The 72,089-nt window shown below is 42.2% G+C and overlaps 2 protein-coding genes across 3 annotated transcripts; one reads left to right on the top strand and one right to left on the bottom strand.

Annotated features, from left to right (window-relative positions):
• The first annotated feature begins 18,804 nt into the window (after positions 1 to 18,804).
• Positions 18,805 to 43,491, top strand: LOC139392358 (protein NDRG1-like). Of its 2 annotated transcripts, XM_071140291.1 has the most exons (16): positions 18,805 to 19,011; positions 32,638 to 32,712; positions 33,030 to 33,065; positions 35,806 to 35,911; positions 36,267 to 36,387; positions 36,918 to 36,980; positions 37,883 to 37,943; positions 38,353 to 38,439; positions 38,633 to 38,677; positions 38,858 to 38,961; positions 39,380 to 39,442; positions 40,007 to 40,058; positions 40,501 to 40,548; positions 41,116 to 41,151; positions 41,456 to 41,507; positions 42,165 to 43,491. In XM_071140291.1, the coding sequence occupies exons 2-16, from the start codon at positions 32,656 to 32,658 to the stop codon at positions 42,377 to 42,379; spliced, it is 1,146 nt and encodes a 381-aa protein (XP_070996392.1). In that variant the 5' UTR covers positions 18,805 to 19,011; positions 32,638 to 32,655; the 3' UTR covers positions 42,380 to 43,491. The 2 variants fall into 2 exon arrangements, with proteins under 2 accessions (XP_070996392.1, XP_070996393.1); XM_071140292.1 differs by lacking the exons at positions 18,805 to 19,011; positions 32,638 to 32,712; positions 33,030 to 33,065 and adding an exon at positions 34,857 to 35,022.
• LOC139392359 (CCN family member 4-like) lies at positions 41,731 to 51,353 on the bottom strand. Its single transcript, XM_071140293.1, has 5 exons — positions 51,132 to 51,353; positions 47,688 to 47,976; positions 46,969 to 47,223; positions 45,079 to 45,272; positions 41,731 to 44,913 (listed from the first exon to the last, which is right to left on the bottom strand). The coding sequence occupies exons 1-5, from the start codon at positions 51,177 to 51,179 to the stop codon at positions 44,608 to 44,610; spliced, it is 1,092 nt and encodes a 363-aa protein (XP_070996394.1). The 5' UTR covers positions 51,180 to 51,353; the 3' UTR covers positions 41,731 to 44,607.
• Positions 51,354 to 72,089: the final 20,736 nt, after the last annotated feature.

Genomic DNA, 72,089 nt, shown 5'->3' with positions numbered 1-72,089 from the left:
AAAGATGGCGCAAAGATGGGATGACCATACAAAACGCATGAACTAGTAATGGCCAATATCATAATTTTGAGTTCACAGGCTTGTGTGTTTGTCATATAATTGTTTACTTAATAACGAAAATTATAGTCGAACACTGAAACTAAAAATATCTTAAAGAGAAGGACAAACTGTACATGTCCCCCCTCAGCGCCCCGCCCCGCCGTTTAACACCTTCTCTCAGTATGAAAAGGTCCTATAGGCATAGTTAATGTAGAATGCACACCTTCTTTTGTCCTATTGTTCTAGCAGGACATATATCCAGAGGTCAGCCCAGGTTAACAGTTCCACTGAGCAAGGTCCTGATATCAGTGCTCTGTGTGACACTTGGTGTGAGAAGAACTCTACAACGAAAAAGATGCAGAACGTAACAGAGAACATCATGGGAACTCTCCTACCTCCACAGGCTCCGTCCAACGTTGTTCAGCGACGGAAGAACCAACGTTATGGCAAGAAGAAGACCACAACCTATCTGGGACTGATTGCTTATGTCATTCAGGACTCTCCAGACAAGATGCTCACATTTACTCAGGTAAAATCAATATATTTGATAACCCAGGGTGTAATTTCAATTGTGTTCTGAAAAGGAATTACTAGTGCTTAATTAATGACGAGTGCTAATATGGAGTGTTATCATTTGTAGTTGATGGACAAGTTGGGAGCTTTCCTCTCAGGAGACAGAAAAGGCATCGAGAACAACATCAGGGTCTGCTTATCATCCAACGATTGTTTTGTCAAGGTATGTCCACAATAATTATATCAACTGTATCAGACCGTACTTATTGTATCTTTCATTCAACCACCCTGAGATCAACAGACATTAATTTGTTTATCGTGTCTATCTATTTCAGGTTCCAGTCAGTCCATATATGCCACACTCAAAAAAGAACTTCTGGAAAGTCGACGAGAGTCAAATAACAGCGAAGATGGCAAGACGCCACTTCAAAGGCATACTGGACTTGTTCCCCGAGTTGTCCACCAAAGTGCGAATGGAGGCAGAACAGATATCAGAGCGCTTTGCCGCGGTCTTCTCACCAAAACCAACCCTCGCCAGCCCTCAAATGCAGAATAATAATGAGGTGAACTTTAGCAGTCCTTTCTCCATCGAATCCATCTTGAACAGAGACAGTCCTTCTCGTCTGAGCCCAAGACCCGCTCCATTGTCGGTTGTGTCCAGCGCGCCAACGGATCAACCGCCATTGCGCGCGGAGAGGGGAGTTGGAACCACGAGGATGAGCCGGGCCTCTCCACTTGTGGAGATGAACCTTGTTCCCCGCGCAGGTGACGGTTATCCCAGCTACACGACAGTGGCAACCACAGTCCACGGAATCATTGGTGGTGATGATGGAAGGGGTATCAAGAACGTGCGTATGTGTGCTGAGCCCTCCTACCTGAAATACTCCAGACCCAACGCTGCTCCTCGTTTTGCCGACCCACCGCGTAACTGTTATTTGAAGTACCCTGTGCCCAGGTACGCTTGTGCTGCTCACCATTTTGGATTGTAACTCACTTTTTTCCATCTATTTTCATTGTGCATTTTTAACTTGTATATATGTTTTCAATAAAGTCTACTTGTAAGATAAAATGATATCATCGAATTATTTACATTTATACGATAACTGCGCCCCACTGGGCACACCTCTATTTGGTTGAGTTGTCAACTAACATGAATTCAACGTGAAATCAAGAAAACATTTCACAATGTCGTTGGATTTAGATTGAATTTGGGTGAAACAAATAAAAAATGCCCTAGGGTGATTACTAAAATCTAAAATTAGTTTTCCACGTTAATTCAACGCCAGTACATATATTTTTGGGGCTGAAATGATGCGGAAACGACGTTGATTCAATTCCCCTTTGCCCAGTACTGTATATGCTCGTGTTTTTTCAAGAGATATCCATGGCTAAATAGACAATATTTATGTCTATACACTTTTTCTATAGAAAATATAATGGCCTATGTTTTTGAATGTATGCAGGTTGCACAGTTTGAACCTGTATTCGAAGAAAAATAGCCTAGGCCTATATCCTATTAAATAACACAGGAAGCTAAACCACCCGGAGTATCCATTAGCGGTTCATCAAATGGAAACTGTTGGGGAACCCTTACAAGTTCTTAAAATAACAATTTTAATGGATCCTCGGATAACCTTTTCAATAACCGTTCGGGGTTCATTTTAAAACTACCTCCCTCCCCTATTATCAATATTATTAATAACACACATAACAAAAACAACAATAACACAATATTTTAGTTGTTAGTGTTTATTGTGATTTTTATGGCAAAGCAGAATACAAAAATCTAATTAGCAGAGCCCCAAGTCCAATGGGTATATCCTTGATGTAAATGTGTTGATGTTCTCCGTATCCATAGCCAGAATGATTTTTCAGTGCATGGTGATCGAACAGGTTTCCTGTTATACTCATCAGAGGTGTAGGAATGGTCAGTGAATCTAAAAATAAAATATGTACAGATGATTAAGAACATGCACATGAGAGTATTTATACCCTAGTCCTTGTGGTAAATGTGAATGAAAAAACAGTTGATAATGGTTTTCATACACATGCCTTGTCCATAATGTAGAGGTCTATGGGATTTTCATTGAAGAGGTGAGGGAGGAGGATAATACAAGTGGTCTGCATAACACACCAATACCAATTGACATACCTTTGTATACCTCCTCGTCTGTATCTGCACCCAATACAGCTAGCCTTCCACATATTCTTATGGCATACATATTCTTACCTCTTTGTTGATTGATATCCAATGAATTGTGTACATTTCCTGTTTGAGAAAGATTTTCACAAATATTAAAAGATAGATGGTATCATCATAAAACAATATGAATTTAGATCATACAGTTTACATGTTTCATTTAAGTGCCTGCACCTGCTGTCCTTTCAAATCCAAATGTTTCAGTTGGGCAGCTCCTGCAATAACCCCCACCAACTAAGGAGGTTCCTAGATGAACCCCACCTGCTATGGGGTTCTTGCCGAAAACACTAAGGTTCTTCGAAGAACTTTGAGGATCTTAGAAGAACCGTTGTTGAACCTCTAATTTTCAGAGTGTGCTATGCAAATGATGCACTTTTACGCATAAAGCCCCTGGCATATGTGTCGCCATAACGTGGATAGTGAGAAAGTGATATTCAATTAAAATGTTGCAAATATTACACACAAAAAAGTAAAGAACCTGGTTTCCTCGTCCATTTTCAACAGTAGCAATAGACATATCGATGCGCCATGACGCATGCGGTTGTCTAATTTAACTCAAATGTATTATTTGTAATTATTAGGGATCCCCCTCCATTACTTGTGAAAAACTAGATGAATGTTTGTGAGAAAAAAAAAATCGACATCTTTCTGTTTTCTCAATGACATTCAATTCAGCATCGGAAAAAGTCACAAGTTTAAATTTGTTCCACCTGAGTGAGCCCAATCATAAATGAGACCACTATGATGACACACCGAATGCATTTGATGGATTATTTTTGTCTTCTTCTAATGCCTCTTTAAGGGAAAGTAATCCAAAAGTAACTGAAGGTAATCAATCAGATTACGTTACTGAGTTTGGGTCATCCAAAAGTTATGTTGCTGATTTAAAATGTTTTGCAGGTAACTGTAACGGATCACATTTCGAAAGTAATTGAATGTGGGTATAACCATTACATTACAAACTACAAATCTTAGTTTTTTAATAAATACTTAAACAATTCTAGCAACCCATAGATGGAATCTGCTATAGGAGAAACTGCCACACTTTCTGCCCCCCAAGCGTTTTTGTTGTTTTGTTGATGAAGCAGTGAGGAGTGTAACCAGATTGTTAAAAAAAAAAACAATTGGAGTATAGTTCTGCTGTTTTATGGCGTGTGCAATGATGCCAGATGGAAAAAGACAAGTGTTTGTTGATTTACAGTAACTTCTTTGTTGTTGTAATACCACAAATGTACCTGAAAGTTTTACCATCAAGGATTACAGCTTAAAAGCTTGATTCAATCGAAGGCCTAATACAATGTAGTTCTAGTTGGTTTGACAAAATCAATTCCCCATTTTTTAAAATTGTTTATAATACTATTTCAGTAGGCATATTCGATCTTGACATGTGCAATTTGCCTGGTTTATGGCCTACACTGTAACTGCATGTAATATGATTAACCACTAGATGACAGTAGTACACACACTTGAACACTTCACAACCTTTAGCAAAGCCCTGGCAGAGTAGGCTATATATTTCAAAAGTCAGTTCAGTCACAAAGCAACTCCTTTGGTAAATATACCATTAAAAAACACATTGTAAATGAGCACTACTAGTGAATAATATGAATTGCATTCTTTTCAATAAACAATGTAGGAGGTATACACTGTATGAATTTGGAACCATAGACAGCAACTTGCTGGAATATTTGGGCAACCTCAATTCTGACCATTCTACTTTCTCAGTGTTCTCTGTTGGCTCCAGTTATCAACACGGTTGAAGGATTATGTAATTCAAAGTTGACTGAGCACCTGACCACCATCAAGGTTAGCAAATATGGAGTGAGTGAAATCCGTGTTTGCGATTCTATCTAGAGTTGTCTGTGCAGGGTGTATGCTATGTGGTCGGCACCTTGCCGCACTGCACCTAACTGACACATGGACTATAGGCCAGACTCATTTGTAGAGGGTAGAAGGGCATTGTGTGAGTGTGTGTGTGCCTTTGTGCTTGCAGTCTGTAAGGCTACTTCTGTGGCCCATTCAACTCAGCAAGGTGGCTTGACTTGACCTGCAACCCCTTCCTGAAGAGCACTGAACTCTGTCGGGTCAATGCAAAAAGATGCAAAGTTCAAGAACTGAAAGGTATGATGGAAACCACTCTAAAAATATGCCCCTCTCCACTAGTGAGTGCCAATATGGCATACAGGCCTACACTGTTTGTTGTTCTGACACACCCACTGTTCAGAAGACAGTAGGTTTACTCACCCACAAACCCACATGCCACAGGTGACATGTATCATAAAGTCTACGTCCTGCTGTAAAGTCACCATCCAGGATGTTGTGGATCTTAATAACTTTATCTGAGACTTTGGCGGCATGCCAAATGGCACCGTATTCCCTACATAGTGCACTACTTTTGACTAGAGCCCTATGGGCCCTGATCAAAAGTAGTGCACTATATAGGGAATAGGGTGCCATTTGGGACAAAGCCTCTATCAGAGTCAGATGTGTATAGTACAACAGCATCTGCGCTAATTGGCACATTGGCTGTTCACCTCATAGTCCACAGGAGGGCCTCAGTTGGTTTTATATCCATAAAGCCTTTAATACACCTATTGTGTTTTTGTCTGTCTTGTCTGTCTTACCTTTTAATATTTGTTAAGCACTTTGAATTGCATTTTCTGTAAGAAATGTGCTGTATAATTAAAGTTTGATTGGTTGATTGAAACATCTCATGAAAGAGCAGCACAAGGTGATCCTGCTTTGTACTACATGTAGGATATCTTGTTCTATAAGAATGTCAGCTGTTTTTAATTTCAGAATCAGAACAAAAGGCAGCCAATGACTTTCAAACTATAGATGCCATTTAACAGATGCTTTAATCTAAAATGACTTAGTCATGCGTGTGTACATTTGGGGGGAATTGAACCCACTAACACAAATGGTGGAACACTGAATGAGATGTTATGACACCTATCACCATATTTGTTGAAGTTTATATTGTTACATCACATATTAGCGTTGCATTCCAGCCTGGTATAAGAGACTACCTACATATCAGTATTATGAACAGAGATCTGTAGGTATGACATTAGACTCGAGTGAATGTGTGACTGTGGAGGGAGCTAGTCACGGGTCTGCAGTCCGGAGAGGAAGAAAGAGAGGATGATGGTGCTATCAGTCAGCACTCTGTGTTCACAGCAAACTTCTATTCTATGGATTACTGATGGCTGACCTAGACTGTGACCTCCCTCCCTCCCTCCCTCTGGGTCATCAACAGAGATTACACACAACAGAGACAACCTTGTTGTGGGCTACGTCCCAAATGGCACCCTATTTCCTGTATCTTGCACTATGTGGTCTTGCTAATGTGATACTGGACATTGTAGTGTATTCATGAGATTTGTTTAAGTGTTTCCTGCCAGATGGGCTCTCTCTCTCTCTCTCTCTCTCTCTCTCTCTCTCTCTCTCTCTCTCTCTCTCTCTCTCTCTCTCTCTCTCTCTCACTCAGCTTTTTGTTCCAAATATTTACTTCCCATGCAAACAGGATGATCATACCAATAGGATGTTTATAAGGTAAATATGATGACATGTCGTATCAAAAGTGCATTTTAGCAAAACAAACATCCATTCCAGATTTATTGGATTAGAAAATAGCCATGGTTATTCCAACGGATTCCCTGGAATTGAACAATCACAGTAAATGGAAGCTATGATGATTGGATATGTAAACTGACTCAGCCATTAATCTGTTTCCCTGCAATATATACTGTGCAGTTTATTTAATTTCATTTATTTAACTTTTATTTAACTAGGCAAGTCAGTTAAGAACAAATTCTTATTTACAATGACGTCCTACCAAAAGGCAAAAGGCCTCCTGCAGAGACGGGGGCCTGGGATTAAAAATAAAACATAAGATATATATAGGACAAAACACACATCACAACAAGAGAGACTCCACAACATTACATAAAGAGAGACCTAAGACTACAACATAGCAGGGCAGCAACACATGGAAACACAACATGGTAGCAACACAACATGGCAGCAGCATAACACGGTAGCAGCACAAAACATGGTACAAACATTATTGGGCACAGACAACAGCTTGCAAAGCAGCCACAACTGTCAGTAAGTGTCCATGATTGAGTCTTTGAATGAAGAGATGGTGATAAAACGGTCCAGTTTAAGTGTTTTTTTGCAGCTCGTTCCAGTCACTAGTTTCATAGAACTGAAAAGACGAGCGACCCAGGGATGTGTGTTTTGGGAACCTATAACAGAATGTGACTGGCAGAACGGGTGTTGTATGGAGGATGAGGGCTGCAGTAGATATCTCAGATGGGGGGAGTGAGGCCTAAGAGGGCTTTATAAATAAGCATCAACAAGTGGGTCTTGTGACGGGTTTACAGAGATGTCACGGCCCCTCCTCTGCATTGCAGGGGCGGTTCCTCCTGCAGGCAGAGGGTCGTTAGTGATTGGAGCCACCTGGGCTCAAAGTATTTAAACTGCTTGACTAATCTCTCTTGTCTCTCTGCTCCTCCAGGTAGGATCCTGTTTTGTTTGTTCCTTTGTAGTTTTGCATAGTTTTCACTCAGTCATTCACACACACAGATTCACACATCACTGCACTTTACATACACCTTACATTATGATACTTTCACCCCTCATTCATTTTTCTTTGTTTAAAGTTAATAGTCTGGTTTATAATAAAGAACCTTTTTGATTGGCCCATACCTGTTCGTGTCCCCTCATTTTTGCCACAGGCTATGAGCCGGCCTGTGACCGATGAGCAGTTTACAGAGTAGTAGTGAGTGCAGTGGTGTGTACTGTAAGGAGCATTGGTGGAAAATCTGATGGCAGAATGGTAAAAGAACATCTAGCCGCTCGAGAGCACCCTTACCCGCCAATCTACAAATTCCGTCTCTGTAATCTAACATGGGTAGGATGGTCTTCTGAATCAGGGTTAGTTTGGCTGCTGGGCTGAAAGAGGAGCGATTACGATAGAGCAAACCAAGTCTAGACTTAATCTTAACGTGCAGCTTTGATATGTGCTGAGAGAAGGACAGTGTACCGTTTAGCCATACTCCCAAGAACTTGTATGAGGTGACTACCTCAGGCTCTAAACCCTCAGAGTTAGTAATCACACCAGTGGGGACAGGGACATTATTCTTAACAATTCACATTACCTTTGTTTTTGAGGTGTTTAGGGCAGCGAAAGCTTGTGGGACACCAAGAAAGCTTTGTTGTACAGCGTTTAACACAAAATCCGGGGAGGGACCAGCTGAGTAAAAGACTGTATAATCTGCATATAAATGGATGAGAGCGCTTCCTACTGCCTGAGCTTTGTTGTTGATGTAAATTGAGAAGAGGGGTACTCCCTTGGTGATAGGCAGTGGCTGAGACAGCAGATGTTCTGACTTTATACACTGCACTCTTTGAGAGGGGTAGTTAGCAAACCAGTCTACCGTGTCTAGTCTACCGCATCGAAGTGGGATGCATGCCAGCAAAGCCACTACACAACCCTAAACAATACATCAATTACACTATAGCAGTGACAGTTCTCAACTTTCTGTTCTTATGAAAGATGTCCGCAGATACATTGATAAATTAGCTGCTAAAGGCATGTTCTCAATGGTTGCATTACATCCACATGTTATGAATTTAGAAATTAGCTTCAACACATGGTAACAACCCCTTAGTGCAAGTACTATTCCGATTGCCTCGAGTGGTTGCACATGCTTGCAGAAGCAGGAGGATAATAAACACCAAACACACACTTTGCTCCCCACCCAATAATGGTACTACAGTAAATATGCGGCAGTCTTTCATGTCAGGACGTCTTGTGATTCACAGATAAGACAACCCAGCTGCCATTCAGAGATGAACGGATGTCCTGTCACTGTTCAAAGTTACATTCTAGCTTATCCCACTGCCATTTGCACTCGCCCAAAAAAAGGAAACTTTTATAAAAGGCCTACATTTGGTTTTAATGAACCAAATGTAGGCGTATGTGCTGCTCACACTTGTCAGTACCCAATACTGCATAGACTAATATCCAGTGCTGAAAGACGAAGAGAGCAGAATTACAATTCTGCTCATTTGAATTGTCGTTTTGTTTAGGCTTTGACACAAATTGCTTTCAACACCATTAACTAGATAACATGTGTCTGTACGTCTATAAAAAGCCATTGCTAAGTGGCTTCTATCAATATTAACCACATTTACTGCTTCATTCATGACTTTTAATAACCCTACTTATAATGCTTAATGAATGACGATAGAAAATACAACCTTTAGTTTATAACACAACGATAAATGTACCCGTGTGTGTGTATGCGCGCACCTGCACACGAAGGGGAGTGGAAAAACACTTCAAATCATCTCATGACTGTAAGGTTAGGATAGATTAGGTTAATGAAATCATTAACAGGTCTCTTCTGATATCCAGGCCAAATACTCAAGTGTCCACCGACTCTACCTCAAACTATAATCATTAACCTCGGTCACGAGCAAGTTAGGGCTGTTTGTATCCAGATTTACTGAATAACATGGAGCGTATAAAATATAACTAAAACTTAATTGTTTACCTATTTTGAGGGGGAAGTTATTTTCAATGATTTAAGGGCTGTAGTGTGAACCAATAGAAAGGGGTCTCCAACAGGTTGATCTCGAGCTATGGCGAGCTACCAGTAACCCCCCTATGAGTAGCATCAGACACCTCACTCACAGCTACTATCTAATTAACGCAACTTTTACATTATCCCACCCCTGGTTAGCCACTATTGGCTTAAAAAACCAAACCTAACACAATATCTGCCAATTAATTTCCAGCAATATTGCCCCTGTCTGTCTGTGTGGTGCTTGCGTTTGTCTAATACATCTGTAGCCAGTTGATGTCATAATCATCTTGTGGATTGACCAAAATGCTTTCACCAAAACCTTCTCAATTAAATGTTAACTGCAAAGTAGGTTTACCTGCCAGAAGTACACTATATATACAAAAAATATGTGGACACCCCTTCAAATGAGTGGATTTGGCTATTTCAGCCACACCTGTTGATGACAGGGGTATAAAACAGCACACAGCCATGCAATCTCAAATCAAATCAAATCAAATTTTATTTGTCACACATACACATGGTTAGCAGATGTTAATGCGAGTGTAGCGAAATGCTTGTGCTTCTAGTCCCGACAATGCAGTAATAACAAGTAATCTAACTAACAATTCCAAAACTACTGTCTTGTACACAGTGTAAGGGGATAAAGAATATGTACATAAGGATATATGAATGAGTGATGGTACAGAGCAGCATAGGCAAGATACAGTAGATGGTATCGAGTACAGTATGTACAAATGAGATGAGTATGTAAACAAAGTGGCATAGTTTAAAGTGGCTAGTGATACATGTATTACATAAGGATACAGTCGATGATATAGAGTACAGTATATACGTATGCATATGAGATGAATAATGTAGGGTAAGTAACATTATATAAGGTAGCATTGTTTAAAGTGGCTAGTGATATATTTACATCATTTCCCATCAATTCCCATTATTAAAGTGGCTGGAGTTGAGTCAGTGTCAGTGTGTTGGCAGCAGCCACTCAGTGTTAGTGGTGGCTGTTTAACAGTCTGATGGCCTTGAGATAGAAGCTGTTTTTCAGTCTCTCGGTCCCAGCTTTGATGCACCTGTACTGACCTCGCCTTCTGGATGATAGTGGGGTGAACAGGCAGTGGCTCGGGTAGTTGATGTCCTTGATGATCTTTATGGCCTTCCTGTGACATCGGGTGGTGTAGGTGTCCTGGAGGGCAGGTAGTTTGCCCCCGGTGATGCGTTGTGCAGACCTCACTACCCTCTGGAGAGCCTTACGGTTGAGGGCGGTGCAGTTGCCATACCAGGCGGTGATACAGCCCGCCAGGATGCTCTCGATTGTGCATCTGTAGAAGTTTGTGAGTGCTTTTGGTGACAAGCCGAATTTCTTCAGCCTCCTGAGGTTGAAGAGGCGCTGCTGCGCCTTCTTCACGATGCTGTCTGTGTGAGTGGACCAATTCAGTTTGTCTGTGATGTGTATGCCGAGGAACTTAAAACTTGCTACCCTCTCCACTACTGTTCCATCGATGTGGATAGCATTGGCATTGGCAGTAGAATGGCCTTATTGAAGAGCTCAGTGACTTTCAACATGGCACTGGTATAGGATGCCACCTTTCCAACAAGTCAGTTCATCAAATTTCTGCCCTGCTAGAGCTGCCCTGGTCAACTGTAAGTATTGTTATTGTGAAGTGGAAAAGTCTAGGAACATGGCTCAGCCGCGAATGGCTCAGCCGCGAAGTGGTAGGCTACAGAATCTCACAGAGCGGGACCGCCGAGTTCTGAAGCACATAACAAGTAAAAATCATCTGTCCTCAGTTGCAACACTTACTACACGCAGTTCCAAACTGCCTCTGGAAGCAACGTCAGCACAAGAACTGTTCGTCGGGAGCTTCATGAAATGGGTTTCCGTGGGCGAGCAGCCACACCATGCGCAATGCCAAGTATCAGATGGAGTGGTGTAAAGCTCGCTACCATTGGAGCAGTCCAACGGTTGAATATGGGTTTGGCGGCATGCCAGGAGAACGCTACCAGCCCAAATGCATAGTGCCATCTGTACAGTTTGGTGGAGGAGAAATAATGGTCTGTTTTTCATGGTTTGGGCTAGGCCCCTTAGTTCCAGTGAAGGAGAATCTTAATGCTACAGCATACAATTACATTTTAGATGATTCTGTGCTTCCAACTTTGTGGCAACAGTTTGGGAAAGGCCCTTTCCTGTTTCAGCATGACAATTCCCCCGTGAACAAAGCCAGGTCCATACAGAAATGGTTTGCCTGGTACAACATTTACAACACTAGTTAGATGTGGCCTACATCTGTATGCATCCCAAATGGCACCCTATCCTCTACATAGTGCACCACTGGCACCCTGCACAGCCAGAAGAGGACTGGCCACCCCACATAGCCTGGTTCCTCTCTAGGTTTCTTCCTAGGTTTTGGACTTTCTAGGGAGTTTTTCCTAGCCACCGTGCCACCTGCATTGCTTGCTGTTGGGGTTTTAGGCTGGGTTTCTGTACAGCACTTCGAGATATCAGCTGATGTACGAAGGGCTATATAAATAAATTAGATTTGATCTGTACCCTAAAAAGTAGTGCACTACAAAACGAAGGAGCTGATCATGGATTTCAGGAGACAGCAGAGTGAGCACGCCCCCAGCCACATCAAAAGGGCCGCAGTGGAGAGGGTGAAAATATTCAAGTTCCTTGGTGTGCAAACCACTGACAACCTGAAATGGTACATCCACACAGACGCTGTGTTGAAGATGGTGCAACAGTGCCTATTCAACCTCAGGAGGCTGAAGAAATTTGGCTTGTCCCCTCAGCCACCCGAGCCACGGCCTGTTCACTCCGCTACCATCTAGAAGGCGGAGACTGTACAAATGCATCATAGCTGGGACCGAGAGACTGAAAAACAGCTTTTAGCTCCAGGACATCAGACTGTTAAATAGTCACAAATACAATTTGATTCGATTTAAATAGGGTACCAAGTAGGACGTGAACATACTTGATCTAATTTTTAATCACAACTGCAATTACTGTAGTGTCTGCAAAACACTACAGTAATTAATATAGTATATACTACTCTTTTTACTACTGTATTTATACTATTGTCGTACACTAGAGTATTTTTTAATGTGGGAATGCTAAGTACCATCAATGGAAAGAGCCTCACTAGATCATTGGCCTGGCCAGCAATTACGATGCAATCCATACTTGCCTAACTGTCATGTGACAAGTATCTGAGTCACAAGCCGATGCAGCTGGTTGTTACACACCGGCTGCATCATGCCTAACTGTCATGTGACAAGTATCTGAGTCACAAGCCGATGCAGCTTGTTGTTACTACACACCAGCTGCATCATTCTATCTCTGAATGCTGATTCCATCCAGTCAAAATGGATATCATGATGACAACGCCACAGACTTATGCATACACTATACTGTAAGTGGCATTGTAAAAAATTATCTGCTAAATGGCATATTATTACTGAATATCCATCCTTCCTAAGGATTTTGGCCACTGGCTAGTAGACTGCAATTTTTACTAGCCCGTGTCCAAAATCTGTGCCAGTCGATATATGAAAAGACAACATTTTACTAACCGGGTAGCTAGTTGGACATGTTTTCTACTAGCCGGTCTGAAAGGTACTAGCCATGAGCTAGTGGGCTAGCTTAATTTCCCATGTTCTCTCTACTCTAACTTGTTTCCCTATCTTCCAGGAGCTTGGGGTGAGGGGAGAAAGGTTCACTCTTACATATCCAATAGATTTGATCACACCACAAAGAGAGGTCAGATGAGGTGGGACAAACAGGACTTGAATTGTATTTATAGTGAAGATCAGGGCAGTAGAGCAATGCATGAACCCAGCGTGCTCACAAATCAAACAGGACCCTAAACTCTATGACCCTCAAATGGTAGGGCGGCAGGTAGCCTAGTGGTTAAGAGCATTGGACTAGTAACTGAAAGGCCGCTGATTCGAATCCCAAAGCTGACTATGTGAAAAATCTGATGTGCCCTTGAGCAAGGCACTAATTGCTCCTGTAAGTCACGCTTGACAAATGTGTGTGAGGGGGAAAATATAATGTGGAAAAATATTGATGATGATTATGAAACAAATACATTTCCAATCAGCACGTCCTACACCCCTCATAACCTGAGTCCCAATGCCCCAGACTCTTGCTCACATACATAGCACACTTACATGTCAGACACCAGATAGTGTGTGAGGAACCCTGACTTTCTTCTCTCACAAACACCATAATCAGCCAGGTAGAAGTCCACTATTCTTATCAAGTGTTGAGACACTCTTTGACCCAAATACACTGTCCTAAAACTCCTATTAACTACTCACGTCCTGCACGATATCAAACATCAAATCTACTGAGAATTATCATCATTCAAGACTGAAGTTACAAGTAACAAGGTCAGTACAGGTGGATTAAAGCGGGGACAGAGAGACGGAAAAACAGCTTTTATCTCAAGGCCATCAGACTGTTATACAGCCACCACTAGCACAGAGAGGCTGCTGCCTACATACAGACTTGAAATCATTGGCCACTTCAATAAATGGAACACTAGTCACTTCAGTAATGCCCCTATAATAATGTTTACATATCTTTCTTTACTTACAGTTGAAGTCGGAAGTTTACATACACTTAAAAGTCCCTGTCTTAGGTCAGTTAGGATCCCCACTTTATTTTAAGAATGTGAAATGTCAGAGTAATAGTATAGAGAATTATTTATTTCAGCTTTTATTTATATCATCACATTCCCAGTGGGTCAGAAGTTTACATACACTCAATTAGTATTTGGTAGCATTGCCTTTAAATTGTTTAACTTGGGTCAAACGTTTCGGGTAGCCTTCCACAAGCTTCCCACAAGGTCTCCTTGCTCACACACACACTTTTTCAGGTCTGCCTACAAATGTATAATAGGCTTGAGGTTAGGGCTTTGTCATGGTCACTCCAATACCTTGACTTTGTTGCCCTTAAGCCATTTTGCCACAACTTTGGAAATATGCTTGGGGTCATTGTCCATTTGGAAGACCCATTTGCGACCAAGCTTTAACTTCCTGACTGATGTCTTGAGATGTTGCTTCAATATATCCACATAATTTTCCTCCCTTATGATGCCATCTATTTTGTGAAGTGCACCAGTCCCTTCTGTAGCAAAGCAACCCCACAACATGATGCTTCCACCCCCGTGCTTCACGGTTGGGATGGTGTGCTACGGCTTGCAAGCCTCCCCCTTTTTCCTCCAAACTTAACAATGGTCATTATGGCCAAACAATTCCATTTTTGTTTCATCAGAACATAGGATATTTCTCCAAAAAGTATGATCTTTGTCCCCATGTGCAGTTGCAAACCGTAGTCTGGCGTGTTTATGGCGGTTTTTGAGCAGTGGCTTCTTCCTTGCTGAGTGGCCTTTCAGGTTATGTCGATATAGGACTTGTTTTATTGTGGATATAGATACTTTTGTACCTTTTTCCTCCAGCATCTTCACTAAGTCCTTTGGTGTTGTTCTGGGATTGATTTGCAATTTTCACACCAATGTAAGTTAATCTCTAGGAGACAGAATGCGTCTCCTTCCTGAGTGGTATGACGGCTGCCTGGCCCCATGGTGTTTATACTTGCGTACTATTGTTTGTACAGATGAACGTGGTGCCTTCAGGCATTTGGAAATTGCTCCCAAGGATGAATCAGACTTATGGCGGTCTAAAAACATTTTTCTGGGGTCTTGGCTGATTTCTTTTGATTTTCCCATGATGTCAAGCAAAGAGGTGCTGAATTTGAAGGTAGGCCTTGAAATACATCCACAGGTACACCTCCAATTGACTAAAATGATGTAATTTAGCCTAACAGAAGCATCATTAAGCCATGACATAATTTTCTGGCATTTTCCAAGCTGTTTAAAGGCACAGTCAACTTAGTGCATGTAAACTTATGACCCACTGGAATTGTGATACAGTGAATTATGAGTGAAATGATTTGTCTGTAAACAATTGTTGGAAAAATTACTTGTGTCATGCACAAAGTAGATGTCCTAACCGACTTGCCAAAACTATAGTTTGTTAACAATAAATTTGTGGAGTGGTTGAAAAATGAGTTTTAATGACTCCAATCTAAGTGTATTTAAACTTCCGACCTCAACTGTATCTCATATGTACACTACCATTCAAAAGTTTGGAGTCAACTGCACTATCAATTTAGGAGTCTACAATTTCACCATGTTCAACCTGCAGATCGATGTGCCTCACAGAGTAGAGTCTAACATTCGCAACAGCAGATATACTTTTGAGTAGATGGGAAACTTTGCCCATGCTATGTCTTGCGGTGCATTCTGGGCGATTTTGGGACAAGGAGCGCTCTCTTTCAAGGAGTGAATGGGAGTCTATTGGGCACTAGTTCAAAAACCAAACACTAGCACTACTTTTGTCAACAAGAAGTACAACATTACAAATCTTTTCAGAGATGTGAGATAACTAACTTGCTATCTGTAGTATAGTTTAGCTGTGGAATCGTGACATTACATACTTTCGAGGAAAATAGGCACGTTTCTCGACATATACACTGACTTTGAGAAAGGATTGCATGACGATTAGCTTAGCCACTGCATGACGTAGCATGACAACGTATATGCGATTGGTCAACAGTCTGCTGTGTGGGGCGTTATAAGTTCCTTCATTCATTGGATTCCTATCTCCTTTCTATAATGTCTCTGGCAACGGCAACATGCAATGCACCCTGGACTAAAGAGGCAGACAAATAGGAAAAATGTGCTAGACACTCAGTTAAATTACAAATTTCGAGGTAGGAATATCGCTAAAATATGATCAATGGCTCATTCGAGAGAAGACATTCCCGCCGAGTTATGACATCGACCATTCTTGAAATCTGCCATGTATGATAGAGATTTCCGTGATCTGAAAGTCGTATTCCTAATAACTCCCAGTGTAGTGAGAGTGACTTTATCACGGTTCTACGTCATACCGGACGGATTTCTACCTGCCTGAATGCCAATAACTCAGTTACACATGATCACATGAAATGACCCAGGGAATCGATAGAATATAACTCAGAGATGCACAAAAGCAATATAACATTCAAAATGGTGGAACCTTTTCTTTAATATTGTGAAACATGATTTGCTAGATTGCAAGAATGTTTTCTGTGTAGTATGAATTTAATGTTCCTGAATGGGAAACTACAGTAATGGATCTATTGTTATTTGCTCTTATTCAGTTTGTTGGTCTAGTACTTAGTTACTTAGAAAATATAACCATTGTGCTAATCACTATCTAATGCTTCCATTGTATTCCATGTGTTCCTATTGAGGGCCTCACATTACATACCCACAGTGAAGGCATTATATTGCCCCACAGACACACAGTCATGCAATGCAACAGTTTATTGACGAGCCACAACATTGCTGTTATCTGTCAAAGTGTTACCATTGGTACTAATAAGTGTGAATGATTGTTTACACAGTATCTCTCAGAACAAAGACGACACATACACGAACCAATACAGTACAACTGTAGAAGCGTACCTCTCCCTAGATCATGTATGTGTCCCAAACAGCACCCTATTCCCTACGTAGTGAACTATTTTTGAGCAGAGATCATATAGTCTAGAAAACCTGACCCTAGGGTTGGGTTTTCGAGACGAGAGCTCATAGGAGGGCTCTGATCAAAAGTAGTGCACCACATAGGGAATAGGGTACCATGTGGCCGTGGTCAAAAGTAGTGCACCACATAGGGAATAGGGTACCATGTGGCCCTGGTCAAAAGTAGTGCACCACATAGGGAATAGGGTACCATGTGGCCCTGGTCAAAAGTAGTGCACCACATAGGGAATAGGGTACCATGTGGCCGTGGTCAAAAGTAGTGCACCACATAGGGAATAGGGTACCATGTGGCCCTGGTCAAAAGTAGTGCACCACATAGGGAATAGGGTACCATGTGGCCCTGGTCAAAAGTAGTGCACCACATAGGGAATAGGGTACCATGTGGTCCTGGTCAAAAGTAGTGCACCACATAGGGAATAGGGTACCATGTGGCCCTGGTCAAATGTTGTGCACCATGTAGGGAATAGGGTACCATGCGGCCCTGGTCAAAAGTAATCAGTGTTGGGGAAAAGTGAACTACATGTTGTTCAATGAATAAAATAAACTACATTTTGCAGTAGCTTGGTGGTAGTTAAAAATACATTACAATCTTGGTATTGTTTTCAGTAGTAAATAACTTTGCCATGTAGCGGTGTAGATAACTACTGGAACTGCACACTGCTTTTTAAACTAAAATAATATATGGGCGAAGTAGGCAAGAATATCCCTTTTTTTGGCATCAGACCTGCCTAATTCTCACTTAAAACATTATTTCTGTGTTTAAAACAGATAAATGACTAAATTCGATTAACAATAGTGATCTGTTCTTGCACTTTTATATTCTATGACATTTCAGATTTAGATAGGATACTTTTTCATTAAGTAGTTTGGATGAAGTGAACTACTTTTTCAAAGTAACTTTAAGTAAATTACAATTTTCTTAAGCGTAGTTTTAGTGTAGCTTAACTTCTTGCAGTGGGAAATAATTGGTAGCTTGGTAAACTCTCGTTTCAGAGTAGGTTCCTCAACACTGAAAGTAATGCAGTATGTAGGAAATAGGGTGCCATTCAATAGATCACAAGAAAACTGAATTCAATGACATAGGTTCGCATTGACTGAGCAACACAGAGACAGAAAGCACTATTTGCAGAGGATCCCTAATACCATATCCAGAAATACTGAAGGAAGGGGAACGGCTTCCCTTTATACAGACTTCTCTCTGGGTAGCTCTGGTCAAGGGTGTAAGTGTGTGATCCTTAGTGAAGGAACATGCACTAAAAAACCTGGACCAGAGCTACTCTGGAAAATTAAAACCCAAGGTTGCTTGCCTGCATTCCTTCTCTTCCTCCTCCTCCTCCTCTTCTCATGCCTGATGTTAACTGTTGCTTAAAGTGTGTGCTTAACAATTGCCCTTGGCAGGTTGACAGGCAGTCAGAGGGAGTGAAGAATACCTCCCTGACTCCCTTTCTCTTTAAGATACAACATAGATTACTTAGTTTTGGCACGCCTTTGTATAAATACGACAGGGTTGCCAAGATTCCAGTACACACCCAGCCACTGTCTAGTGAAAGCGTAACCTACTAATATCCCAGTAATGACCACCTAACCATGAAGCATGGACTGTTGACAAACTAACAAGCGTTGCTGAAATAAATCCACATCAAAAGTAACCCTCTTGGATGCCAAACACATAACACATAATAATTGCACTAAAAATGCAAAAATGTCCAGATAAATACATGTAGTTAGAGGTGAGAAGTGGGCATCAATGGATGTAGGCTGCTTCACTACAACTGTACTACTGACATACTTCAATCAGCAGCCTCAGTGTCATCCCTTTTCTCATTCAACCGCTGGGAACAGTATTACCAAATGCAGTGATATTGCCCAATAGCAAGTGGAGAAGGGGAAGGGGGCTGGGCTGTCTCCTAATGCTTTATAAACGCCCTGATACACCTTTCCTCAGATGCAAGTAACTAGTAAATATAACCAAACCTTAGTGAATAAATATTACTGATTTGCAAACCATTTAAAGTGTTTAACTACTTTGTGTGGGTGATCAACAGTGGACAATCAAACTTAACAGGTGAGTGTTTTTGAATCGATCTCTGGATATTACAGCGCAATTCAATTGACCTAAATACAGGTCCTTTAAACTCTCCAGATGTTAGTACCAGCCCAGTGTAGCTATTGCGTCAAACCAGCATATTCACGCACCACTAGCGTCATTATGCCAAACAGGAAGTTTTTTGTTTTGTTTACATTTTTGAACAAATCAGTTTGGTATTATTTTACCCCCGTTTTTTCTCCCCAATTACATGATATCCAATTGCGATCGTGCCTCACTCATCGCTGCAACCCCTGCGTTCGTGTGTTACTGGGTAGTGATGGGAACCGAGGTTTCAGAAGCGTTTGGGATTTTCACCAAATTTTGCCGATAAAGCTATTCATTAGGCTACATTGAGCTTTTTTTTAAAAATTTTTTTAAATACAATGCAGATTAGTGATATATGCTGGCCAACAATGAAAAGCAGCGTTTGTTCATATACAAGTATTTTCCTTGCAGTTGATAAAATCTCCGTGGCGCAGTGGTTAGTCTCGGGTTTTAGTAGCCTATTGTCAGTTACTGTTACACGTTCGCGCCTTCTATCGTGCTTCTTTTTTGCTGTCACTGTGAATCTATTGCATTATTCAGTCTAGAAGCTTATACTAAAACACATGTGCAGAAAGTGTGATGTCAAAACAAATGTCATATTTATTTGCATTCGCCAGCGTTATGATCTTTGAAACCCGACTCTACCTGCTGAGCTACCATGCAGGAGAAGCTCGTTGAAAAAATAAAATATGAACAAAAATATGAACACAACATGGAAAGTGTTGGTGTCATTTTACATGAACTGAAATAAAAGATCCCAGAAATGTTCCAAATGCACAACAAGCTTATTCCACTCAAATGTTGTGCCCAAATTTGTTTACACCCCTGTTAGTGAGCATTTCTTCTTTGCCAAAATAATCCATCCACCTGACAGGTGTGGCATATCAAGAAGCTGATATGCCACACTTGCATGATCATTACACAGGTGCACCTTGTGCTGGGGACATTAAAAGGCCATTCTAAAATGTGCAGTTTTGTCTCACAACAATGCCACAAATGTATCAAGCTTTGAGGGAAGTGCAATTGGCATGCTGACTGCAGGAATGTCCACCAGCATTTGTATTTATTTATTTTTAAATTTTACCCCTTTTTCTCCCCAATTTCGTGGTATCCAATTGTTGTAGTAGCTACTATCTTGTCTCATTGCTACAACTCCCGTACGGGCGTCCACCAGAATTGTTGCCAGATAATGTAATGTTAATTTATCTACCAAACCCCTCTCCAACGCCTTGTTAGAGAATTTGACAGTGCGTCAAACTGGCCTCACAACTGCAGACCACGTGTAACCACTCCAGCCCAGGACCTCCATTTCTGGCTTCTTCACCTGCAGGATCATCTGAGATCAACCACTCAGACAGCTGATGAAACTGTAGGTTTGCACAACTGAAGATTTCTGCACAAACTTCAGAAACCATTTCGAGGAAGCTCATCTGTGTGCTCGTCCACCTCACCAGGATCTTGACCTGACAACAGTTTGGCTTCAGTGGGCAAATGGTGACCTTCGATAGCAACTGGCATGCTGGAGAATATGCTCTTTACGTCTGAATAGTTGTTTCAACTGTAACGGCCAGATTGCAGACAAATGCAATTGTGTTCATTGTCTTTAGCTTATGCCTGCCTATACCATAACCCCACCATAACCCCTCTGTTCACAACGTTGACATCAGCAAACCGCTCACCCACACAACGCCATACACTTTATCAATGGCAATTTGAAAGCACAGGGATACCGTGAGGAGATCCTGAGGACCATTATCGTGTCACCTGCCGCCACCACCTCATGTTTCAGTGTGGTACCGTGTGGCTCAGTTGGTAGAGCATGGCACTTTCAATGCCCGGGTTGTGGGTGTGATTCCCACAGGGGACCAGTACCAATAAAAATGTGTGCACTCGCTACTGTAAGTCGCTCTGGATAAATCAAATCAAATCAAATTTTATTTGTCACATACACATGGTTAGCAGATGTTAATGTGAGTGTAGCGAAATGCTTGTGCTTCTAGTTCCGACAATGCAGTAATAACCAACGAGTAATCTAACTAACAATTCCAAAACTACTACCTTATAGACACAAGTGTAAGGGGATAAAGAATATGTACATAAAGATATATGAATGAGTGATGGTACAGAGCGGCATAGGCAAGATACAGTAGATGGTATTGAGTGCAGTATATACATATGAGATGAGTATGTAAACAAAGTGGCATAGTTAAAGTGGCTAGTGATACATGTATTACATAAAGATGCAGTAGATGATATAGAGTACAGTATATACATATACAGTGCCTTGCGAAAGTATTCGACCGACCTTTTGCCACATTTCAGGCTTCAAACATAAAGATATAAAACTGTATTTTTTTGTGAAGAATCAACAACAAGTGGGACACAATCATGAAGTGGAACGACATTTATTGGATATTTCAAACCTTTTTAACAAATCAAAAACTGAAAAATTGGGCGTGCAAAATTATTCAGCCCCTTTACTTTCAGTGCAGCAAACTCTCTCCAGGAGTTCAGTGAGGATCTCTGAATGATCCAATGTTGACCTAAATGACTAATGATGATAAATACAATCCACCTGTGTGTAACCAAGTCTCCGTATAAATGCACCTGCACTATGATAGTCTCAGAGGTCCGTTAAAAGCGCAGAGAGCATCATGAAGAACAAGGAACACACCAGGCAGGTCCGAGATACTGTTGTGAAGAAGTTTAAAGCCGGATTTGGATACAAAAAGATTTCCCAAGCTTTAAACATCCCAAGGAGCACTGTGCAAGCGATAATATTGAAATGGAAGGAGTATCAGACCACTGCAAATCTACCAAGACCTGGCCGTCCCTCTAAACTTTCAGCTCATACAAGGAGAAGACTGATCAGAGATGCAGCCAAGAGGCCAATGATCACTCTGGATGAACTGCAGAGATCTACAGCTGAGGTGGGAGACTCTGTCCATAGGACAACAATCAGTCGTATATTGCACAAATCTGGCCTTTATGGAAGAGTGGCAAGAAGAAAGCCATTTCTTAAAGATATCCATAAAAAGTGTTGTTTAAAGTTTGCCACAAGCCACCTGGGAGACACCAAACATGTGGAAGAAGGTGCTCTGGTCAGATGAAACCAAAATTGAACTTTTTGGCAACAATGCAAAACGTTATGTTTGGCGTAAAAGCAACACAGCTGAACACACCATCCCCACTGTCAAACATGGTGGTGGCAGCATCATGGGTTGGGCCTGCTTTTCTTCAGCAGGGACAGGGAAGATGGTTAAAATTGATGGGAAGATGGATGGAGCCAAATACAGGACCATTCTGGAAGAAAACCTGATGGAGTCTGCAAAAGACCTGAGACTGGGACGGAGATTTGTCTTCCAACAAGACAATGATCCAAAACATAAAGCAAAATCTACAATGGAATGGTTAAAAAATAAACATATCCAGGTGTTAGAATGGCCAAGTCAAAGTCCAGACCTGAATCCAATCGAGAATCTGTGGAAAGAACTGAAACTGCTGTTCACAAATGCTCTCCATCCAACCTCACTGAGCTCGAGCTGTTTTGCAAGGAGGAATGGGAAAAAAATTCAGTCTCTCGATGTGCAAAACTGATAGAGACATACCCCAAGCGACTTACAGCTAGAATCGCAGCAAAAGGTGGCGCTACAAAGTATTAACTTAAGGGGGCTGAATAATTTTGCACTCCCAATTTTTCAGTTTTTGATTTGTTAAAAAAGTTTGAAATATCCAATAAATGTCGTTCCACTTCATGATTGTGTCCCACTTGTTGTTGATTCTTCACAAAAAAATACAGTTTTATATCTTTATGTTTGAAGCCTGAAATGTGGCAAAAGGTCGCAAAGTTCAAGGGGGCCGAATACTTTCGCAAGGCACTGTACATATGAGATGAATAATGTAGGGTATGTAAACATTATATTAGGTAGCATTGTTTAAAGTGGCTAGTGATATATTTTACATCATTTCCCATCAATTCCCATTATTAAAGTGGCTGGAGTTGAGTCAGTGTGTTGGCAGCAGCCACTCAATGTTAGTGGTGGCTGTTTAACAGTCTGATGGCCTTGAGATAGAAGCTGTTTTTCATTCTCTCGGTCCCAGCGAGCATCTCCTAAATGACTAAACATTTTACAAATAAAATAATGCAAGGCCCCATGTCACAAGGATCTGTACACAATTCCTGGAAGCGGAAAATGGCCCAGTTCTTCCATGGCCTGCATACTCACCAGACATGGTACCCATTGAGCATGTTTGGGATGCTCTGGATCTAGGTGTATGGCAGGGTGTTCCAGTTCCAGACGATATCCAGCCACTTCACACAGCCGTTGAAGAGGAGTGGAACAGCATTACACAGGCCACAATCAACAGCCTGATCCACTCTATGCGAAGGAGATGTGTCCTGAAGCAAATGGTTGTCTAACCAAATACTGACTGGTTTGTGATCCACACCAGTACTTTTTTTTAAAGGAATCTGTGGCCACCAGATGCATATCTGTATTCCCAGTCATGTGAAATCCATAGATTCGAGCCTAATGAATTTATTTCAATTTACTGATTTCCTTAAATGAACTGTAACTCTGGACAATATTTGAAATTGTTGCATGTTTTGTTTATTTTTGTAAGTACATTGTAGGCACTCGTTGTTTGAAAGCAACTTGGAATCGAAGAAAGCACCAGAACCACAACGTAATCCGTAGGATCTTGCTTCTGATGTCATTCATCATGTGATGTTACTTTGAAGCGAGCATCGGTACATACACAGTAACTATCTAGGCCAAAGGCCGGCAGGTGGCGATATTGAGTCTTTTCCATCTTACCGTCCAAACGCATAGTAAATCAAATGCAATTTTATTGGTCACAAACACATATTTAGCAGATGTTATTACGGGTGTAGCGAAATGCTTATGTTCCTGGCTCCAACAGTGCATTAGTATCTAACAATTTACAACAATATACACAAATCTAAAAGTAAAAGAATGGAATTAAGAAATGGATAGTTTTAGATCGAGCAATGTCGGAGTGGCATTGACTAAAATATAGTAAAATAGAATACAGTATATACATATGAGATGAGTAAAGCAGGATGTAAACATTATTAAAGTGACCAGTGTTCCATAATTAAAGTGGCCAGTGATTCTAAGTCTATGTATGTAGGGCAGCAGCCTCTAAGGTGCAGGGTTGCGTAACCAGGTGGAAGCCGGCTAGTGATGGCTATGTACCAGTCTGAAGGCCTTGAGATAGAAGCTGTTTTTCAGTCTCTCGGTCCCAGCTTTGATGCACCAGCTTTGATGCACTTGCCTTCTGGATGATAGCAGGGTGAACAGGCCGTGGCTTGGGTGGCTGATGTCCTTAATGATCTTTCTGGCCTTCCTGTGACATCGGGTGCTGTAGGTGTCCTGGAGGGCAGGTAGTTTGCCCCCCGTGATGTATTGGACTGACCGTACCACCCTCTGGAGAGCCCTGTGGTTGCGGGTGGTGCAGTTGCCATACCAGGACGGCGATACAGCCTGACAGGATGCTCTCAATTGTGCATCTGTAAAAGTTTTAGGGGCCAAGCCAAATTTCTTCAGCCACCTGAGGTTGAAAAGGGGCTGTTGCACCTTCTTCACCACACTGTCTGTGTGGGTGGACCATTTCAGATTGGCAGTGATGTGTATGCCGAGGTACTTACAATCTTTCCACCTTCTCCACTGTGGTCCCATCGATGTGGATAGGGGCATGCTCCCTCTGCTGTTTCCTGAAGCCCAAGATCAGCTCCTTTGTTTTGTTGACGTTGATTGAGAGGTTGTTTTCATGACACCACACTCTGAGGGCCCTCACCTCCTCCCTGTATGCTGTCTCATCATTGTTGGTAATCAGACCTACTACTTTTGTGTCATTTGCAAACTTGATGATTGAGTTGGAGGCGTGCGTGGTCACGCAGTCGTGGGTGAACAGGGAGTACAGGAGGGGGCTGAGAACGCACCCTTGTGGGGCCCCTGTGTTGAGGATCAGCGAAGTGGATGTTTTGTTGCCCACCTTCACCGCCTGAGGGCGGCCCGTCAGGAAGTCCAGGACCCAGTTGTTACCAATAAAACATTTGATTTGATTTGAACTTGGAGGGTACTATAGTGTTGAAGGCTGAGCTATAGTCAATGAACAGCATTCTAACATAGGTATTCCACTTGTCCAGATTGTATAGGGCAATGTGCAGTGCAATGGCGATTGCATTGTGAGTCTCTGATCCACCTCTACGTAGAGGACACCATTCTGTATACTTCTGGCCCTTCTTTGGACACTGTGTTAACAACCCTCCAGGCGAGCTTCAATGCCATACAACTCTCCTTCCGTGGCCTCCAATTGCTCTTAAACACAAGTAAAACTAAATGCATGCTCTTCAACCGATCGCTGCCTGCACCTGCCCGCCTGTCCAACATCACTACTCTGGACGGCTCTGACTTAGAATATGTGGACAACTACAAATATCTAGGTGTCTGGTTAGACTGTAAACTCTCCTTCCAGACTCACATCAAACATAGCCAATCCAAAGTTAAATCTAGAATTGGCTTCCTATTTCGCAACAAAGCATCCTTCAGTCATGCTGCCAAACATACCCTTGTAAAACTGACCATCCTACCAATCCTCGACTTCGGCGATGTCATTTACAAAATAGCCTCCAATACCCTACTCAATAAATTGGATGCAGTCTATCACAGTGCCATCCGTTTTGTCACCAAAGCCCCATATACTACCCACCACTGCGACCTATACACTCTCGTTGGCTGGCCCTCGCTTCATACTCGTCGCCAAACCCACTGGCTCCAGGTCATCTACAAGACCCTGCTAGGTAAAGTCCCCCCTTATCTCAGCTCGCTGGTCACCATAGCAGCACCCACCTGTAGCACGTGCGCTAGCAGGTATATCTCTCTGGTCACCCCCAAAACCAATTCTTCCTTTGTTCGACTCTCCTACCTCTGCTGCCAATGACTGGAACGAACTACAAAAATCTCTGAAACTGGAAACACTTATCTCCCTCACTAGCTTTAGGCACCAGCTGTCAGAGCAGCTCACAGATTACTGCACCTGTACATAGCCCATCTATAATTTAGCCCTAACAACTACCTCTTCCCCTACTGTATTTCTTTATTTTGCTCCTTTGCACCCCATTATTTCTATCTCTACTTTGCACATTCTTCCACTGCAAATCAACCTTTCCAGTGTTTTACTTGCTATATTGTATTCACTTCGCCACGTGACCTTTTTTTGCCTTTACCTCCCTTATCTCACCTCATTTGCTCACATTGTATATAGACTTATTTTTTTATTGTATTAGTGACTGTATGTTTGTTTATTCCATGTGTAACTCTCGAACTGCTTTGCTTTATCTTGGCCAGGTCGCAATTGTAAATGAGAACTTGTTCTCAACTTGCCTACCTGGTTAAATAAAGGTGAAATAAAATAAAAAATAAAAATTGTCTGTGGATCTATTGGGGCGGTAAGCAAATTGAAGTGGGTCTAGGGTATCAGGTAAGGTAGAGGTGATATGATCCTTAACTTGCCTCAAAGTACTTCATAATGACAAGTGAGTGCTACAGGGCGATAGTTTTGAGTTCAGTTACCTTAGCTGTCTTGTGTACACGGACAATGGTGGACATCTTAAAGTAAGTGGACAGCAGACTAGGATAGGGAAAGATTTTAAATGCCCGTAAACACTCCAGCCAGCTGGTCTGCACATGCTCTGAGGACACGGCTAGGGATGCGGTCTGGGCCGGCAGCCTTGTGAGGGTTAAGACTCTTAAATGTCTTATTCACGTCAGCCACGGAGAAAGTGAGCCCACAGTCCTTGGGAGCGGGCAACGTCGGTGGCACTGTGTTATCCTCAAAGCGGGCACAGAAGGTGTTTAGCTTGTCCGGGAGAAAGTGTCGGTGTCTATCGGCGTCGGTGTCGGTGTCTGCGACCTGACTGGTATTCCCTTTGTAATCCGTGATTGGCAGTAGACCCTGCCACATACTTTTCGTGTCTGAACTGTTGAATTGCGAACTGTTTTGATTGCCTTACGGAGAGAATAACTACACTGTTTCTATTCAACCACATTCCCAGTCACCTTGCCATGGTTAAATGCGGTTGTTTGCGCTTTCAGTTTTGCGCAAATGCTCCAGTCTATCCATTGTTTTTGGTTTGGGTAGGTTTTAATAGCCACAGTGGGAACAACATTGCCTAAACACTTCCTGATGAGCTCAGTCACTTTGTCCAGTCACTTTGTCCGTGTATGGTTCCCAATGTTATTCTTGATGAATTAAGCAATAAAGTGTTAAACAAATCAACATATATTTTTTATTCTTCAAAGTAGCCATCCTTTGCCTTGATGACAGCTTTGCACAGTCTTGGCATTCTCTCAACCAGCTTCACCTGGAATGCTTTTCCAACCGTCTTGAAGGAGTTTCCCAAATATGCTGAGCACTTGTTGGTTGCTTTTCCTTCCCTTTGCGGTCCAAACCATCTCAGGTCGGGTGATTGTGGAGGCCAGGTCATCTGACGCGGCACTCCATCACTCTCCTTCTTCGTCAAACAGCCCTTACAAAGCCTGGAGGTTTGTTCGGTCATTGTCCTGTTGAAAAACAAATGATAGTCCACAAACCAGATGGGATGGCGTATCACTGCAGAATGCTGTGGTAGCCATGCTGGTTAAGTGTGCCTTGAATCCTAAATAAATCACTGACAGTGTCACCAGCAAAGCACCCCCAAACTATCACACCTCCTCCTTAATGCTTCACGGTGGGAACCACACATGCGGAGATAATCCGTTCACCTACTCTGTGTCTCATAAAGACACTGTGGATGGAACCAAAAATCTCAAATTTGAAATCATCAGACCAAAGGACAGATTTCCACAGGTCCAATGTCCATTGCTCGTGTTTCTTGGCCCTTTGCAAGTTTCTTCTTCTTATTGGTGTCCGAAAGCCTGATTTTCAAGCAGTCTCCTCTGGACAATTGATGTTGAGATGTGTCTGTTACTTGAATTCTGAAGCATTTATTAGGGTTGCAATTTCTGAGGCTGTTAACTCTAATGAACATCCTCTGCAGAAAAGGTAACTTACTTTCCTATGGCACTCCTAATGAGAGCCAGTTTCATCATAGCGCTTCATGGTTTTTGCGACTGCACCCTTTGCTTATTTAAGCTGTTCTTGCCATAATATGGACTTGGTCTTTTACCAAATAGGGCTATCTTCTGTATACCCCCCTACATTGTCACAACACAACTGATTGGCTGAAACACATTAAGAAGGAAAGAAATTCCACAAATTAACTTTTAACAAGGCACACCTGTTAATTGAAATGCATTCCAGGTGACTACCTCATGAATCTGGTTGAGAGAATGCCAAGAGTGTGCAAAGCTGTCATCAAGGCAAAGGGTGGCTGCTTTGAAGAATCTCAAATATAAAATATATTTTAATTTGTTTAACTCTTTTTTTTCTTACTACATGAGTCAACATGTGTTATTTCCTGGTTTTGATGTCCACTATTTCATTCTACAATGTAGAACATTTTAAAAAATAAAGAAAAATCCTTGACTGAGTATGTGTGTCTAAACATCTGACTGGTACTGTAGATACAGTGCCTTGCAAAAATATTCACCCCCATTGACGTTTTTCCTATTTTGTTGCATTAAAACCTGAAATTTAAATGGATCTTTAGTTGGATTTCATGTAATGGACGTACACAAAATAGTCCAAATTGGTGAAGTGAAATGAAAAAAAAACTTGTTTCAAAAACCCACGGACCATGCAAGGAAGGCATTAGTCAGAAAGGCAACAAAGATAACCCTGAAGGAGCTGCAAAGCTCCACAGCGGAGATTGGAGTATCTGGCCATAGGACCACTTTAAGCCATACACTCCACAGAGCTGGACTTTACAGAAGAGTGGCCAGAAAAAAAGCCATTGCTTAAATAAAAAAATAAGCAAACATGTTTGGTGTTCGCCAAAAGGAATGTGGGAGACTCCCCAAACATATGGAAGAAGGTACTCTGGTCAGATGAGACTAAAATTGAGCTTTTTGGCCATCAAGGAAAACACCATGTCTGGTACAAACCCAACACCTTGCATCACCTCAAGAACACCATCCCCACAGTGAAGCATGGTGGTGGCACCATCATGCTGTGGGGATGTTTTTCATCGGCAGGGACTGAGAAACTGGTCAGAATTTAAGAAATGATCGATGGCACTAAATACAGGTAAATTCTTGAGGAATCCTGTTTCAGTCTTCCAGAGATTTGAGACGGGGGTTGGGGATGGGGGTTCACCTTCCAGCAGGACAATGACCCTAAGCATACTGCTAAAGCAACACTCGAGTGGTTTAAGGGGAAACATTTAAATGTCTTGGAATGGCCTAGTCAAAGCCCAGACCTCAATCCAATTGAGAATCTGTGGTATGACTTAAAGATTGTGGTACACCAGCGGAACCCATCCAACTTGAAGGAGTTGGAGCAGTTTTGCCTTGAAGAATGGGCAAAAATCCCAGTGCCAAGCTTATAGAGACATACCCCAAGAGACTTGCAGCTTGTAATTGCTGCAAAAGGTGGCTCTGCCAAGTATTGACTTTGGGGGGGTGAATAGTTATGCATGTTCAAGTTGGCTTTTTTTGTCTTATTTCTTGTTTGTTTCACAAGAGAAAATATTTTGCATCTTCAATGTGGTAGGCATGTTGTGTAAGTCAAATGATACAAACCCCCCCAAAATTAATTTTCATTCCAGGTTGTAAGGCAACATAATAGGAAAAATGCCAAGGGGGTGAATACTTTCGCAAGCCACTGTATGTAGCAAGGAAGAGAGTGATAATTTCCTTAGACACCGAGAGGGAGGGGGCAGAGAAGGAGAGCAAGAGTGAACATGTTCTGTACTCGTGAGGTATTACTGATGTCCTGAGAGGATTTTTTTTTTATACCGCCAGGTAAAAGATTAGCTTAGGAGAGTCAAAAGGGCATCCTAGCTTGTAAACAACATTTGGCCTAGTTGTCTCAAACTGCCTATTCAGCACCAAGACTATCTACAGGTCTGGAAACTGGTTTGGGTTTAATGGTGTTTGGTTTACTTGGCCATAGTTTGAAACCAAAACAGAAGGTTTGAAAATACAGAAATGGGTTTCAAGATCACGACTAGCCTCTTTAACACCACTAGGATTAACTGCGCTGCTATAAATACAAAACAGTTTTTTATCAACATTTACAGATTATGTTGGCTTGTGTAACTTCTCTCACATGGTTGGATTGAATAGAATGTTGGAATTTCAGTGGGAACCGGCGAACAGTTTCTCCAACGAAGGGTTTGGAAGGCATCATGTCTTTAAAAAAACACTTCTGAAAAATGTTTTGATTGCTACGCCTCTTCCTCTCTGCACTAGTGTGAGGCTTGGCAGAGGCTTCTGTTATGGTCTGCCTCCCACATTACACTCTGTTCCCTATGTAGTGCTCTAGGCCGAATAGCGTGCCATTTGTGATGTAGCCGTAGAGTCCGGATGCTGTTCTGATGGAAGCCTGCCCAGACACCCAAAACTCTGTGTTAAATTAATCGCTTCCTTTTAAAAATTACCCTGGAGAGGCACATCTCAAACCTGTACATAGATCAGATCCAAAGGATATTGTTATGGCTGTACAGCGGAGAGAGTGAGACACAGGAATATGGTGTGAGGCAGAAAGCGAGAGAGAGAGTAGTGTGTTTGTGTGTGAAGGGAGCTATGGAAGCTGTGCAGTGTCAGTAGCTTCTTGTGTGTTGGCCAAGCCCAGTAAGCCCACCACGGAGGAAGAGCCTGACTCCTTTACCAGCCTCGCCTGCCTGCCCGCCCTGCCTTGACTGCTTGTCCTGCCTTGGCCTTGCTGGACACAAAGGCCCTGTCTGTTTACCATCTGATTTGATTTGCATGCACAGCAGAGCCCACACAATCCCACCAAATTAGCATCATGGTTCACAGCAGCATGATCTCTAGACAGCAGCTTGATTTAATTTTTCGCCCACTCCCTACCTCTGTCAAAATAGCCGGCGACTCTCATTTGAGTTTATTCTGGTTTAAAATACTTTGAAAACTGTAGCTGTAGCTAGGGCCTGGTCTACTGCTGTGTTCTCGTCTTAAAACAGTGTCATACATCAATCCCTACAAGAGGGCAACATGGATGTTGTATTTTAGTCATCTGTCATTCCTTTGTGTAAAAATCAGGTGGTCATGGCTAACTATGTGCAGTGGAAGGTTGGTAAACAACTCCTGGTAAACAACTCCTGGAAACCACCTGTCAAACACTTGAGGAGTTCCCTTCTTCAAGTTGTTTTGGAGATGTTTAGATCCGTAGAAGTATCATACAAAGGTTGGGAAGGAAAGCATGGTACCTATACGATCCAGACCTGGGGTCAAATACTATACATTTAAAAAAAAAATGTTTTAATAACTTTTCAATTATTTCGAAGTAAGTTTTTAGATATTTATTTGAAAAGACAAGTAGTTGAATATTGAATATATCAGAAAATACTCAAATGCACTGTTGAACGAGAGTCTTGTTTTCTCAGTGTTAAGTTAAGTTCGGCGATGTCATTTACAAAATAGCCTCCAATACCCTACTCAATAAATTGGATGCAGTCTATCACAGTGCCATCCGTTTTGACACCAAAGCCCCATATACTACCCACCACTGCGACCTGTACGCTCTCGTTGGCTGGCCCTCGCTTCATACTCGTCGCCAAACCCACTGGCTCCAGGTCATCTACAAGACCCTGCTAGGTAAAGTCCCCCCTTATCTCAGCTCGCTGGTCACCATAGCAGCACCCACCCGTAGCACGCGCTCCAGCAGGTATGTATCTCTGGTCACCCCCAAAACCAATTCCGCCTCTCCTTCCAGTTCTCTGCTGCCAATGACTGGAACGAACTACAAAAATCTCTGAAACTGGAAAAACTTATCTCCCTCACTAGCTTTAAGCACCAACTGTCAGAGCAGCTCACAGATTACTGCACCTGTAGCCCATCTATAATTTAGCCCAAACAACTACCTCTTCCCCTACTGTATTTATTTATTTATTTTGCTCCTTTGCACCCCATTATTTCTCTCTCTATTTTGCACATTCTTCCACTGCAAATCTACCATTCCAGTGTTTAACTTGCTATATTGTATTTACTTCGCCACCATGGCCTTTTTTTTGCCTTTACCTCCCTTATCTCACCTCATTTGCTCACATTGTATATAGACTTATTTTTCTATTGTATTATTGACTGTATGTTTGTTTACTCCATGTGTAACTGTGTCGTTGTATGTGTCGAACTGCTTTGCTTTATCTTGGCCAGGTTGCAGTTGTAAATTAGAACTTGTTCTCAACTTGCTTACCTGGTTAAATAAAGGTGAAATAAAAAATGTACGTAATAACATGATATCAAAACAAAATGTACAGGGATCAGGAAGGTATGTGTGTTTTGTTATATGAAACTTCCTCTCAAACACAGAGGAACGCTCCACCACTGGTTGAAGCAGTCGGCATATATCTAAATTAACAGTCCTCTCTCTCTCTCTCTCTCTCTCTGTCTCTGTCTCTGTCTCTCTCAGCTTCTTCAACTGAAAGACATGGATGACATCCAAGTTTTACCAAAAGCACCCCTGCTTGTTGACAGGGAATTGCCAGTAAGTAAACTCATGATCATTTGTATGATCATACATTTGATTTGCATGTACTATAGACAATGGTTTATTTGTCTGAGCAAAATGTTGTTTAAACTTTGTTATATGACAACTGAACTCCATAGATAAATGCTGACTGTTTAGCTGTCAGAAACAGTCTGAAATGTTTTTACTATATCGTGATACTGGTCCTTTATGGATACCTTTCTTCATATTTAAAACACAATGCAGCCCATAGGACAATTACTTCTATTCTCTATTTCATCATATCTTATTGGCAAAACTTCACTCTCTATAACTGTTGTCTCTGTCATTTCTAGGGGTTGAGAGCAGCTGTTGCGCAACTTGTGATAAAGGTATGTCCCTATGGTGCACATGTAGATATCCATCAAAATCTACAAATGTTGACATAATCCACAGGTTTCAGTGTAGAGTAGTCAGATTAATGTCCACATGGATTAGGTTGGGATATTTTAGTGATGTGAAAGGAAAATTATTGATGAATCATCTTGCAGTACTTAGGTGTTTCTGGTGGAAGTTTTGCATACATTTAGGTCTCTTTGATACTGACAGATGATGTTAGATGACTACTGCATTAATGTTTTATCTGTAGCCCTTTGTGTAATCTAAAGAGGGAAAAGTATCATTTAATTTTGAGCACACTGTAGTATGAATGTGTATGTTGACTTGACATACAGCTAGCAGCATACTTACTGCATACCAACTACATACATCCAGGACCGTGGACTGCACCACTGGGAACCCACTACCTAACAATCAATGCTTTCATTCTTAACTTGTCAAAGTACCTTATAAACATCCTACCACATGCCAATATCCTGAAACTGATTATACTGCATGTCGACCTGAGAAGTTTCAGAGGTGGCAGAGGGATTTTGCCTGCAGCTAACCATCTCGTGCAAACCGACCCTCACGCCTGCTGGGATTAGTCAACTCAGGTTTCCAGGGCAAGCGTTTAATATCGCTTTGTGTCTTAGAGCCCTACTGACGTAGGTAGAGGAGGGACACCTCAGCCACCTGTCCCGTTCCCAGGCTGCCTCCCCTCCCCCTTAAGCTCAAGCACACAAGTTACACATGTATCCCTCCTCCTCCTTTCTCCTCTCCCCCCTCCTCTAGCTAGCTCAATGAGATTAGCTCAGCATGTGTCTATATCAAACTGCCACCAAATAAGCCATGGTTACCTAGACGACACTGCCGTCAGATGTTTACCTCAGGTCATGTACATAGGTTATGTGAACCTGGAGGGAAGCCTTGGTTGAACTGGATTTGACTACATCGTTGACTCTTATTGCGTCCCGAATGGCAACATATTCCCTACGCAGTGTACTACTTTTGACCAGAGCCCAAATTCATTTGGTAAAAATGTGTGCACTATGTAGGGGATAGGTTGCCATTTGGGACAGAAATCCTCAGGGTCTTAACCTGGACCTAACTACCTTCCTTGTAAGAGTTGTTTTGGTCAGTGTATGGGGTTTATGACGCCAGGATTCCTCCCCTATTCCACTGGCAATATTATTTTATTGGTAACCACTCATACTTGCAGTATCAGTAGTCTAGGCCTATGAAATTGAACGTGCCGCAAACAAAATTGCACCTAGGAGCCAATAGTCTATCTTATCTTTGGAATAGTAGACTAAAGATAATCTCCCCACACTGATAACATTGAGATATGAAACAATGTATTTGTACGGTATCTTATAACGATACTGAGTTAATTTTCAATCTATTGAAACATTGCCACACAGACATACCTAACAGAATGACTTAAAACACCATAATGGCTTCAGATGTGATTATGCCAGTGCTATTACAAAAAATGTCTTTATTTTTCTCTTTCTTGACTGCCTGATATGTCATCAAATGAGGATATTTTGGCAACTGGGTTAAGTTATTCATTGCTCTTTTATACTGTATTCCCTCTGATCTGATGGCTTGCTTACTCTTCACTTTGCACTAGTCCTCATTAAATATCCCATGCTGTCCCACTTTCGGACATTGTGCTGATCCAATTTAGGGATCTCTTCAGCTAGAATTATCTTGTTTTGACCACCTTGCAAAGCACCATGGGAGGCCAGGGCTTATGCAGAGTAGTAAGTACCAGGGGTATAAAACACAACCCTCAGACAAGTTCCCTCATAAAGACCTTTACAGAAGCTTACCTTCAATTGGATCTATAGCTCAGAGCACTACCTCCGTTTACTACTCAGTACAGGTGACCAAAAGCCACTAGAAAACATGGTTCTTGAGGGGGATTCGGACATGGAGAGTGTTGTTGCTGAGATTGAATCCTCTGTAAGTACTGTTGGGTCTCTGTCTCTTATGGAGTAGTTGATGGTGTGCTTTTATAGGCCGCCTTGGGCTTGTTTACCTTTATCTTTTCTTCTGTACTATTGTGGGATTGAAGTAAACAATCTGATTGTGAAAAACATGGTGGACTGAAAGTTCTTTGGAAGTAATACGCATCAGTCAGAAATCATGTGGAATTGAATCCTATTGTTGGTCATTGTTAAAACATTATTGCCAGATGCTCTGGTTGATGACTCCTTGAGAAACAGAATGTACTGAAGATACTGAATGCAGAAAGGCTAACTGCTTGAGCCTTTACATTTTGTTTCACTGAAAGTTGGATACATTTGTTTTCAATGGAACTTTCTGATGAAGCCTTTACATTTTGGTAATTGATCATGTTTTTATTATTTAACTAGGCAAGTCAGTTAAGATCAAATTCTTATTTACAATGACGGCCTAACGGAGAACTGTGGGTTAACTGCCTTGTTCAGGGGCAAGACTAACAGATTTTTACCTTGTCAGCTCAGGGATTTGATCCAGAAACCTTTTGGTTACTGGCCCAACGCTCTAACCACTAGGCTACCTGCTGCCCATTATTCAGAGTGAACTTTAAGTCTGTTTGGATGTATTCTGTTTGCAATGTGTTGTGTTGGAGAAAATACATGCAGCCCAAGTTAAAAACCATTGATTCTGAAGGGCAATTTTTTGTTGTTGTAGTTATGTTTGAATATTTAATATAGTGCTGTGGTACCCCTATTTGCTAACTGTGGTTTATTCCATCTTTAGGAGCACGATGTAGAGACTCCCCATGGAAGGATCCACTGCACCATGAAGGGGATACCCAAAGGAGACCGGCCCGTCATCCTCACCTTCCATGACATTGGACTGAACCGTAAGCCCCATTTGCTTCATTCATCCCATCCTAGCTAATGGATTTGATGTCACCCCTCAATGTAAGACTAATGTCCCCATGCACTTTGGTATTGTTACGTTTAAGAATAAGAACGTCTATTCGTTGACTATAACGGCTAGTCAACATCATGAAAAGTGAATTTACTTCATTTGTAAAAGATAATTGATTCTCAATGACTTACCTGGCTGAATAAAGATGAACATTTAAATAAATAGATACATTTGAAAGTTGAGAAGAAGCACACAATGGCCACCGTGATAGACATTTGACATCCACAAATCATGTGAGATCCAGCCTCATCACTAACATCCTGTACTGGATCTCCATGTTTCAGACAAGACGTGCTTTGACTCCATGTTCCAGCATGAGGACATGCAGGAGATCATGCAGCACTTTGCTGTGTGCCACGTCGATGCCCCTGGGCAGCACGAGGGGGCCAACACTTTCTCTACTGGGTGAGCCCAGTCGCCTAGCCTTATCTTATATGTTGTTGATTGGATAGGACAGATGTAAAGAGGAAAGAAGGAGGAGAGTGGGTTGAAATGGCACTGGGCCGTATTCAAACCCATGCTGCAGCGGTATGAGTTCTGGAGGCAGTGACTTAGACCACTTGACCACCCTAGACCTCGCCGCCTTTGCACCAAATGTAGGCCAGCCTGTTCGTCTGTCACCCTTTGACCTCTGTACTGTAGCATCTAGATCTGTTGTGGCCCATTTACACAGATCTCTTGATAAATCATTTGCATGTTAGGTGAATATAGTTTTTTACCTGATTGCTCTGGTGCTTCGTTTTTATGATCGTCTGCATCTTGAGTCCAGATCCCCATTGATCTGAATAGGAGAGATGATCCAAGTAAAGAAAGGATATGAGAAAGCAGTATGAGGCTGTTGATGGAATAGAGATATGGAGGGCAGTGATAAGAAGCATTGTAAAGTGTTGATAATGGAAGTACTTTAACCCTGACGGTTGTTGTTTTGTCTCCAGGTACGAGTACCCCTCCATGGATCAGCTGTCTGAGTCCCTCCCCCTGGTCCTCAAGCATTTTGGGTAAGTCCAAACAAGGACTTTATAAGATTTAGAAATGTATCCAATATTTTCATTATGAAATATATTTCTCCTCATACATTTGAACCCCAGTCCATAGGGCTCAAATGCTGACCAGACCGCTCATGCGCATGTTGCTTTTGTCCACCCACACCAGATGCGATCAGGACACGTAGCTTGAAATATCAAAATGAACTCTGAACCAACTATATTAGTTTGGGGACAGGTTGAAAAGCATAAAAAATTTATGGCAATTTAGCTTGCTGTTACTAGCTAATTTGTCCTGGGATATAATCATTGGGTTGTTATTTGACCTGAAATGCACAAGGTCCTCTAATCCGACAATTAATCCACACATAAAAGGGTAAACCGAGTTTGTTTCTAATCTCCCCTCCTTCAGGCTTCTTCTTCTTTGGACTTTATATGGTGGTTGGCAACCAACTTTAAGGTGCATTACCACCACCAACTGGGGTGTGGACCTTCATCTTTCATTCACCCACGTGGGTATATGCTCCTAAAAACCAATGAGGAGATGGGAGAGGCAGGACTTGCAGTGCGTCAAGGTTCACAAGTAGAACCAAGTTCTATTTTAGTGCTTGGCTACGCAGACGCTCGCTGACGCGCTTGAGCAGTGTGGGTGCAATGATTGAATAACATGTATGTGTCAATTTGTTTTGCAACGCTTGCACACGCGACACAAGCGGTGTGGTCAGCAAGTCATGCTACTTACCGTTCAGGATCTATTTTCATAGTGTCTCAGATTAGAAGTGCTGTTTTGCCTTCTAGATCATAATGAAGAGAACTCCTATTTTGAGATGCTTTATGAATAAAGACTATGATGCCTTAGACCCTCATCCATTGGCTCAAAGAATTCTGATGATATTCTGTTTGTTTGTTAACCACAGCCTGAAAAGCATCATTGGAATAGCCGTCGGAGCTGGAGCCTACATCCTGGCGAGATTCGCTGTGAGTTTGACGCCCTCCTCCCTTCCCCTTTCAATTACGCTTAAATTTGGTTCATTATGAAGAGTTTTAATCAAACCGGGATTAGAAGTTATAGTAGATTAATGTTCCCAGTGATGCTGTGCTCATTTTGGGTGTACAGTCCTGTTTATTGCTTTAGCCTGCTGCTGAGAGTCTGGAAATGTTGTAGACTGGCTCCGTACCAAAACACCCGGCCCTGTAGGGACTCCGTCTCAATATGCTGAAACCCAGATGATGGAGGGATACGAATATTTTAACTCCTAACTGACGAAATGTTGATGTTTCAATGAGTATAGTGAATGAAATGGACCCCTATGAGGTTTCAATGAGCACTGTTTGTATAGTTTCACCATTACGAAGTCATTGACCAAATGTTTGTTTCTGTTTTTAGCTGGACTACCCAGCAATGGTGGAAGGCCTGGTTCTGGTTAACATCAACCACTGTGCTGAGGGGTGGATGGACTGGGCTGCAAACAAGGTACTAAACAGGACCATCTCCACACAACCACAGATCCACAACAATCCATCAACTTTATTGATTTATAAAGCCCTTTTTAGATTGTCAACATTGTCACGTAGCTTGTTTATACAGTATTAAAGTAGCTATGTATATGATTGCTATTTGACCCATGAAAAAATATATACAAATCATCTTTTCCATCTCTTTTCAGGTCACTGCTTTGCCCGAAATGCTCATCGGCCATCTCTTCGGAAAGGTGAGCAGTGGGCACCAAAATAGACAGCGATTGAAACTGCAAATCACATCAGCATAATCCCATTGAATCTATTCCAATTATGGGCCACATGGATATAGGACAGTTCGTGGCAGGCTTACATGTTGCAGTACTGTCACTAGGTCACAGAGTCTGAGTAGGTGTTTATTTCTGTCTCTGTAGGAGGAAATATCCAACAACCATGACCTTATCGCCACCTACCGCCATCACATCATGAACGACATGAACCAGTACAACCTGCACCACTTTGTCAAAGCTTACAACAGGTAAATACACTGGGCTCCTGCAGAGAATAATCATAAAAATGCCATCCATGAGTTCATCCGACTATGGGGAAGTAGATAAAGGGCTTCATTGCCAAAATCCCAAAGTATCCCTTTTAATCAAGTCTTACAACATGTAAATACACTAGACTCCTCACTGCGGAGAATAACACAGATTACCATGAACATCCTTTGACCCCACATAAATATGTATATATTTAATATACATAATCACATTTTACAGAGGACGCCTGTATATTCATTGTAGAAATATACTGTATCTTATCTATGTATTTCTAATATTTCAATATATGTTATTACATATCTATAATAGATAAACATATAAATGTAATATTATATTTGTAAAATGTCAGTATGTTCAGTTTGGGCCTCACTGATATCCCACCTTTTTCCCTTTCAGCCGGCGGGATCTGGAGATTGAGAGGCCCATTCCTGGTGGGAAAGTCTCCGTCAGAACCCTGAAGTGAGTTCCAAACCTTCAGACTTTTTGGCATACCTCAATCATCCCACATGGCATATTGCTAGAGCCATGAGTTTTCCCTGACCTAGAAACTCTGGGCCCTAGTTATAGCCTGATCTGCTGGTTACTCGGTCCGGGAAAAACTCCTGGCTCTGTAGTACTATGACCACAGATGGATATAATGACAAGATGCTAGTCTCCGCCCTAACAATGGGATTCGTTGACCAAAGAGCGGAACGGCGGGCTGTTAAGCTCCTTCCTGTTCCTCTCTTCGGATTGGTGGATACATCTCGTTATTTGAATACTTTCTTGAATATTCGATGATGGGTGTTGACATCAATAGCCTGTATTCAATGGAGAGTGAGATGCTATGCTAGCCTCATGAATATGCATAGACCGTCAACAGGGACAACTCCGATATAAAGTGTTTTTTCTCAAAGTTGCCGGGATGTCACATGCATCACACTTATATCAGTACAGTCGTCACAACCTAAGCATTACCAAACTTCTATTAAATAAAATAAGGCTTGCGTATTAAAATAGCAATAAAATATTTTTTGCTCTCAGGTGTCCTTCTTTGTTGGTGGTAGGAGACAGCTCTCCGGCTGTTGACGCTGTGGTAAGTCAAAATACACACTGTAATCCTAACGGCCATAAACAAATCATTAACATTAATACCTCTGGTCTTTAGTCCCTAGGTTCCTCAGAACATGTGTTGTCCTTTCATCTAAGTCAGGGCTCTCCATCCCTGTTCCAGGAGGGCTACCGCCCTGTAGGTTTTCGCTCCAACCCTAATCTAGCGCACCTAGCCTGAATCAGGTTAGTTAAAACTGGGGTTGGAGTGAAAACCTACTGGAGGGTAGCTGTCCTGTAACAGGGTAAGAAGATATTATCAAAGGTTAAAACTTTTAGGATTTAAACATGGGACAAAAAAGGGAAAGAAATCATACACCACAAAACCTATTCTAGCAATAAAATATTACTCCACCAGTTACCTATTTATTTCTCTACTAGGGTAAATATTTAGTCCCTAAATTAGACTCTGTACTGTGCATCTACAGGTAGAGTGCAATACTAAGCTGGACCCGACAAAGACCACACTGCTCAAGGTGAGTGGCCCCCTACAATCTACCTCCTGCTAATAATAGGTCATAATATTTGCTAGGCAGTCTGACGAGCTTCCAGGAGCTCAGCAACTACCTGGTGACTGATTTACTAGCGCTGCCTTGAACCCCTGAGACCGCAGGTTGAGGCTATGCTGCTGTACCCAGCCTCCAGGGTCTGTTCATTAGGCACATAATGGAAAACGTTTTGCAATGGAAAATTTGAGGTTCTTATTGGACCAAGTCCAGATTGTGCCCTCCTTGTTTGAGTTTGTTTACCTCTGTTTTGTTCCTGATAAACATGACTCAGGTCACAATCCTTCCTGTCTGGCCTACCTATGATGTGCACGCCCCTGGCTGTGACCTAATGCGTTCTGTAAAACTCTGAAATGGGCACGTTTTACAGACGCCAAACTGTTAACTGTCCAGAGGCTGATGGAAAACACTTGTTTCACATTGAGGAAGTGTTAGATGGGAGGTTGTTTTGTGTAATGGGGGGTGACTAATGTCGTACCGCTGCGTACCTGATACCTTAACTCTGCCCTCTTGAATGACGTGTTTATTTTTTTCCAGATGGCGGATTGCGGAGGCCTGCCCATGGTTGACCAGGTGCGTTTCTAATTTGTTAACATGCTCATGCAGGTGAGGTGGGGTGGCAAAGGGATAATCATTAGGGGGGTAATACAACGGAAGCTTGACTTAAGAGCATTAGTGACAGTAGCAATGAGGCACATACGTCAGGTCTGGAGAGCTAATACCCAGCTCAGTCAGCACCTGCTGCTACAACAGCTGTCATACATATGCCTCTCATTATCACAGTTTGTAGGATAGGACATGAATCTGTCTGTTATGTCATTATGTGGATAATACCAGGGAAACAAGTTGCTAACTTTCTCCTTTGCTCACCCAACAGCCTGCAAAGCTGACAGAGGCCTTCAAGTACTTCATTCAGGGAATGGGCTACAGTAAGTACACACTCCAACATACACTCTCTGTGTAACCAACGCTGACCAGTAATTATATTAACACAAGTATTTAATTAACTATGTAGAAACATAAAAGTCTGGTTACTGTTTGCAAAATAAATGTGGGTGTTCACGTCAACCTGTAAGGAGTTTGCCTGCCACCTGGTGGGTGAGATTAGTAACTGCACCTTCAGATTAAAAACTTTAAAAATATTTTAAAAAATTCCTGTTAAGTATTTCACCTTTATTTAACCAGGTAAGCAAGTTGTGAACAAGTTCTCATTTACAATTGCGACCTGGCCAAGATAAAGCAAAGCAGTTCGACACATACAACGACACAGTTACACATGGAGTAAAACATACATAGTCAATAATACAGTAGAAACAAGTCTATATACGATGTGAGCAAATGAGGTGAGATAAGGGAGGTAAAGGCAAAAAAAGGCCATGGTGGCAAAGTAAATACAATATAGCAAGTAAAACACTGGAATGGTAGATTTGCAGTGCAAAGTAGAAATACAAATAATGGGGATGCCAGTTAACCTGTTCTATAATGATTATGAAATATAAATATGAAATATAGTGCCCACATTCAGAATTCAGTTGACCATGAACACAGTGTGAATGGATCTTTAACCTTGTCTCCTCTTTCCTCAGTGCCCGCCGCCAGCATGACCAGACTGGTCCGCTCTCGCACTGCATCCGGCTCCAGCATCCACTCCATGGATGGCAACAGGAGCCGGTCTCACACTAACGAGGGAAACAGGAGCCGGTCACACACCAACGAGAAGCGTGGCCGCTCCCACACGGACAGTATGGAAGGCACAGCAAACAGCAGCACTGCGCTCAAGTCCACCGAAGTGTCCTGCTAGATGACCCTTACATGACACTCAACCTTTAACCTCTGCACCCTGGTTCCTGCTGCGCTGCCACTAACCACACCTACAAACACACATACACAACTAGAGAATGTCTCTATGCCAAAGAGTTATGCGAAGAGGTTGTGTGTGTAAGGCTATGCAAGCATATACTACTGCATTATGAAGGAAATTCCTTAGAGGGAAAAACGTATTCTGAAATAAACAGATCCCTTCCCATCTGCCGCGTCAGGTGGAATATCTAGTTGTTAGTGGCAACGCAGCAGAGTGACACGGCGCAACGGAGAATGTGGGAGAAAGCTGTGGCTGCAGAACCAGTACTTAGTACAGCAGTTTGTCATCAAGGCAGTTTTTTGTTTTTTTGTCTATAGTTCTTTATTACATATGACACAGCTTTCTCAAATGTGTACCTGACTATAAATGACTTTCTAATTGTTCATCGTTAACTTTTCAATGTTCTGATTCATGTGCCGTGGGATACAGGAGAGAAGTGGCGTAAGAATAGGTAGGCAAGTGGATCAAAAATAAATATATATGCAGTCTTTTTTATCTTCTCAAATTGCTATTAGTCTTTGAAACTTTGGAAAGGAGGGAATTGAAAAGTATCATGTACATACAACACATTCCTGTAATGATTCCTCTCTTTTAGGACGTCTGTTTCGTCTGGAGTTAACGTTCTTCTGGATCTATTGTAGAACATTTCATGAGGTTATCCTTTCATTAATCAAACAATCACATACTGTTGCTTTATTAACAGATCATGGCTTCAGGCACAATTGTTCTTTTGGATATTTCTTCTTGTGTAAATGGTTATTTCTATGCAATCCCGGCAAACAAAGATAATGTGCCATGGAAACCCTCTGACTTATTAAGGCTCCTTTGTTGTGATGGATTTGAGAAAGTCAAGCCGATCCACATGATGTGATATGAAGATCCGAGTTAGCCATAGAGCTTCTCAAAAACCCTCTCCCACTCTTACGTGCACTACAGCAACACTTGCCGGCTATGTAGAACACCGGCCGACATCGCATAACTGCCTAATGCTGTAGATGAGAAGCATTAAATATAGCATAACAATTTGTATTTATTAAAAACCTATAACTTTTTGTTTTGGTGTTGTCGTCATTTTGAATGATTGTAAGATCAAATGATACCACAGTTCCACAGGATCTTTAACCATATATATAGCACATGCATTCTATAGTAGCATCTCACTTCATCTCGTACTCATTGTTCAATTCAGAGCCACGCGATCAAATCAATCTTAACATGAGTATGAACGAGATTTCATGACTTGAACTTGTTACTGTGAATATAAAAATACCAGTATGACAATTTGTTCAATCATTTAGTATTCAAAATGTACTTCAATAAATAACTAAAATATTTCACACACTTGGTTTACTTGTAAGTCAATAAACTATTTCCGAAAGCAACCATATACAAGCTTAAAACAAACAAAAAACATTGATTTACACATTTTTCCAATAGGAAAAAAAGCAAAAGAAAGATCCCCTTGTAAGAAAAAATGCTTTGTCTGGAATTCAATCCAATGGATGATCTAGAGACTGAATACCATCTCTGTGAATGCTGGGGAAATTGCCTTTAAAAGGAGGACTGTCTGCTGTATGGAGCGTTGTTCTAAAACGTGCCTTAGAGGCAGGTATTCAATCTATGTATAAAATAAATTCACATATAACAGAGTTTCTGAAAGTCTGAAAAACCAAAAAACATTGAGAAAAGGAAAAGTAGGTGAAAATAGGGGTAGATGGAGGCTTAGGCCTAGGTTCAATTAGATCAGGCATTAACCAGCGATAGCAGACACCTGCATAGTGGATGTTTCAGAGGTCGAAATTCAAATCGGTGAGCAGCTACACATGCGACCATTATCACAAATCCACACCCGCCACACTCCTGTTAGAAGTTCAGAAGGAGAAAGTGTAGGCTATATAGAAATAATGACGCTCAAATTTAAAATCATTAAACTAAATAATACGCATTTCTATCATCATAATGGAGGTGTACATTCCTGTGGCTGTTCATGTGCCTCCGTGCAGCCGATGGCAATGTCCGATTTAGGTATAATACCGGGAGCCACTTGTTGACAGCTCTAAAGCAGTTCCACCTCTAACACCATCAAAACAACTGCTCTGCGGATGTTGGCTAAGCAGATCTGATTGAATAGAGCCCATAATAAGAGCATGGCTTATTATTGAAATGTCTCAGTTCACGATCTCAGGGTAGCCATAGTAATTCTCCAGCTCGGCAAAGATGTCATTGGGGTTCTTGCAGCTGAGGTTACAGAAGCAGGCGTTGATCCACATGACTTGCCAGGTGAACACAGCACCGTTGGGACACATAAACTCCACATCGATGGTCTTGGACTTGTAGGGAATGCAGCAGCGATGGTCCGTGGCCACGCAGACCCCACAGTATTTAGGCCTGTAAGACTTCTTACTGACACAGCCTGAGATGGTAAAGTTTTTTGGCTGCTCTTCTCTGTAGATGTTCATACAATTCTTCCCTGGCTGAGAGATAAGAGAGGTATTTTTTGCAATGTGAACTCTTCAATATAGATATCATAACAAACAAACATTAGACCTCTTTGCAATGCGTACATGTATGCATGGATATGTGTCCGTGCCCATATATGTGGGTAAACGTGTATGCATACACATACTCTGTACATGTACCTTGATGTGCTTGGTGATGTCCACCTCACAGGGCCGTATGTTGCAGAGGCGGGACTCTTTTACCATCTCACACCTGTCGTTAGCATTAGAGACACGCAGAGACAGACCTCGACCACAAGTCTTAGAGCAGATACTCCAGGAGGTTGTCTGGATCACACAGTTCCTGCTCTGGCCCTTCGCCTCAACAGGAAGAGCTATGTCAACAGAGACAGGCAGAGAGGAAGTGTGTGAGTGAGAGAGAGAGAGAGAGAGAGAGAGAGAGAGAGAGAGAGAGAAAGTGTGTGAGTGAGTGAGCAAGTGAAAGAGAGACTACAATTTAATATGGGCAGTGACAGAAGTGCTTTTTAGACATTATTCATCAAAACTGGACCTAATACACCACATGACCAAAAGTATGCGAATACCTGCTCGTCGAACCTCTCATTCCAAAATCATGGGCATTAATACGGAGTTGGTCCTCCCTTTGCTGCTATAACAGCCTCTACTCTTCTGGGAAGGCATTCCACTAGATGTTGGAACATCCACTAGATGTTGGACTAGATGTTGTTGGACTAGATCCACTAGATGTTGGACTTGATTCCATTCAGCCACAAGAGCATTAGTGATGTCTGGCACTGATTTTGGGCAATTAGGCCTGGCTCGCAGTTGGCGCTCCAATTCATCCCAAAGGTGTTCGATGAGGTTGAGGTCAGGGCTCTGCGCAGGCCTGTCAAGTTCTTCCACACCGATCTCGACAAACCATTTCTGTATGGACCTCGCTTTGTGCACAAAAGATTTTGCGCTGACGCTGCTTGCAGAAGCAGTTTGGAACTAGTTAGTGAGTGTTGCAACCAAGGACAGATGATTTTTACGCGCTTCAGCACTCAGCGGTCCCGTTCTGTGCGCTTGTGTGGCCTACCACTTAGCGGCTGAGCCATTGTTGCTCCTAGACGTTTCCACTTCACAATAACAGCAGTTACAGTTGACCGGTGCAGCTCTAGCAGGGCAGAAATGTGACGAATTGACTTGTTGGAAAGGTCACTGAGCTCTTCAGTAAGGCTATTCTACTGTCAATGTTTGTTTATGGAAATTGCATGGCTGTGTGCTCGACTTTATACACCTGTCAGCTCTTCAGGGACAGGGTTGGAGTTAACCTACCGGACGGTAGCTCTCCAGGAACAGGGTTGGAGTTAACCTACCGGACGGTAGCTCTCTGGGAACAGAGGTGAAGTTAACCTATAGGACGGTAGCTCTCTGGGAACAGGGTTTGAGTTAACCTATAAGACGGTAGCTCTCTAGGAACAGGGTTGGAGTTAACCTATAGGACGGTAGTTCTCTGGGAACAGGGTTTGAGTTAACCTATAGGACAGTAGCTCTCTGGGAACAGGGTTGGAGTTAACCTATAGGACGGTAGCTCTCTGGGAACAGGGTTTGAGTTAACCTATAGGACGGTAGCTCTCTGGGAACAGGGTTTGAGCTAACCTATAGGACGGTAGCTCTCTGGGAACAGGGTTGGAGTTAACCTATAGGACGGTAGCTCTCTGGGAACAGGGTTGGAGTTAACCTATAGGACGGTACTATGAAGCAATGTCCTAAAACTATTTTGCTTCACAGTTCTCAAAGAATTGCTCAATATTACCATGGTTATTAGTGTTACAAGATTCTCAATACACGAGACTCTATCCATGTAATGACTGGAATGGAATGGTATTGAACACATGGACTATTTCTCCATCACTAATGGTAACAATGTGTTTGAAACGGTTCCATTTATTCCATTCCAGCCATTACAATGAGCCTGTACTCCTATTTGAAATGACACCAGCCACCACTGATTAATTGATTGACTGACTGACTGACTGATTGATTGCTTGATCAATTGTTTGATTGATTGATGGATCTGTGTCCTACCTTCCACTGCATGTCTTGGAGCAGTCTTCCTCCCCTTCTTGGGCTCGTCACAGATCCACTGTTCACAGCAGCGTCCTGGGATCTTGACCCTCCTTGAGTTCTGGCACCACACCCGGGGGGGCTGGGAGTCCGTACACAGGGACACGCACCCGATAGCCCCGTTCACACACAGACACTGGTATTTACAGCTGGGTTTGAAGCTCTGCCCATTCCGGTAGATCACACCGTCATGCTCGCAGCCCACGCCAACCATATCTGGCAAAGAAGGTCAGGACAGCAGTCTTACATCACAGAGAGATACACAGTGAATAAGGTAATGATAACAATGTAATGTAGCAGACAATGTTTTTAGTGTTATCTGAACAAAAACAAACATGTCATGACATTGGGTAATATGATTGTGAAACCTATCTTTTGGTATTTTTTTTCATTAGTCCACTGCTGATACAGTCCCAAAATGTTTTGTATATCAGCAATCAGGTTTTCAAGATATAGGACTTGCAAGAAGCATATTGTAACTTGCCACATCATCATGATAATGTGGCAAGTTACAATTTGATATATCTTGAAAACCAGATTGCTGACATGAAAAATATGTTGGGACTGTATCAGCACTGAACTAATGAAACAAATACCAAAATATAGTTTTTGAGTGGATTATTCCTTTAATCATGACATGTCTTTAGTAGCTTAGAGTATGTGTGGTAAATGACACTTACATGCACACACTCCTTTTTCGTACCTAGGCTTGTCTGAGCTGTAATCGCAGTACAATCCCTTATGGTAGTCGCAAGTGTCTGCCTCGTTGCACTCCTCCCCCACCTGCCTGGCGCAGGCCTTGCAGCAGTCACAGCCATCCATGAGCAAGCTCACCCCTGAAGGGCAGGAATGGGGGACCAGGGGGCACTCACAGGGCCAGTGGCAGTACTGGGTCCGGTTGTATGGCTCTAGGTCTGTGAATTCTGCTAGGGGCAGCATGGCAGTGGAATTCTGGGTATGGGAGTAGGCCTAGATGAGAGGGACAAGGAGGAGTTAGTGTTATGCACTTCGATATACATAATACATATTTTAGTTTTCTATGGTCAAACGCTATGACTTTTGATAACACAATAAACCACGTAAGTAGAGAACAGACATTCCTAAGGCATCAAAGATGTACAGTATGTTATCTGTGTAGGTTTCCATGTCTAGGACAATTTAAAAGCGCAATCAGTTGAGGCTGCTGAGGGGATGATGGCTCATAATAATGTCTGGAACGGAGTAGATGGAATGGCATCAAACACATGGAAACCATGTATTTGATACCGTTCCTCCCATTCCACTCCAGCCATTACCACAAGCCCGTCCTCCCCAATTAAAGTGGGACCAACCTCCTGTGAAGCACATGTACTTGTTAGCACATGGATCACCTGTATCACAATCACAACAGTTACAGGGGAATAATAGGCTGTTGCCCCAAGGATCAAAGTCGTAATTAGCTTCATGTCCTTAATCTTTTTTATTTCCAACATGTCCTATATCGGCCTAAGAACTAATAGACCCAAATCCCCTATTTGGCTAGAGAAGTGTTGCAAGTCCTGAATGTGCCTAAAGGTCTGGCTGGCCTTCTTGTTCGGATTGTACAACAACAACAAGGATGATTAACAGGGTAAGGGAGGTAAAAGAAAGAATATGAAATCAAAATGATTTCATCAATCTGACGCTGATCAGTCAAAGTACTTTTTCTTTTCCTGTCTACACAATATTCTGCCTGTAGGCCATTTTTCATAGTTTCTTTGAAAATATAAAAGTATTTTCACAGCTGACGTGACAATACAATAAAACGTGTCCAACATTTCACCCCATGAATATTGCCTGTACAAACTGTATATATTTATGCCAAGATCAGAAACCCAATTTTTGTGTGTGTGATCAAATGAAAAACACCCCTTTTTTTAAAGCACTCAAAACAGATGTGCTGTCTGAACAAGCCACTAGGAAGAGTTTTACAACCAAACAAATGGCGGTTGGTCTTGGATCCAGACTGTTTAAGTCCCTACAGAGGAAACTGGCTCGTCCGCTGGCTCAGTATTTATAAATCCAAAAATGATTCTCAGTCTTGGCCTCACATTATAAGAGCAGGACTTCCTCGTATGAGTCAGGACACAGTGTTCCATAACCCATTATTACACATGGAGTAGCCAGATCGCCTAATGGGCTACTTTAAAATGTCATATTTTGTGAACGAGACACTCTACTTTTTATGCCTAACGTCTGAGGGCCAAACTTTCATTTCTGATGTCTGAACATTCAACAAACAGATTTTTTGTAGGGAACTTTTTGGGGCTGGTTTCCCAGACACAGATTATGCCTTTTTAGTCCAGGACTAGGCTTAATCTGTGTCCAGGAAACCGTCTCAATGAAAACAATTGTAAATAATGTTGATGCTGTCATAACAGCAACCGCTGCCTCCAGTATGGGCCGACCAACAGTGCTAAATCAACTTTTCTTGGGGATTCCTATGCAGGTTACTGCAGGGTCTTTTCTGTATTAAACCTCTCTAATTACATTTCAGCCTCAACATGTTTATATTAACATCATAAAAGCCAAAGAGCTTCTGATCCAGGTGGGTTATACAGACACAATTAATCTGCAATTAATTAAATGTGAAAAAGACCCCGTAATCATGTTATTTTTGTTTTCTTAAGCTTGTTCTTGGCAGCCCATCAGTTGCCTTCACATATTTCTAATATAATTATAGTAATAAATAGTAAATCCATTGAGCGAATAGGATGTTTAATGCAGATAAATGAGATTTAATCATGGGTGTACCACAGAGCCAGTACCCAGGGGATCTGCCGCTGAAGCGTAGTCAGCAGTCATCAGGCTCAGTCATTACACAACAACATCAGAGAACATGGTTACATCCCAGATGGCACCCTATTCCCTATATAGTGCACTCTTTCGGAATAGGATGTCATTTGGGATTCAGCCAACGTGTCACTTTCATCATTAAAGGGCTTTCTGGGGGTGTTTCACAAGGTAATGAAAAAGACATGGACAACAACTGATCATGACAATAACAGTTTATCGTCTCCATGTAGCTTTTTAATCTAAAAATGAAGGGAAATTGGATGAAGAGAGTACAAAAAAGGTTCTTAAAATCCATATATATACATACTGCATAACATGAATTTGAACTGGGTTTTCTGTTGATGAGAAGCTTTGTGCTTGGCGGTTTATGTACGTGTATACAAAGCTTTATTGTTCCTTACCCCCATCATATCTAGACAGCCAAAATTGGTATTGAGATTAATGTGAATACCATCACCTGTTCAGACTTATAACCCCTTGACCTTTTGTGTGACCTTTGTGTGACCTCAAGCAGACATAAAACATCAACATCAAACGCTGTTTGGGCATCTGGGAATGAAAAAAGTGATAAATGGTTTATCAAATATCTTGATTGACTTCTAATGTGACCTTGACAATACTGCCATATAGGTCAGATAAGAAACTTGGAACTTTCTTTCCTCAGATGTGGAGTGTTCAACTGATTTGACCTCTAACCCCTGCCAAACCTGGGTGAAATCACCAATGTTGTGTCACACATGCAGTCTGTTGTCAGGTTGAGAAAGTGCAAGCTGAATGTTGAGGGTAGACCATGAGCACAACTCTGGTCAACATAGAGCATCATAGACTCTCACCTTCATCTCTTTGTGTAAGCAGTTGTTTTTTCTCTCCCAATTTGATGCAGTGTGAGTGAAAAAACTTCAGTTTGAGGCCAGACATTTTGAGACTGTTTGAGCAGTTTTAACGTGTGAAGTATTGAATTAATGAAAAACCTTTCCTAACTTGGCAGATAGGGCCACATTAAACTAGAAACATAGTATTTGACATTTGTTGATGCCATGCTATTACAGTACTGTCCAAGAAGTCCTTGAATCTGGAGTAAAATGCAAAACATGACTCCACATAACCACATGGTGGCAGTAAAGTACAACTAAAAAATGGAGGGACAACTTGTGAATGAATACACGGTGATTTTATCGGAAGCATCAATAATACTATTCTATTCTAAAGAAATCATGAATCAGATCTGGCACATCAGAAATAAATAGATTTGGTAAATAAGGCTTAAACCAAGTGTTGATAAAAAACGTATCATAATGGCACTTTCTCACCTGTTGAATCCCTGCTGCTATAAGAATCCACTTTAGCAGCCAGCTCATCACTGGTTAGGAATTGTAAATTCATTGAACCCAGAATTATTCCTTTACTAAAAACAAAATATTTCGCACTCCACAAGTCCCAGGCAATCTTCTTCTAGTTGTCATCTCCTCCGCGAGGACCACTGTCTGGGACTGGGACTGGTGATGTTATTAAAGCTCGTGCCTGCTGACGTCAGGTTTCTGGCAGCGCGCTCTGCTTTTTCCCTCTGCTCCACTCTCACCCGCTGCTCCTCACGCGCGAAAGCCCGCCCTGAAGTTGAGCTGACTTGTCTGTAAACTGAGCAATGTGTATCCCAGCTATGCAATTGAACAGTTAGCCAGTTAACTTGCCTAAATACTCTGAAATAACACACCCACACGCATAGGTATATAAGTCGGAAGTTTACATACACTTAGGTTGTAGTCATTAGAACTCGTTGTTCAACCACTCCACAAATGTATTTTAACAAACTAGTTCTGGCAAGTCGGTTAGAACATCTACTTTGTGCATGACACAATACATTTTTCCAACGATTGTCTGTAAACAGATTATTTCACTTATAATTCACTGTATCACAATTCCAGTGGGTCAGAAGTTAACATACACTAAGTTGACTGTGCCTTTAAATAGCTTGGAAAATTGCAGAAAATTATGTCGTGGCTTTAGAAGCTTCTGTTGGGCTAATTGACATCATTTGAGTCAATTGGAGGTGTACCTGTCGATGCATTTCAAGGTATACCTTCAAACTCAGTGCCTCTTTGCTTGACATCATGGGAAAATCAAAATAAATCAGCCAAGACCTCAGAAAATAAATTGTAGACCTCCACATGTCTGGTTCATCCTTGGAAGCAATTTCCAAACGCCTGAAGGTACCACGTTCATCTGTACAAACAATAGTACGCAAGTATAAACTCCATGGGACCACGCAGCCGTCATACCACTCAGGAAGGAGATGTGTTCTGTCTCCTAGAGATGAACGTACTTTGGAGGAAAAAGGGCAAATCAATGCTAGAACAACAGCAAAGGACCTTGTGAAGATGCTGGAGGAAACGGGTACAAAAGTATCTATATCCACAGTAAAACGAGTCCTATATCGACATAACCTGAAAGGCCGCTCAGCAAGGAAGAAGCCACTGCTACAAAACTGCAATAAAAAAGCCAGACTACGGTTTACAACTGCACATGGGGACAAAGATCATACTTTTTGGAGAAATGTCGTCTGGTCTGATGCAACAAAAATAGAACTGTTTGGCCATAATGACCATCGTTAAGTTTGGAGGAAAAAGGGGGAGGCTTGCAAGCCGAAGAACACCACCTCAACCGTGAAGCGAGGGGGTGGCAGCATCATGTTGTGGGGGTCCTTTGCTGCACTAGGGACTGGTGCACTTCACAAAATAGATGGCATCATGAGGAGGAAAATTATGTGGATATATTGAAGCAACATCTCAAGACATCAGTCAGGAAGTTAAAGCTTGGTCGCAAATGGGTCTTACAAATGGACATTGACCCCAAGCATCAAATCAAATCAAATCAAATCAAATCAAATTTTATTTGTCACATACACATGGTTAGCAGATGTTAATGCGAGTGTAGCGAAATGCTTGTGCTTCTAGTTCCGACAATGCAGTAATAACAAGTAATCTAACTAACAATTCCAAAACTACTGTCTTGTACACAGTGTAAGGGGATAAAGAATATGTACATAAGGATATATGAATGAGTGATGGTACAGAGCAGCATAGGCAAGATACAGTAGATGGTATCGGGTACAGTATGTACAAATGAGATGAGTATGTAAACAAAGTGGCATAGTATAGTATAAAGTGGCTAGTGATACATGTATTACATAAGGATACCGTCGATGATATAGAGTACAGTATATACGTATGCGTATGAGATGAATAATGTAGGGTAAGTAACATTTATATAAGGTAGCATTGTTTAAAGTGGCTAGTGATATATTTACATCATTTCCCATCAATTCCCATTATTAAAGTGGCTGGAGTTGAGTCAGTGTCAGTGTGTTGGCAGCAGCCACTCAGTGTTAGTGGTGGCTGTTTAACAGTCTGATGGCCTTGAGATAGAAGCTGTTTTTCAGTCTCTCGGTCCCAGCTTTGATGCACCTGTACTGACCTCGCCTTCTGGATGATAGCGGGGTGAACAGGCAGTGGCTTGGGTGGTTGATGTCCTTGATGATCTTTATGGCCTTCCTGTGACATCGGGTGGTGTAGGTGTCCTGGAGGGCAGGTAGTTTGCCCCCGGTGATGCGTTGTGCAGACCTCACTACCCTCTGGAGAGCCTTACGGTTGAGGGCGGTGCAGTTGCCATACCAGGCGGTGATACAGCCCGCCAGGATGCTCTCGATTGTGCATCTGTAGAAGTTTGTGAGTGCTTTTGGTGACAAGCCGAATTTCTTCAGCCTCCTGAGGTTGAAGAGGCGCTGCTGCGCCTTCTTCACGATGCTGTCTGTGTGAGTGGACCAATTCAGTTTGTCTGTGATGTGTATGCCGAGGAACTTAAAACTTGCTACCCTCTCCACTACTGTTCCATCGATGTGGATAGGGGGGTGTTCCCTCTGCTGTTTCCTGAAGTCCACAATCATCTCCTTAGTTTTGTTGACGTTGAGTGTGAGGTTGTTTTCCTGACACCACACTCCGAGGGCCCTCACCTCCTCCCTGTAGGCCGTCTCATCGTTGTTGGTAATCAAGCCTACCACTGTTGTGTCGTCCGCAAACTTGATGATTGAGTTGGAGGCGTGCGTGGCCACGCAGTCGTGGGTGAACAGGGAGTACAGGAGAGGGCTCAGAACGCAACCTTGTGGGGCCCCAGTGTTGAGGATCAGCGGGGAGGAGATGTTGTTGCCTACCCTCACCACATGGGGGCGGCCCGTCAGGAAGTCCAGTACCCAGTTGCACAGGGCGGGGTCGAGACCCAGGGTCTCGAGCTTGATGACGAGCTTGGAGGGTACTATGGTGTTGAATGCCGAGCTGTAGTCGATGAACAGCATTCTCACATAGGTATTCCTCTTGTCCAGATGGGTTAGGGCAGTGTGCAGTGTGGTTGAGATTGCATCGTCTGTGGACCTATTTGGGCGGTAAGCAAATTGGAGTGGGTCTAGGGTGTCAGGTAGGGTGGAGGTGATATGGTCCTTGACTAGTCTCTCAAAGCACTTCATGATGACGGATGTGAGTGCTACGGGGCGGTAGTCATTTAGCTCAGTTACCTTAGCTTTCTTGGGAACAGGAACAATGGTGGCCCTCTTGAAGCATGTGGGAACAGCAGACTGGTATAGGGATTGATTGAATATGTCCGTAAACACACCGGCCAGCTGGTCTGCGCATGCTCTGAGGGCGCGGCTGGGGATGCCATCTGGGCCTGCAGCCTTGCGAGGGTTAACACGTTTAAATGTCTTACTCACCTCGGCTGCAGTGAAGGAGAGACCGCATGTTTTCGTTGCAGGCCGTGTCAGTGGCACTGTATTGTCCTCAAAGCGGGCAAAAAAGTTATTTAGTCTGCCTGGGAGCAAGACATCCTGGTCCGTGACTGGGCTGGGTTTCTTCCTGTAGTCCGTGATTGACTGTAGACCCTGCCACATGCCTCTTGTGTCTGAGCCGTTGAATTGAGATTCTACTTTGTCTCTGTACTGGCGCTTAGCTTGTTTGATAGCCTTGCGGAGGGAATAGCTGCACTGTTTGTATTCGGTCATGTTACCAGACACCTTGCCCTGATTAAAAGCAGTGGTTCGCGCTTTCAGTTTCACACGAATGCTGCCATCAATCCACGGTTTCTGGTTAGGGAATGTTTTAATCGTTGCTATGGGAACGACATCTTCAACGCACGTTCTAATGAACTCGCACACCGAATCAGCGTATTCGTCAATGTTGTTATCTGACGCAATACGAAACATCTCCCAGTCCACGTGATGGAAGCAGTCTTGGAGTGTGGAGTCAGCTTGGTCAGACCAGCGTTGGACAGACCTCAGCGTGGGAGCCTCTTGTTTTAGTTTCTGTCTGTAGGCAGGGATCAACAAAATGGAGTCGTGGTCAGCTTTTCCGAAAGGGGGGCGGGGCAGGGCCTTATATGCGTCGCGGAAGTTAGAGTAACAATGGTCCAAGGTCTTTCCTCCCCTGGTTGCGCAATCGATATGCTGATAAAATTTGGGGAGTCTTGTTTTCAGATTAGCCTTGTTAAAATCCCCAGCTACAATGAATGCAGCCTCCGGATAAATTGTTTCCAGTTTGCAGAGAGTTAAATAAAGTTCGTTCAGAGCCATCGATGTGTCTGCTTGGGGGGGGATATATACGGCTGTGATTATAATCGAAGAGAATTCTCTTGGTAGATAATGCGGTCTACATTTGATTGTGAGGAATTCTAAATCAGGTGAACAGAAGGATTTGAGTTCCTGTATGTTTCTTTCATCGCACCATGTCACGTTAGTCATAAGGCATACGCCCCCGCCCCTCTTTTTACCAGAAAGATGTTTTTTCCTGTCTGCGCGATGCGTGGAGAAACCTGTTGGCTGCACCGCTTCGGATTGACCTCAATCCTATAGAAAATGTGTGGGCAGAACTGAAAAAGCATGTGCGAGCAAGGAGGCCTTCAAACCTGAGTCAGTGACACCAGCTCTGTCAGGAGGAATGGGCCCAAATTCACCCAACTTATTGTGGGAAGCTTGTGGAAAGTTAAACAATTTAAAGGCAATGCTACCAAATATGAATTGAGTGTATGTAAACTTCTGACCCACTGGGAATGTGATGAAAGAAATAAAAGCTGAAATAAATCATTCTCCCTACTATTGTTCTGACATTTCAGTCTTAAAATAAAGTGGTGATCCTAACTGACCTAAGAAAGATAATTTTTACTAAGATTAAATGTCAGGAATTGTGAAAAACTGAGTTTAAATGTATTTGGCTAAGGTGTATGTAAACTTCCGACTTCAACTGTATATTATTATTATTATTATCTATTTTTTTTTAAGATAAACTTAAAATTGGCATGGTCTAACTCTAATTGACTCAACAACCAAAAAACACATTTATAACTTTAGCTTTCTTATTGAATCAGACATGTTATTTCATGTTGTTTATCAAAATAAACAAAGTCTTTGATTCTGCATTGTGTTATATCCCTCTGCAGTTTATTCAGTACCATTTGTAAACTAGATGTTAATTTTGCATGAAGAAAAATTAAATGACTTGCTTCAGCTCCTGAAAAGTGATTTTGTGTCAGTGGATATGATAGCCTGAACATGTGAAGTTATTTTGGTGACTCTAGCTTAAAAGGTTCAAGAGTTGCTGTTGGTGGGTTATTTTATGCTAATTAATATCGTTTAAGTCGATAAAGGTTTTAAAGAATTTGAAGTTAGAATAACCTTAACATGTGAAAGTTGGTTTGGTGTATCTAGCTTGAACAGATTAAGAGTTACTGTTGGTGAGTTAGATTATGCCATCCTCTGTAAATAAGTCAATCAATCAATACTTTAAATTGCCCGAACTGCACCAGAACATCAAGATGAATATACTGTGTTTTGAATTTTGTTCCTATCAGGAATCAAGGTAAGACCCAATTGCAGACTGTATAACAATGTTTATTGTAACCACAGGGGCAGGCAAATGACAGGTCAAGGCAGGTAGGGGTCGATAATCCAGAGCAGAGTCCAAGGTACAGGACGGCAGGCAGGCTCAGGGTCAGGTCAGGCAAAGGTCAAAAACCAGGAGGATGAGAAAAAGAGAGACTAGGGACAAACAGGAGCTGAGAAAACGCTGGTAGGCTTGAACAAACAAGACGAACTGGCACAGACAGACAGAAAACACAAGTATAAATACCCAGAGGATAATGGGGAAGATGGGCGACACCTGGAGGGGGGTGGAGACAAGCACAAGGACAGGTGAAACAGATCAGGGCGTGACAGTTCCAGAAATACGGTGCGCTAAAAATAAAATCAGATTTACCTAGCTTGGTGGAGACCCTATGAACCCCAAGAGATAAACAATCCTGTGAATGGGTTAGGCAACTCAGGTGTGTATACTTCAACATCAAAGTTAAATAAGACGGAGGTTTATGAAGTAGGGTCTTGTAAACAAAAAGGGAGTAATGTAGAGATCGACAGGTCTTTAGCGAAGTCCAGCCAACCTTTTGATATAGGATGCAGTGATGAGTATCAAAACTGTAGCCTGTATCAAAACAAAGAGCATTATGGTAGATGGCATCCAAAGGTTTAAGAGTAGTAGCAATGAAATGTATTTATAAATCCCTTTTTATATCAGCAGATGTCATAAAGTGCTATACAGAAACCCAGCATAAAACCCCAAATAGCAAGCAATGCAGATGTAGAAGCAAGGTGGCTAGGAAAAACTCCCTAGAAAGGCCAGAATCTAGGAAGAAACCTAGAGAGGAACCAGGCTCTGATATGGGGCCAGTCCTCTTCTGGCTGTGCCAGGCGGAGATTACAAGAATATATGGCCATTTAAGGCCAGATTGTTATTCAAGATGTTCATAGATGACCAGTAGGGTCAAATAATAAGCAGTGGTTGTAGAGGGTGCAACAGGTCAGTACCTCGGGAGTAAATGTCATTTGGCTTTTCATAGCTGAGCTTTCAGAGGTTGAGACAACAGGTGCGGTAGTGAGAGAGAGTTGAAAACCGCAGGTCTGGGACAAGGTAGTACGTCTGGTGAACAGGTCAGGGTTCCCTAGCCGCAGGCAGAACACTTGAACGGGAGCAACAGCACGACCAGGAGGACTGGGGGCAGCCAGGAGGCATCAGGCCAGGTAGTCCCGAGGCATGATCCTAGGGCTTAGGTCCTCCGGGAGGAGAGGGAGAGAAAGAGAATTAGAGGGATCATACTTAAATTCACACAGGACACCAGATAAGATGGGAGAATTACACCGTGTATAATAGACTGAGCCTAGCCCCCCGGCACATCGACAATTGCAGCATAGATAATGGAGACCGAGACAGGGGTGTTTCGGGGGACACTGTGGCTCTGTCCGACGGTACCCCCGCACACGGCCAACCAGGCAGGATATCACCCCATCCACTTTGCCAAAGCACAGCCCCACACCACTAAAGGGATATCAACAGACCAACTTACTACGCTGACACAAAGCCCACGAAGATCTCCTCCACTGCACGAGCCCGAGGGGCGCAAACCCAGACAGGAAGATCACATCTGTGACGCACCCCTCCTAAGAACGGCATGGAAGAGCACTAGTAAGCCAGTGACTCAGCCCACGTAATAGTATCAGAGGCAGAGAATCCCAGTGGAGAGAGGGGAGCAGGCCAGGCAGAGGCAGCAATGGCGGTTCATCGCTCCAGTGCCTTGCCGTTCGCCTTCGCACACCTGGGCCAGACTACACTCAATCATAGGACCTACTGAAGAGATGAGTCTTTAGTAATGACTTAAAGGTTGAGACCGAGTCTGCGTCTCTCATACGGATAGGCAGACCATTCCATAAAAATGTTGCTCTATAGGAGAAAGCCCTCCCTCCAAATTCTAAGGACAATAAGGAGGCCTTGTGACCGTAGCGCACTTGTAGGCATGTATGGCAGGACCAAATCGGAGAGATAGGTGGGAGCAAGCCCATGAAATGCTGTGTAGGTTAGCAGTAAAACGTTGAAATCAGCCCTAGCCTTAACAGGAAGCTAATGCTAGCACTGGAGTAATACGATCACATTTTTGGGTTCTAGTCAGGAGTCTAGCAGGATTCTAGTGCTTTATCCGGGTAGCCGGAGAGTATAGCATTTCAGTAGTCTAATCTAGAGGTGACAAATGCATCGATTAGCTTTTCTGCATAATTTTTGGACAGAAAGTTTCTGATTTTTGCAATGTTACAAAGATGGAAAAAAGCTGTCCTTGAAATATTCTTGATATGTTTGTCAAAAGACAGATCAGGGTCCAAAGTAACACAGAGGTCCTTGACAGTTTTATTTCAAACGACATTACAACCATCAAGATTAATTGTTAGATCCAACAGCATCTCTGTTTTGTCTAAGTTTAAAAGTAAAACATTTTTTGCCATCCACTTCCTTATGTCTGAAACACAGGCTTCCAGGGTAGGCAATTTTGGGCTTCACTATGTTTCATTGAAACATGTGTGTCATCCGCATAGCAGTGAAAGTTGACATTGTATTTCCCAATGACATCAACAGAGGTAGAATATATAGTGAAAACAATAGATGTCCTAAAACGGAACCTTGAGGAATGCCGAAACATACAATTGATTTGTCAGAGGACCATCCATCCACAGAGACAAACTGATATCTTTCCAACAGATAAGATCTAAACCAGGACAGGACTTGTCCACGTAGACCAAATCTCTCCAAAAGAATGTGGTGATCGATGGTGTGAAAAGCAGCACTAAGGTCTAGGAGCACGAGGACAAATGCAGAGTCTTGGTCTGGCGCCATTAAAAGGTAATTTATCACCTTCATGAGTGCAATCTCAGTCTAACATCAGACCGAATCGTTTCATATACATTATTTGTCTTCAGGAAGGCAGTGAGTTACAGCGCAACAGCTTTTTTCTACAATTTTTGAGAGGAAGGGCAGAATCGATATAGGACAATAGTTTTTTTTACATTTCCCAGGTCAAGGTTTGGCTTTTTCAAGAGGCTTTATTACTTCCACTTTTAGTGAGTTTGGTACACATCCAGTGGGTAGGGAGCCATACATTATGTTCAACATAGGAGGGCCAAGCACAGGAAGTAGCTCTTTCAGTTGTTTAGTTGGTATAGGATCCAGTAAGCAGCTTGACGGATTAGAGGCCATGGTTATTTTCATGAATGTGTCAAGAGATACAGGATTAAAAAACTTGAGTGTCTCCATTGATCCTAGGTCCTGGTAATTCTGTGCAGACTCATGACAACTGAGCTTTGGAGAAATATGCAGATCAAATCAAATCAAATTTTATTCATCACATGAGTGAAATGCTTACATACAAACCCTTAAACAACACTGCAGTTGTAATAAAAATAAGTGTTGAGTAAAAAATAGATAAGTAAAAAATAAAAGTAACAAATAATTAAATAGCAGCAGTAAAATAACAGTAGTGAGGCTATATACAGAGGGGTACCGGTACAGATTCAATGTGTGGGGGCACTGGTTAGTCGAGGTAATATGTACACGTAGGTAGAGTTAAAGTGACTATGCATAGATAATAAACAGAGAGTAGCAGCAGAGTAAAAGAGGGAGGGGGGGGCAATGCAAATAGTCTGGGTAGCCATTTTATTAGCTGTTCAGGAGTCTTATGGCTTGGGGGTAGAAACTTTTAAGAAGCCTTTTGGACCCAGACTTGGCATTGCGGTACAGCTTGCTGTGCGGTAGCAAAGAGAACAGTCTATGACTAGGGTGGCTGGAGTCTTTGACAAACTCTAGGGCCTTCCTCTGACATCGCCTGGTATAGAGGTCCTGGATGGCAGAAAGCTTGGCCCCAGTGATGTACTGGGCCGTACGCTCTGCCCTCTGTAGTGCCTTGCGGTCGGAGGCCAAGCAGTTGCCGGGGATGCAAACAGTCAGGATGCTCTCGATGGTGCAGCTGTAAAAAAAATGAGGATCTGAGGACCCATGCCAAATCTTTTCAGTCTCCTGAGGGGAATAGGCTTTGTTGTGCCCTCTTCACGACTGCCTTGGTGTGTTTGTAACATGATAGTTTGTTGGTTTGTCAACCTCCTCCACTACAGCCCCGTTGATGAGAATGGGGGCGTGCTCGTCCTCCTTTTCCTGTAGTCCACAATCATCTCCTTTGTCTTGATCACATTGAGGAAGAGGTTGTTATCCTGGCACCACATGGCCAGGTCTCTGACCTCCTCAAAGAGGAGTCCATCATTTGCTTTCTAATGATCATGATCTTTTCATTGAAGTGAAACCTATCCTCTCTTGTCGAACGCTGCTTTTTAGTTAGCTTTGCAACATTATCAAAAATATATTTTGGATGGTTCTTATTCTCCTCAATTAGGTTAGTAAAATATAATGATCGAGCAGCAGTGACTGCTCTTCGATATTGTACAGTACTGTCTTTCCAAGCTAGTCTGAAGACTTCCAGATTGGTGGAGCACCATTTCCATTCCAATTTAGGAGCTGCACATTGATAAATAATATTACCATAATCAAGAACAGATAGAAAGGTAGACTGTGTTCTCTGGCGCTCAAGGGAGCCAGGCTGCCCATCATTATGCACACCTGTCACCATTGTTACGCGCATCAGCCGCTTCTTTGGACTCCATCACTTTATTGATTGCCTCCTCTTTATCTGTCCAATCCTCAGTTTGATCCCCGTGTCAGCATTAATGTTGTCATGTGTCCCTTGTCCAGACGCTGTTCGTGTTTTGTTTCCTGTCTGTTTATTCATTCAATATTCACTCCCTGTACTTGCTTCTCGTCTCCCAGCGTCTGTTTTTACAGAATGCTGACACCAATATTGGAAGTATCAGGGAGTTTTTCATTGTTTTTTGTTTTGATTGGTGACGTCAGGTCCGGGTGCCGCTGTCGATGGAACCGGGGATGCCACAGCTGGCTTGTCGGGCTCCCACGCCTCAGCCGGCTCGTCCGGGTCTCACGCCTCAGCCGGCTCGTCCAGCTCTCACGCCTCCGTCAGGCTCGCCTAGGTGGGACGCCGGTGGCTCCCCTAGAAGGGGGGTACTATCACGCCTGCTCCCGCTCGCCCTCTCTGGTGCTCGAGGGTGCCAGCCTGCCCATCATTACACACAACTGTCACCATCGTTACGTGCATCAACGCTTCATTGGACTCACCTGGGCTCCATCACTTTATGGATTGTCTCCTCTTTATTTGTCTATTCTTCAGTTTGTTCCCCGTGTCAGCATTAATGACGTTATGTTTCCCTTGTCCAGACGCTGTTCATGTTTTGTTTCCTGTCTGTTTTTTTATTAAATATACACTCCCTGTACTTGCTTCTCGTCTCCCAGCGTCTGTCCTTACAGACTGAATAATCAGATTTTTACTGTTTAGAGAAAGGCATCATCTGTTTCTGTAGAAAAAGCCAACTTTAAATCTTGGGTTCTTAACCATCTCATCTATATGTTTTTTAAACATCAAATCCATATCAATCCAAATGCCTAAGTATTTATATGCGGGAACACATTCGACTGAAGAACCATCTAATGATGAACATGTAGTTACTCTGAAACACTCTTATGAGAGTTTAAAAACAACAGGTATTTCGTTTTTCCCATATTAAGCACAAGTTTTAAATTAGCAAGAGATTCCTGCATAGCTATACAATCTGACTGTAGTTTTGACACAGCCAGATCAACAGTCAGGGCAAAAGCATACATAATAGTATCATCCAAATACAGATGAAATGTACCATTTTTAACAGATTGACCAATGGTGTTTATATAAATAGTGAAGAGAACAGGTCCCAAAATCGACCCCTGTGGTACACCTTTATGTACTTCAAGAAATTCAGACTTAACCCCATCAATCACAACAGCCTGAGTTCTGTCACTAAGATAATCATGAACCCATGAACAGGTGTCTGAGTTCAGGCCTATCAAGGACAACTTATTTAATAAAATAGCATGATCAACAGTATCAAAAGCTTTTGACAAGTCCACAAACAAAGCAGCACATTTAATTTGAGTGTCTAAAGGATTGAGGAGATCATTACCAAGTAACGTAATTGCTGTCATTGTGCTATACCCAGGTCTAAACCCTGATTGGTTTACATTCAAAATGCATTTCTCAGATAAAAAAATAGCAAAGTTGTACATTTACCAATGATCAAGAATCTAAGCTAGACAAGGAATCCTTGAAATGGGGCGATAATGATGAAGATCACTACTATCCCCGTCCTTATGGCGTGGCAGCACAAGAGCTGATTTCCATACTTTTGGAGTATTTCCTGAAAACAATGTAAAATAATATATGTGGGTTATTGAGCCAACAGTGATGGGCGCTGCACACTTAAACAGACCAGGATCCAATTGGTTGGCCCCTGTGGATTTCTTGTTGTCTATTGCTAGCAAAGCATCCAGGACTGTATATAGCCTCGTTATTTTTATTGTGTTACCTTTTATAATTTTTTACTTTAGTTTATTTGGTAAACATTTTCTTTACTCTTCTTGAACTGCACTGATGGTTAAGGGCTTGTAAGTAAGCCTTTCACGGTAAGGTCTACACTTGGCGCATGTGACTAATAAAGTTTGATTTGATTTGACATATTTGTTAAAAGCCTTCATAGAAAAGGATTTGACAGTTTTCCAGAATTTAGCCGGGTTCCTATTACAATCCGAATGAGCGGTTACATAATAATAAGATTTAGCCTTTCTGATTTGTCTTACACAATGATTCCTCAGTTGCTTAAAAGCTTGCCAGTCCAGGCCTAAGCCTGTGTTCCTGGCCTTGACCCAAGCATCATCTCTTTTAGAGATTGACTTCTGATAATTCCGGAGTGTACCAGGCATTCAATCTACCTTTAACCCTTGTTTTTTTGAAGGGAGCATGATTATCCCTAAAGGTTAGAGCGTTGGACTGCAAGTTTGCAAGTTCAAACCCCCGAGCTGACAAGGTACAAATCTGTCGTTCTGCCCCTGAACAGGCAGTTAACCCACTGTTCCTAGGCCGTCATTGAAAATAAGACTTTGTTCTTAACTGACTTGCCTAGTTAAATAAAGGTAAAAAAAATAATAAAAAATATCTGAAATACAATGAAGGTCACTAAAATACAGATAATGTAAAAAAGCCTGTTTACTGAAGAAGTTTTAAAGCTCTTCTCTGTGATGACATGAGGCTCAGATTTTTGTATTCTCACATCTCACACACAACTGGGCAATTGTCACTAATGTCTTGGGCGAAGACACCAGTAGAAACATACTTCTCTGGTGTATTCATTAAAATAAGACCAATCAGAGTTGACTTTGAAGGATCTTTAGGGTTTGGTCCTGTAGGCTTAGTGACCAGCTATGTTAGGTTTAGATCATTACACGTGTTTTAGATTGTCTGAAGCCTGCATTTCCCAATCACAATGTAGGTCAACCAGGATAATAACTTCTGATTTAGTAAAAGAAAACAACAAACTGGTTAACTCCTCGAGTGCACAAAGGTTAGCTGGGGGAGGACGGTAGATCCGTATAACAGTTATGGATACATTTTTCCCCAGACAAAGGCTTAAAGATAGTGGCTCAATATTGTTTGGCAAGGGAAATTGATTTCAATAAAGAAACAAATACTTTATTTTATAAAAATGGCCACTCCACCACCTCTACCCTGTCTGTCAGCTCTGAACACATTATAACCCTCAACATTAATATCAGAGTTCAGAATGTTCCCAGAGATCCAAGTTTCAGTCAATACCAGAATGTCTGGAAACGCTGTAATGTCTCAATTTGCTTACTCTAGATGTTCAGCCCAGACATGTATTTCTCAATAAGTTGACAGTTTCCACATTGGAAATTTGGCAAGTCAGTATTATCCCAGAACTGTACAAAATAGGTGCAGCTCCTATGAAACGTTCACCGTAGTCTCTGAAAACGTTATATAGTTATAGTTGATACAAGTTTTAAATAATTTGAAGTTAGGATAGCCTGAATGTCTTAAAGGTCTTGTATCTTAATTGGCCAAGGAGCAGGACCATTTTGACTAACTACCTCTGTATTCCTGTGGTTCGCATTCAAACTCATGTTAATTTATGCAAATTCTAAATGGTTATATTTCAAAAAGTCTTTATAGTATAACAATTCTTTTAACAAGCAGTCTGAACATCTCAACGTTGGTTGGAGTTGATAGCGTAAACGGAGAAAGAGGAGATTGGTAAAAATATCTTCTTTTTTTTAACCTTTCTAGCCGATTGCCCATTTTAGCCATTGAAATGCATGTGTATACATAGCAACATATCCATTTGGGCTGCTCAATGATGAGACATGAGAGCTGTTAGCTGACGTTAGCTAGCTACTTTTCATCACTCTAAACTCAGACAAACTTGTAACTTTGGATTGGTAGAAGATAATTATGTTCTGATTCTAGCAAAGAAGTAGACCAAGATGTCAGACTGTATACGTTTTTGTCTAAAGTCCTGCGTAAGTGGTAAAAAATTCAGTTGTTTGGAAAAAGTTGGGGAAAAAGTGTTAATGTGGTTACTAAAACAGCTGTATCGTTTAGATCGGTAGGATATATTTTTTTTCTGACTTCAGATTGGAATAGCAGAGAAGCAGAAAAGGATGTCATACTCGCTAGCTTTTTGTCGAACTTGTTGGTAAAGTGGTAAAAATGTCAGTTGTTTATAAAAAGTTAGAGAAAATGTTGTTGATACGGTTATTTAAACAGCTGTAATGTTTAATCGGTTCCAGATAATTAGTTATGATTTCAATAGCAGAGAAGTACTGGAAGATTTCATTTTAACTTTGTATTTAATCTGTTGGGAAAGTGGTCAAAGTAGCTGATGAGTCAAAAGTTAAATTGTTTACAGTGAATAAAATAGAATGTTGGGAGTGATGATGTCACAATGGGACATTTAGAATGCAAAGGAAATCCCATGAAAGGGGACAAAAAAAGGACAATAAGTTAAATAATTTAAAAAGTATTAAAGATATTTCACAAATTGTATGCAAACACACTATTCCAGACTAATCTACACGTTTTAAAGTTTGAACGGTATTTCTAGCTTAAACAGGGTAAGAGGAGTAGCGTTGAAAAGAATAATAATAACTATGTGTCCGAAATCATTTGTACAATATCTAAAATGTGGGTGCTGTCGCAAGCCACACTAACAAACAGGAATTCTTCTGTGTAGCTGTAATGACTGAGGGATACGTTCTCTTTAGAAGGCAGATGCAATTTATTATGTTTTTATATGACTATGGTAAGTTGAATTTCCCCTCATCTAGCCTACATATTAATTAAATGAAACTGTCTGGTTAATGAACTGTCTGGTTCAAAGATGTTCAGTTCAAATCACAATGATGTCATCCAAGTTCATCATGTCCTTTAAAACTCCTATTTTTAAATGTCTGGAATGAACGGGTTTTGCTGTTAAAGAGACAAATATTTTCCACATTGCCTTTGCTGTCATCTCCCGTGGGCAGATTCTGCGGGTAGACCAAAGAATCTGCCGGGACTGAATTGGATGTGTGAGATAATGTGCTGCAGTAATTCTAGTCTTTGGGCCAATCTTAGTTTTTTTCGTCACTGGTTAAATGGACATATCAGGATTGGGCGAAGGCGGAGCTTAAAGTGCTTAGCTTCGAGTGGATCGGGGTGGGGGGCTTTGGTTGAGAGTTTCCTTTTGTGAGAATCGAGACCTCGCAAACCACCAGAACTCTCAATTTCTAACACGTATAGACCCAGAAGTTAATCACGTAGCTGACCAAATTATGGAAGATTTTACCTCTGGGTTAACCAAGATTATCTGCTGTGGAAAATGTGTTAAGGAAATGTAATTTGTGTGTGAAAGAGAGCGACCCAGCTCTTCGTGTTTGCTGGTAGCGCCCCCAGTTAAAGTTGAATAAGGCAGTCCAAGAGATGACACACGCAGGAACTTTATTCACACACACACACACACACTGCTGGAGATGTACATGGGGATGAATCTGTAATTCAGAAATGAAAGGAACAATAAATATACTGTAAATAGAGCAGTAGTGGATGGATATGATGAGCTAAAACCGTGTAATAGCATAGAACTACAATAGCACAATTAGTAAGGACTGTATATGATAACCAGGTATTACATAGTAATGCATTAATGCATTAATTGCTAGCAATAATAAGGAGCAGTGTTGAGGTAAACATTGAGAGCTAGGCATTCCTAGCCAACCCGACAAACAAACACCCCACATGCTGGAAAATAGTCCTACAGTGCCCTAGGAAGGGACATTCATAATAATGTGAGACTGTGAAAGGTGTTTAATTCTGAGATCCATGAGTGACTTAAGGACAGCTCACAGTCACACTCTCCAACAAAGGGAGTACTCACCATATAAAAAAGCACTATGGAAAAGCCTCTTAGAACTGAACCCAGTCAATGGTTTGATTGGTGTATTATGGACATGTGTAAAGCTAGGTAAACTGATGGAGAGGGAGAGAGACAGAGACAGAAAGAGAGAGAGCAGAGAGAGAATATGACCACAATGTAATTGAGCAACGCGCCCCATGCCTGAACCCTAATTATTTACCCTGGGTATCCTAATCCCCAGAACAGGTTTGTCAGGCTCTGAGGTGATCTTTGAGGTGCTCTTTCTACACTTACCACACCAACCCCTCAATTTGGTCAGTTCCTTACTACATGAATAAATCTGGTGCACATTTTTTGTAGTAATCGCACACACACACGCACCAACGTTGTCATCTTCTCTGGCCCAGTAAAAAACATAATTATCCACTTCCAGAGGACAACATTAGGACTAAACACATTTCAGGCACCTGGTGTACTGATCATAAACCATTCATCGTGCATCTGCTACCAATTTGAGATTTAACACAAAAGTGGGAGCCAGTGTGAAGCTGTGCATCATAAACATGTCCATCATAAACAGCATTTGCGTTTTCCATGTGTTTGTAGCTACGTTGTCAAACTGCTTGAAGAGATTCGGATGACTATGTAAGCAATTGTCTGAGGATGGTGCTGGACCATCTGGCATAAAAAGGGGACAGTTTCATGAAAAAGCTTTCAATAAAGGTTCAATTCCAGGCATGTCACATATTTGTGCAAAACACAGAGCCCTAGTATGACAGTCTAGGATGATGAATGAGTCTGCTATGCTTCAGCCCAATGAGAGTTGGCTGACCTAAGCTATTATTTTTGTCAAATACAGTAATTGTTAAAGTTAGGATTGGGGTAGGTTTTAACTGGTTTAAGATCTGGGCCCTTATTCACAAAGAGGCCCATGGAGTGCTGATCTAGGATCAGTCCTTCCTGTCCATGTATTCTTATTAAATGTGATATAAAAGGCTGAACTGACCCTAAATCAGCACTCCAACTCTGAGACATTTGATACACAAGGGACTGTTCTAAGGGACTATCTCTCCCATTGACCATTAAAGAAGGATTTGATCTGATGGGTTGAGTGATGCAGAAACCAATTTCATAAATTGCCTGACTGGAAAATCAGCCTGGCTGTCCATGTCTGAAAGTCTCCTGTACTTTTAGGTTGCATCCCAAATGGCATCCTATATAAGGCACTCCTTCTGACCAGGGCACTTGTCAAAAGTGGTGCACTATAAAGGGAATAGGGTGCCATTTGGCATGAAGCATTTGCGAAATGAAAATCCCTCCTTAAAAAGTCTCAGAGCTCTATGGTCCTGAGCTGAGAACGCCTTGAAGTGAAACCCTGTTTTGGAAAAACTTTAGCCTCAAAGTTAAGCAGGAGTCTTAATCCAGTGACTTTGCAGCAGCAATAGAAACCTCAAAAGAAAGGAAGAGGTCATATGAAAATTGCTCATCGGTAATACAGTACTTCCGCCTGGGAAAGTTTCCTTAAATCAGTTTGAATAAAACATCAAATCATACTGTACAGTTGGATCCATGACAACATGCATTTAGCATGTACAGGCCTAGAAGTGGAGAAATTGAAATGACTCTAGATGTTAGACTCTCCAACTGGCATTCATACCTTCTCCTCTCATAACAGTATCAGTATCAGTATCATATCAGATATACAAATGTCATCTATCAAAAGCATCCATATCTAGTATCAGCCATTTTAATAAATATACATGTCAATGATTATAATTGAGCAAATTAGGCAAAGTGAAAGTTGATTGAAGTCAGGTTATATATGTTCCTTAACAACCATTATGACATGAAAGATTGCTATAGAACAAATATGTTAAAGGAAAATCCCACCCAAAAACTTAATTTTGGAATTTGTTTCACTAATCCATTGGTACCAAAATGTTTTGCTTTAAGATATATAACTTTCAAAATAAAGAAATTATAACGGTTCAGGAGAAGACCCAGATGCAGACAGTGTCAAAGTAACAAAAGTTTATTACTAGAACAGGGGGCAGGCAAACAACAGGTCAAGGGTAGGCAGAGGTCAGTAATCCAGATCAGAGTTCATAAGGTGCAGAATGGCAGGCAGTCTCGGGGTCAGGGCAGGCAAAGGTCAATAATCTAGGATAGAGTGACAAGGTACAGAACAGCAGGCAGGCTCAGGGCAGGCAGAATGGTCAAAATCCGGAAAACTAGAAAACAGGAATTAGAAAAAGACAGGAGCAAGGGGAAAACGCTGGTAGGCTTGACAAACAAAACAAACTTGCAACAGACAAACAGAGAACACAGGTATAAATACACTGGGGAAAATGGGGAAGGTGGGCGACACCTAGAGGGGGTGGAGACAAGCACAAAGACAGGTGAAACAGATCAGGGTGTGACAGAAATAATCCCTGAATGATGCTATGTTTTGCATCATATGAGGCTGTGTTTTGCATCATATGATGCAAAAAGCATCATACAATGATGATTTCTGTATTTTGAAAGTTCAACTCCCAGAGGACGTCCTCCTTCCTATCAGAGCCCTTGCATCATGAACTGACATGTTGTCCCCCCAATCGAAGGATCAGATCAATCAATATGCTACAGCTAACTAGCACTGCATACAATTTGGTGAGTAGTTGACTCAAAGATACAATAGTTGAACAGTTTTAAAATACATTTCTTCAAAAATTAAGGAGAAGCAAAAGAGGGATTCTTCTTTTTTTTCAATTACTCAGCTAGTGAAAGCAGCTAGCTAGTTTAGCCTACTGAAACACCCGGCTCAAACAGAGAGGGATGTCATGTTAACTAGCTGGCTATGGTTATCCAATACTGGAGCTTTTCCAAGTCAAGGTAAGCTTTTGGTTTTATTAATTTATTGCCACCTGCTAAACTGCTTGATGACTACACTAGACTGCATGATTGTAGTGGGTTGACTAACATGTTAGTTCTAGTAGCTATGTTGACTATGCCATTAGCGAGAAGGAATTATACAACGTGCAAAATTATCATGCTGTTTGTATTTGGCAGCTATGAAAGTGAACTGTGGTGTTCACACGTGTTCAGGGGTGTATTCATTGCACCAATTCTGTTGAAAAATGTTTCCTAAACGGAACAAAACGGAGATAAACATACCTGGATTTGTCCAAGAAACTTGTTTGCAACTGTTGGACTAATAAAGATCGGGATAACGATCAAGTGCAGCAAGTAAGGCAGCACATCGCCGACGGTCTTGAGAACATCAACAAGACCCTACTGCCTGGGTAGCTCAAGCTTTGGTGCCTACAGTTTGGACTTCTCCCCCGGATAATGTGGCCACTCACCGTCTATGAGGTCCCAATAACAACAGTGGAGAAGATTCAGCGAACCATTACCTCATACGTGAAGAAATTGCTGGGTGTCCCACGATGCCTGAGTAACATCGGCCTCTATGGCAAAGGGGTCCTTGAACTACCTCTTACAAGTCTAACGGAGGAGTACAAGTGCTCTAAAGTAAGACTTCAGATGACATTGAAGGACTCCAAAGACCAGACCATTAGCGAGGCTGCACCTCCCATACAAACTGGACGGAAATGGACATCATCCAAGGCTGTGCAGCAAGCAACGTCAGCCCTGAGACACCAAGACATTGTGGGGAATATCCAGCATGGAAGAGGAGGCTTTGGCCTGGCAGCAAGCAAACCAACGTTCCATAAGGCAACAACATCTGAACGCAGGAAGCTGGTAGTCGAGGAGGTGCGCAGACAGGAGGAGACTGCAAGAAGTGCAAAGGCTGTCTCTCTTGCTAAACAAGGGCAATGGATGCGGTGGGAAGGCCTGGAGAGGAGAAAGATCAACTGGAGTGAGCTTTGGCAAATGGAGGCAAGCAACATCAGCTTCATCATAAGAGTTGTTTATGATGTGCTTCCATCACCAAAAAACCTACATCAATGGTATGGCGAGGACCCGACCTGCCCCCTCTGCCCAGCTCCAGCGACTCTCAGCCATATAATGACAGGTTGCAAGACCAGCCTCTCACAAGGCCGCTACACCTGGAGGCACAATCAGGTCCTCAAGAGCCTGGCTGCAGCACTTGAGACCAAGAGGAGTGCAACCAATTCCTTACCTCCAAAAACAAGAAATCCCGTCAAAACCTCAACATTCGGGGGAGTTGGAGGGACGCCATGTGTGACTGACGTGTTTTCCGTTTGCTCCCGTGGTATTCTTAAAGTTTATGTGAATTTTGCAGCAGAACCGTATTTATTTTCAAATATTAGTTTGGTGATCCCTTTCCGTAAAAACCGAGACTACTTTGCTTCCGAAAGTCAGCATGTCGACGAAACATAAGGCCAAAAGCATGACTTTGAGAAAACCCGGCCTACAAGACCCACTCTCATCACCGCCCTCTCCTGAGTCTGAGGACCCAGGGACTCACACTTTGCCCGGGGGTGCGGCCTGGCCTGGCGGCGCTGAAATGAACATTCTCGAGGCCATCAAACTACTACGCTCTGAGATAGTTGAAATGAAAACGGAGGTGGTTGCTACGATTGAGGCCCGAATACAGGAGGTTTCTGATACTTTAAAAGCAGATTTAACCATCCTGCGGAACGAGACGGTACCAGCAATCACATTACTCAAAGCAACAACGGCTTCGCACACTACAATGATCGCAGCACTGGAGACCTCCGCTACCAATGTCTCAGACTTAACTACATCCCTGGAGGCTGACGTGAAACGCCTAGCTGCAGATTTGAAAAAAGTGAAGGAGAGCTGTGTGAGTTTAGAGGGATTCTCTCGTCGCAATAACCTGAGACTTATATCGGTCCAGAGTCAGCGGAAATGCCTCGCGCCACGGATTTAATTTCAGGGCTGCTGAAGGATGTTCTTGCCTTAGATGAAAAGCCCCTGATTGATCGTGCCCACCGGTCGCTGCGCCCAAAGCCCCGGGATGGGGAGAGGCCCCGTGACATAATTCTTCGAGTGCACTTTTTTCATGAGAAGATGGAGATTCTTCGAGGAGCCC

The sequence above is a fragment of the Oncorhynchus clarkii genome, chromosome 32 (assembly GCF_045791955.1).
Source record: "Oncorhynchus clarkii lewisi isolate Uvic-CL-2024 chromosome 32, UVic_Ocla_1.0, whole genome shotgun sequence".
Classification (NCBI taxonomy): Eukaryota; Metazoa; Chordata; class Actinopteri; order Salmoniformes; family Salmonidae; genus Oncorhynchus; species Oncorhynchus clarkii.
This window is presented reverse-complemented; position numbering and strand designations above follow the sequence as displayed.

Bases quoted from the DNA above. Each gene is read 5' to 3' on its own strand.
- LOC139392358 (XM_071140291.1), top strand. From the start codon at position 32,656: ATGGATGACATCCAAGTTTTACCAAAAGCACCCCTGCTTGTTGACAGG. The intron at 38,678-38,857 runs GTGAGCAGTGGG...CTGTCTCTGTAG, and splicing joins TCGGCCATCTCTTCGGAAAG to GAGGAAATATCCAACAACCA. The intron at 40,059-40,500 runs GTAAGTCAAAAT...GTGCATCTACAG, and splicing joins CTCCGGCTGTTGACGCTGTG to GTAGAGTGCAATACTAAGCT.
- LOC139392359 (XM_071140293.1), bottom strand. From the start codon at position 51,179: ATGAGCTGGCTGCTAAAGTGGATTCTTATAGCAGCAGGGATTCAACAG. The intron at 47,977-51,131 runs GTGAGAAAGTGC...CCTCTCATCTAG, and splicing joins TAGCAGCAGGGATTCAACAG to GCCTACTCCCATACCCAGAA. The intron at 45,273-46,968 runs GTAGGACACAGA...CTGTTGACATAG, and splicing joins TCCAAGACATGCAGTGGAAG to CTCTTCCTGTTGAGGCGAAG.